Raw genomic sequence first — 72,089 nt, 5'->3', positions numbered from 1 at the left:
GGTGATGGTGGGTGACAGTAGCACAGGTGGTGGTGATGGTGGGTGACAGTAGCACAGGTGGTGATGATGGTGGGTGACAGTAGCACAGGTGGTGATGATGGGGGTGACAGTAGCACAGGTGGTGATGGTGGGTGACAGTAGCACAGGTGGTGGTGATGGTGGGTGACAGTAGCACAGGTGGTGATGATGGTGGGTGACAGTAGCACAGGTGGTGATGATGGTGGGTGACAGTAGCACAGGTGGTGATGATGGTGGGTGACAGTAGCACAGGTGGTGATGATGGTGGGTGACAGTAGCACAGGTGGTGATGATGGTGGGTGACAGTAGCACAGGTGGTGATGATGGTGGGTGACAGTAGCACAGGTGGTGATGATGGTGGGTGACAGTAGCACAGGTGGTGATGATGGTGGGTGACAGTAGCACAGGTGGTGATGGTGGGTGACAGTAGCACAGGTGGTGATGGTGGGTGACAGTAGCACAGGTGGTGATGATGGTGGGTGACAGTAGCACAGGTGGTGATGATGGTGGGTGACAGTAGCACAGGTGGTGATGATGGTGGGTGACAGTAGCACAGGTGGTGATGATGGTGGGTGACAGTAGCACAGGTGGTGATGATGGTGGGTGACAGTAGCACAGGTGGTGATGATGGTGGGTGACAGTAGCACAGGTGGTGATGATGGTGGGTGACAGTAGCACAGGTGGTGATGATGGTGGGTGACAGTAGCACAGGTGGTGATGATGGTGGGTGACAGTAGCACAGGTGGTGATGATGGTGGGTGACAGTAGCACAGGTGGTGGTGATGGTGGGTGACAGTAGCACAGGTGGTGGTGAAGGTGTTTGACAGTAGCACAGGTGGTGGTGAAGGTGGGTGACAGTAGCACAGGTTGTGGTGATGGTGGGTGACAGTAGCACAGGTGGTGGTGAAGGTGGGTGACAGTAGCACAGGTGGTGGTAATGGTGGGTGACAGTAGCACAGGAGGTGATGATGGTGGGTGACAGTAGCACGGGTGATGATTGTGGGTGACAGTAGCACAGGTGGTGGTGATGGTCGGTGACAGTAGCACAGGTGGTGGTGAAGGTGGGTGACAGAAGCACAGGTGGTGATGGTAGGTGAGAGTAGCACAGGTGGTGATGGTGGGTGACAGTAGCACAGTTGGTGGTGAAGGTGGATGAGAGTATCGCAGGTGATGGTGATGGTGGGTAACAGTAGCACTGGTGATGATGGTGGGTGACAGTAGCACAGGTGGTGATGGTGGGTGACAGTAGAACAGGTGGTGATGGTAGGTGACAGTAGCACAGGTGGTGAAGGTGGGCGACAGTAGCACAGGTGGTGATGGTGGGTGACAGTAGCACAGGTGGTGATGGTGGGAGGCGGTAGCACAGGTGTTGATGGTGGGTGACAGTAGCACAGGTGGTGATGGTGGTGAGTGACAGTAGCACAGGTGGTGATGATGGTGGGTGACAGTAGCACAGGTGGTGATGCTGATGGGTGACAGTAGCACAGGTGGTGACAGTAGCACAGGTGGTGATGATGTGGGTGACAGTAGCACAGGTGGTGATGATGGTGGGTGACAGTAGCACAGGTGGGTGATGATGGTGATGGTGGGTAACAGTACAGTAGCACAGGTGATGATAATGGTGGGTGACAATAGCACAGGTGGTGTTGATGGTGGGTGAGAGTAGCACAGGTGGTGATGGTGGTGGGTGACAGTAGCACAGGTGGTGATGATGGTGGGTGACAGTAGCACAGGTGGTGATGATGGTGGGTGACAGTAGCACAGGTGGTGATGATGGTGGGTGACAGTAGCACAGGTGGTGATGATGGTGGGTGACAGTAGCACAGGTGGTGATGATGGTGGGTGACAGTAGCACAGGTGGTGATGATGGTGGGTGACAGTAGCACAGGTGGTGATGATGGTGGGTGACAGTAGCACAGGTGGTGATGATGGTGGGTGACAGTAGCACAGGTGGTAATAACAGTGGGGAGAGTAGCACTGTGGTAATAACAGAAAGGTGAGAAACAAGGAGATAACAGAGGGGAGAGGAGCAAGGAGGCAATGACAGAGGAAAGAGGAGTACAGGTGGTAATGACAGAGGGGAGATGAGCATCGAGGTAATGACAGAGGGGATAGGAAGGAGGCAATGACAAAGGGAGAGGAGCGCAGGTGGTAATGACACAGGGGTGATGATCAGTGCTAATATGCTAGCAGTATCGGTGAGAGGGAGAACCTGAGATGAAATGTGGCGAGAGAGGGGAGGGAGACAAGAGGATGTGAGTAAGTGCACGATAACAGATAACGAACGACGAGAGGAACAGATACAAGCACTGAGGACGTGGTATACGAGAGAGAGAAGTGTGCTACAAAGAGAGAGACGGAGACAGAGACAGACAGAAACAGAGATTTCAAGAAAGCTGATGTAGGTACTAGCTCTTAGCTTGTAAATACACTTATGAATCTTAACCCTGTTTAAACCTGCAGACAGAGAGAGAGAGGGAGAGAGAGAAAGAGAGAGAGAGAGAGAGAGAGAGAGAGAGAGAGAGAGAGAGAGAGAGAGAGAGAGAGAGAGAGAGAGAGAGAGAGAGAGAGAGAGAGAAAAGGGGAGTGGCGACAGATGGGTGGGATCACAAACACAGGTTGGGCAGGAAAGAGCAACACTACCTCTCGTTACACTATTTTCTAACCCTTTCACCTGTGACATTTTCTCAACGATATTAGCAACATCAGAAATATAGATATAAATTAATTTAACTTAGGTAATTATAAATTAGTTGGGTAAGTAGATGGAAATTTTGTTTAATTGGTCACTTATTATGGCAACGTTTCGCGCACCAGCGACTCTGTCATCCCAATATATACTTGGACACACTGCGTGTATGTATAAGGTAGAGAAGCAGTAGCAGTCGTAGCTGCAGCAGCAGCAGCAGTATTAATTGTAGTAGTGGTAGTAGTAGTGATAGTAATAGTAGTAATGGTAGTAGTTGCAAAAGCAGCAGCAGTTACGTTAAGTAACAGTAGAAGCACAAGCGTCTCTGGTGATAGTGGTGGTGTGTGTGTACAGTAGGATTCTTGCTGGAGTCTTGTAAATAATACAGTTCCCTGTACTCTGTGTAAGAGTACTGGACAGGGATACAAGGACTTACTTCGTGCACTTGTTCTTCTGTCTATCTGTTTCTTTGATAACCAGAGGGATGATAGGTAGCTAGTAGATGATTTAGACAAATACAGTACTTAGATATCTCTATAGTAGAGACGTTTTGCAAGCTATTGAGTTAATCAGTCCAAAAGTGTAATTCTGGAGACTTTTTTAACTTAAAGTCATCAATTCCTCAGCTTTAACTGATTCTGTAAGTGTCGGTGGAAAACGTGAAGTAGAACTTTAAGGTGGTCAGTCCCTCTGCCTTTGTAAGGTGTTTAGATCAGTATAGAAGAATCAATATTGTTTAGTGAAAATCTACTTTCAAGGCTGGAGGACTATCACCTCAAACTGATGCTGTCACGTCTTCCACCGTCTCCAAGGTAAATAATCCTTCAAGGCTGAGAGAGAGATTACATAATAATAATACTAATAATAATAATAATAATAATAATTTATTATTATTATTATAACTCTATTTATTACAAGTTCATGTACAAGGTATACAGACCATAGCTGACATCAATGATATACTACTATATAGAAAGCCGCTTGTTATCCTGAGCATTTCGGGAAAATTAGGTCAGTTTTGTCCCAGGATGCGACCCACACGAGTCCATTAACACCCAGGTACCCATTTTAAACTTATGGATGAACAGGAACAGCAGGTATCTTATGGAAACACGTCCCTAATATTTTCCAGCTGTTCCGAGGAGATTCGAACCCCGGACCTCAGTGTGTGAGCTAAATGCGGTCCAGTATCCTTCTGTGTTGTAGTGACAGATACACACTGAAGATATCCAGGTGTTGTACATGTGCCTTATTTATATACTTGTCTGTTATGTATACTTGCCTGTTATGTATACTTGTCTGCTATGTATACTTGCCTGTTATGTATACTTGTCTGCTATGTATACTTGCCTGTTATGTATACTTGTCTGTTATGTATACTTGTCTGTTATGTATACTTGCCTGTTATATATACTTGCATGTTAAGTATACTTGTCTGTTATGTATACTTGCCTGTTATGTATACTTGCCTGTTATGTATACTTGTCTGCTATGTATACTTGTCTGTTATGTATAATTGTCTGTTATGTATACTTGTCTGTTATGTATACTTGTCTGTTATGTATACTTGCCTGTTATGTATACTTGTCTGTTATGTATACTTGTCTGTTATGTATACTTGCCTGTTATGTATACTTGTCTGTTATGTATACTTGCCTGTTATGTATACTTGTCTGTTATGTATACTTGCCTGTTATGTATACTTGTCTGCTATGTATACTTGTCTGTTATGTATTCCGTTAATATATGAGGCGAAGAATGAGACTCTTGTGCAGTTTTTGGGAATCTTTATTGTGGAAACGTTTCGCCAGTCATTGACTTCTTCAGTCCAGTACAAAAGGAACAGTGGAAGATGAGGAGGCGTATGAGGTAATCATTCCCTCAGCCTGGAGTCTGTGTGTTCAGTCTATCAGTTTTCAGATTGACGGACTAAACAGATCGATCCCAGGCAGAGGGATTGATTACCTCAAACTCCTCATCATCCACCGTTTTTCTCTACATTGGACTGTAGAAGCCACTGGTTGGCGAAACGTTTCCACAATAAAGTCCCCCAAATGTTGCATAAGTGTCTCATTCTTCAACTTGTCAGTTTTCTCAACCGTTTACATCAAATGAATGAGGCAGTGTTCTATTTCCACAGAAACATTCCCTGATTTCAAACAGGTATAACACGTAACTTTATTGTAATAATCTTTCAGAGTTAGTAGCTTCAGATGAAGGATTTCATTCAGTTTCATGTGGTACTAAAAAAAAACAATCTAGGCGGGTAGCATTACAGGCACTCAATATGTGCGTCCCTCTAGTTTGGGTTCGATTCCCAGGCAAAACATCGATGTGATAGTCCTGGTGTGGGTCGCAGTTTCCAGGTTCAGACATTACAGGCACTCAATGTGCGTCCCTCTAGTTGCTCGGCAAACATCGATGTGATAGTCCAGTTTGGTTCAGACACTCCGCAGTATATCTGGTGTTATCTTGCAAACTGCTTCAGTGATCGAAATTTTCAGGTCTTCCTGGGTTGCAGGTAGTGGTGGTACGTAAACTGTGCTCTTCACGTACCCCCAAAGAAAGAGGTTACAAACAGTTAGGTCCGGTGACCTTACAGGCCACTTGCAGAGGTCACCGGACCCTAACAGTTTGTGACCTTTCTTTAGGGGTACGTGAATTTTGAAACGTTTCGCCTACAGTTTCTTCACGTACCACCACTACCTGCAAGTCCCCGTGTCTGAAACAATATGACAGAATCGGGCCTTATATAGTGCCAAAACGTAGGTTGATCACTGAAGCAAGTAGATGGTCGCAAGATAACACCAGATATACTGCAGAACGTCTGGGCCAAACTGGACTATCACATCGATGTTTGCCGAGCAACCAGAGGGGCTCACATTGAGTGCTTGTAATGCTACCCTATACCACATGAAACTGAATGAAATCCTGTATCTGAAGCTACTAACTCTGAAAGATTATTACAATATAGCTGTATATTATACATGTTTGAATTCAGGGAGTGCTTTTGTGGCCACCCTGTATATTCGTGAGGTGTGTTTCAAGGGTGCAAGATGTCTGTCTAAAACATACTATCTCAATCCCCGAAATGACTGACGTCAACATCTTTGAGATCTATTTCTGGGTGCAAGGTTTTGGTGAAACTCGTGGGGGTGACGAATCTGAAGTTGCCTCGAGCGAGTGCTGTAGAGAAATTCCTGGAAAATTGACAATTAGGAAGACGATAAATTTGTGGAGCTGATGTTGCTGAGAGAAGAGTTTAAGACTTGGAAGACGCATTTCTTGCAGACTTGAATGAATAATGATTAGGTCACTGGACACAAAAACAATCAGTCTGACGTTTTATTGTGGCAACGTTTCACTCTCCAGCAGCTTTACCACAATAAAATGTCACGTTAGTTGCATCTATGTCCATTTGCCAAACATCCTTAATGAAAATGGTTGGGAAACGGAGGGACGCACATTGAACACACATTCTCCATCCAGATTCTCTGGGACGTAGATATTATAATCTTGGAGAACAAAACAAACATAGACACTTATGCAGCATATGGGAATTTTTATTCAGGAAACGTTTCGCCACACAGTGGCTTCATCAGTCCAATACAAAGAGGAAGGCGTAAGGAGAGGAGGAGTATGAGGTAATCAGTCCCTCAGCCTGGAGTCGATGTGTTCAGTCCATCAATCTACAAGATTGTTTCCTGAATAAAGATTCCCATATGCTGCATAGGTGTCTCAATCTTCAACTTGTCGGTTTTTCAAACCATTCATCAAAACAAACATAATTCCTCGTTTGGAAGTCTGTTGTGGGATTCTTCTCCAGGAAATGATTTGAAACAAGTGAACATTGTGGCGTGTACAGCTGATGAGGAAATTGTTCATCTAATGCAACCATGTAAACCATACCACGTGTGGGGTTAGAATCCGCGATCAGAGAGTCACAAAGCTCCAGACCGACGCGTTAGCCAGTGGCTAACAGTGGCAGTGAAGTGTTGTGACTCTGATCTCGGGATCTAATCACACCCGTGGTATGGTTTGTTTGCAGTCGTGTCAGTACGATTTCGTGAGGCACCCATGTAACGTTGTTTGGGATAATCGTACTGAAGCCTTCAGTCTCACAGTACTGTTTCCATGTAAAGAATCGCTAGTGGATCACTGATGCGGGATCGGTATATTAATGGTATAACCACCGAGAAATACATGAATCAGAAATGAATTATGTATAAGACATTTGTGCAACACTTGGGAGTCTATATTCTGGAAACTTGTCCCGTAGCTCGATCGGTAGCGCACTCAGCTTCCACACTGAGGTCCGGAGTTCGTATCTCCTCCGGTACGGCTGGAAAACATTAGGGACGTGTTTCCATAAGACACCTGCTGTTCCTGTTCACCCATCAGTATAATGGTTACCTGGGTGTTAGTGGACTGGTGTGGGTCGCATCCCGGGAAAAAACTGACCTAGTATTCGGCAAATGCTCTGCATATTAAGCGGCTTTCTGTATAGTCGTATGTTATTGATGTCAACTATGGTCTATATACCTTGTACATGTACTTGTAGTAAATCAAATTATTATTATTATTATTATTATTATTATTATTATTATTATTATTATTGTTATTATTATTATTATTATTATTATTATTATTATTATTATGATTATTATTATTATTATTATTATTATTATTATTATTATTAAGGACTTCCGTCCACAGGCCGGCGAAACGTTCCCAGAATAATGATTCCCAATTACTCGCCTAAATTCTCACGCAACTGATTGGTGATAGATGTTATTGAAAGTAAAGCAAATAAAGCTAATACAATGTTCAATAAGGTCATTTGGGGAATATGGTGAAGTCGGGAATGACTTATGGGGGAATAAGTTGTGATGGTCGTCATTGTCAAGAGTTTTGTGAACCAGGTGGTGACGACCTGACATCACAAGACACTGCCGTCACTGCAGACACCTTCCTGATAAGCGAACAGACAGTAAGATTTACATTCACGCAGTGTATTATTTTTTTTTTTTTAATGTCAGCTGCATATTATTTATTGTTTAGCGTATATTTATGTGAATTATTTATATTTTCGTTAGTTTTATTGTTATTTTGTAATATCTTGTAATTACGTACCTCATGCACACGATTTTCATTAATCTTATCGTTCTTCTCAGCTGGAAAAATAATATAAATATTTGTGATACTTTAATTGTTTATTGTTTAGTGTGCAGTTTGCACATGACAAATGATGAATATCTTGCCAGTATTGAATACCATTACTGCTATAATACGTGAGTGGTAAAGGCATCGTGGGACGCCCAATAAGAGGTATCCTGCAGTCTGGGTTCCCACACTTACACTGTAGGACAGACAGACGTCAAGACTCGTGGCTTCCACACCTATATTCAATTTTTACCTGTTTTTATTCAAGTTATATTGTGATTTTTTGTGTGTGAACAACATTTCTGTTGTGTATATTTTATACAACTTTGTCTCGTGTTAGACATCCCTTACGAGTTACTAAAGTAATTAATGGGTCAAGTCAGACCTAAACGTCATTACAAGTTCCAGTCTTCTATGTGATGGTTTTTGCATTGTTCCAGTCACAGTATTGTGCCTTTTTATACATTACTAGAGTAGCTTAAGGTTGTTTGATCCTGGAGGAAGAGGTCGTGTTGCTGTCGCAGCTGTTGTCTCCAATCTGTTTCTACGCTTCTGAATGTTCTTTTGTTTTTTGTATGTCTTTACACATTTCTGGAAATGTCAGAATGTGTACTGGTGTTCAAAATTTTATTTAGGATGTATCTTCCAGGCATTTACATAGTTGCACAATGTTCCTGTGTGGATACCTTTCTGTCCCGAACGTTGCTATGAATTTAAATATTGTTGGCTACCTGTATGCTATCAGTTTGGGCCGCATGTGAATTACACTGCCTAGCACTGCAACTGGAACTTTGATGTGTTATTGGGGCCTCAGTATCTCCGCCTATTAGTTATATACAATCTATTAGTTGTATACAATCTAGCATCTGTGCCAGAGAGAGGTTGTGGGCATCCCTCAATCTGGTTTTGGCCTAATATCTTCCAATTAAGAACACCTACCTGGTGTGTGAATACCTGCACCTGGTACTGGAGACGCAAGAATATCCTGCATTTCATATCTTCCATCAGAATCAAGGACAGTGTTGTGTATGTGAAAATCAGCGCCAGAGTCAGGGAGGATACATAATGGTCATCTGTGGGTTGGAGGAGATAGTGAGGGGAGTTAGGCAATATGGAAGAGGGGTAACACTGCGTGTGTTTTCCCCTTCCCCTTCCCCTTCCCCAAACACGCGCACATACACCATGCAGACTCGTTTGGATAACAGTGTTTGTTCACCTTGTGTGTATAGTGTCGAGTGTAAATCGGTGTGTTGTTTATTGTGAGGGGCTGTGTATAGTGTAGCCTAGTGTCATGTATAATGAGGTGACGTGGAGTGCAGTGAGTGGACAACTCTGGCAGGCCTGCCTCCCTAAGTCATCACTCCTCCACACCTCCCCCGCCAACCACGAGAACTCGAGACTCCCAACCACACCTCGGCCTACGCTCTCTTCCACCACTCTCCACCCCACCATGAGCCACCCGTGGTATGACCCTCCACCCACGAGTGCCATTTTCCTTCCAGCGCAATCTTACCACACAGACTGAGGTATGGCAGATGCTGTAGCTAGCCAGCCACAAAGCCAGCGAAACAGTGCACCCAACAACGAAAGAAGAGGCACATGTCAGGTGTGTAGAGCGTCCCGTGTACTCTACAGGAATGACCTTATAAGTGCACACAATGGGTGTGCTGGATCACATGTGGTCCCTGCAGAGAGCAGCCCATAGCCTCCACAGGAGATGAAAATTCCATTGGTAACCTCCTCACTTGCGAAGATCTTCTGATGGCATTCAAATCCACTGATAGCAGTACCCTATCCCACATTCCTAAAGCGGCTCGTCCATATGCTGCAGGGACATTCACAGATCTTTTTAAGCAGGTGAATGGAGGTTCCACCAACTTAGGAAGCCCGAGGCACCATTAAGGCTTAGCGCAACCTACTCCTGTTCGGAAATATCTGTTTAGCAGTTCCTGCAAGACGCGGTAAATCGCTAACCACATGAGCTATGAAAGCAGTGCGCAACTACCCAAGAACGGATAATTGTGTCCCTCTGCCCCATCATCACAGGAATCACAGAGGTGGACCCAAGAAAAATTCCACCGAAAACGAGAATATTTCGCAGAGGTTAGCAAAAACAATCGAAGAAGTTAACACAGTGGGAGCAATCAGAATAATTACCAGTGACTACACTGTAGCCCACAAAGATGAGGCCACAACTCGAGCACTAAGAGACAAGCATCCAACCAGGGACACCAGAGTCATCAACAACAACCCCTTGGAAGAGCTCTTCACCGGACAATTAATTTTTCCAGAATCAGAAGTCTATAAGGCGATAGTGTCATTTCCAGCAGGATCTGCAGGAGGTTACACTGGAATTTGACCGCAACACGTCAAAGAGATACCAAATCCAATCCTCGGCACAGCTGCATTAATTGTTCTCTCTGAGTTAACAACTTTCGTCAACTGTCTGGCTGGGTGGATTCCAGAAGAAATTGAACCTTTTTTTCAGAGCCTCATTATGCGCTTTGAAGAAGGATGGGGAATCAGACCCACTGCTGTCGGAAAATCACTTTGCCGTCTCGTTGCCAAAGCAGCAATAAGAAACAATCGTCAAGAAGCCGCCAGTTTACTTCAGCCACACCAACTGGGCTTTGGGGTCTCTCGAGGCAGTGAAGCGGCAGCTCATGCAGCAAGGGCTGACATCAGGAACTTACCAGAAGACAAGGCCGTAGTCAAAATTGACTTTAAAAATGTCTTTAATATGGTTAAGAGATGTGGTCTTACCACCTTTATATATAGCCGTCCTGCTCCACTTCCGGTTAGTGTGACTTTGTCAATGGTCCAAGTCGGACAGAAACGTCGTCGTAAGCTTCTCTCTTTTATGTGTGGGTTATTTGTGTATTGTGTATGTGTCTTACCAGCTGTTCGGGATTGGTTCCCCAGTCATTTTCCCTTCATTTCAGCCGGCTAAAGCAAACTCTCAATTCATTTGTTTGGCGAACATGAAATTCCCTCATCAGAGGGCATTCAGCAGGGTGGCTCACTCACTCCATTTCTCTTCTGCTTGGCTGTAAGAGAACTAACTTCCAGTGGAAGGCCTCGGTCAAATGTCCAAAAACTCCAGCTGCAGGTCATCATATGACTAAGACCCCGCATCAGGAAACACTTGTCCTGTTTACTGACAAACTTTACCTAACCTAACATTCTACAGTTTGATGTTTACGCTCACTGAACAAGGTGTTGACTCCTGTTTTACAATGTTTCATCTGACTTGGATAAGATATTTAGTACGTCGTGGATATCTGAATCATGTGAAACTGATGTCAATACCATTATATATCTTCCCACAAAGTGTACGTAATGCTAATAGTTAAATTATAATATGTATACATTATACATGAATAAATTTTCTTAGAATATTACCAGAGTATTGACTTGAGTTTTATACTAAGTCAGGAATATTTCGTAAACAATAAAGTAATCGTAAATGACTTGCTGATATTTGATATGTCACCTTCACGGACATTATTTGCAAGTTCACTTGTTCACTGGTAAACACGTTTGTCCTTGTGAATCAGTCGTATTCCTTGCAATAACACTTGTATAAACTCATAATCTACCACTGCTACCACATCTTCTAATGCAAGTACAACTACTAAGTACTCTAACTACTACTACTACATATACTGCAACTACTACTGCTACCATATTTACTATTACTAGCCAACCCACTTCTTCATATACTTAGCACCTGGCAAATTTTTAGTTAATAAATTTGTCAGTAAGTTGTATATGGGTGCAGTAACCTAATTATCATTTTTACTACCTTGAAGTCACTCTTACCAATTCTGCTTCTCCACTGAACTGACCTGAAGGATCAAGGTTCAGTGGTCGGAAAGTTTGCTAATATCTCCCAGACATTCCTGAGCAACTGAAAAGTGGGATTTTCAACTGCAGCTAAAAGTCGACACTCAGTGAACCATGAACTACCATCACATAAATACAATTATTTGAAAGTTCATAAAAAACAGGTCCAAAAAGTCGTTCAGACAGATTTCGACTTGGGTCTCAGTTTAAGCTATAACCAAATCCTACAGATTAAGTATCAGTTGTCAGTTGCCTGTTACCAGCACACCAAGAAGCAAGGTGTCGTATGGTCCATCAGCTACTATATAGTCTCTACACAGTGGGTTATCTGGACTACCGTGACACCAAACCATCAAACATCACTGCCAGAAACAGGAAGTCTTCCAGGATGGAATCATCTTGCCTTCCTCTGAAGCTTAACTGTCATACTAGTTGTGATACTCTGGAGAACCAACCAACTCTTCCTGAAGCATCTGGTATGTTGGAGACATTGATATACACTTAGGATGGCAAGACAGTGATCTGGAAAAAGGGGTCACAGCTTGGACATCCTTTCATACCTTCCAGAAAGAAGTACAACTGATATTAACACCCTTAATTCACGAAATGGATACCACAGATACCAGGATCATAAATGGTATGTAAACAGTTTCAAACCATTCCTCTTCGATCCAGGTCAGATTTCGTTGATGTCACTATTAGCTTCACTCCGTGTTCCGGCAAACTAAATTCAGTAAAATCAAGTTTCCAGCGTTACGCGTTGAACCGGCGATATGAAGCACATATGGAAACCTCCTGGAATGATCTTGCGCGACCACAACACTAAAGCTGGAAACCTCGAGGATCTTGCGCGACCACAACACTACAGCTGGAAACCTCGAGGATCTTGCGCGACCACAACACTAAAGCTGGAAACCTCGAGGATCTTGTGCGACCACAACACTAAAGCGGCAAACCTCCTGGAAGGACCTTTTGGAATCACAACAGTAAAGCCGAGATTGTCACATCTGGCACTGCAGTTTTCACTAATGTATCACAGTGAGCAATCACGATTATTTTAGAGTTACAGCTGTCCTGTGTTATTTAACTGAGGGAATCTATTTTTGTAATGTATCAGGTACTCTTGTAATATCTTGAGAACTATAATGAATATAAAAGTGAATTGTTTATAAAAATATATACTGGTAATATTATAGTCATTATTGAATATTTTGTATTTTAATAATACCCTGCATAATTAATTTGTCAAGAATTAGATGATTAAGCAAATTAAATGATAGATTATGTAAATTAAATCGTTCTAGATGCCATATTTCACAATCCCAGCCAATTGTTAAAGATAATTGAAACAGTGATGCCTTAAATTTTAAGCTTTCATCAAAGCTTTCGTCTTGAATGCAGCTACATATGTTAATGTCTAAAAAAAATTCCTGGGTAAGTGCTCACCCTTGTACTGTGCTTCGTGTCAGCCAGTGCTCACAGAGCACAAGGTGTGTTCTACGTTCTACTTTCCATGTTAGCGTTTTCTCCTGGAGTATACCTGCGGAGAGTTCCGGGGGTCTACGCCATCCCCCCGGCCCGGCCAGTTACCAGGTCTCAAGGTGTTAGTTTATTCAGGTATACACAAATACAGCTGTATAGATTATCATACATAGCAGCATATGTGTAGAGATCCTGGGATAACCCATGACCTGATCAACCAGGCTGTTACTGTTGGCCGCACGTAAACCGACGTACGAACCACACCCTGGCTCATCAGGTACTGACTTTAGGTGCCTGTCTGGCGCCTCCATGAAGACAGCCAGAGGTCTGTTGGTAATCCTCCTGGTGTATGCTGGGAGGTAGTTGAGCAGTCTTGGGCCCCTGACACTTATTGTGTTGTCTCTTAGTGTACTCGTGGCGCCTCTCCTTTTCATTGGGTGAATGTTGCATCGCCTGCCCAGTCTTTTGCTTTTGTAGGTAGTGATTTTCGTGTGCAGATTTGGGACTAATCCCTGTATAATTTTATAAATGTATATAATCATGTATCTTTCTCGCCTGCGTTCCAGGGAGTACAAATCAAGCGACTTCAACCGTTCCCAGTAATTTAGGTGCTTTATCGTGCCTATGTATGCCATGAAAGTTCTTTGTATATTCTCAAGGTCTGCAATTTCGCCTGCCTTGAAAGGGGCAGTTAGTGTACAGCAATAAACCAGCCTAGAGAGCAAAAGCGATATGAAGAGCTTGGTATTACTAGTTTTGAAGGTTCTCATTATCCAACAGATGTAGTAGATACATATCGAGATTCTCTGACATTATTACTCGCAGGTCTTTCACTTTAGTTTTTCGCTCTATTGTGCGGTTGGAATTTGTTTTATACTTCGATCCAGGTTTTATTTCCTCGAGTTTTCCATAGATGAGTAATTGAAAATTGTCAATGAACTTCATACTGTTGTCTGCGCCTCACATGTCCGCCTGGAGTCTTCCACTGTCTTCAATGGACGAGACTCATACATGTTTGGGTATCGTCAGCAAAGGAGGACACGGAACTGTGGCTTACATCTCTGTCTATGTCAGATATGAGGATGAGGAAAAGCATTGGAGTGAGTACTGTGCCTTGTGGAACAGCTCTTCACCGTAGCCGCCTCAGACTTTACTCTGTTTACTGTTACTCTTCGTGTTTTATTAAGAAGTTATAGATCCATCTACTCACTGTTGCTATTATTCCCTTATCACGAGAACTGTGTGCTATTACACCATGACTTTGTGACGACTGTCACAATCTTTGTATACCACATCAGTATTTTGTTTGTCCTCCAGAGAATGCAAGACTATCTTAGTGGTCCAGTAGTTGTGAGAGGCAGGAGCCACCTAGGTATTTTACACGTATGTTACTAGGTATAATTTAAGTACAGTCACACATAAGAATAATTATACTTGTGTGTGACTGTACCTAAATCAACTTACTTAACAAAGTTTGTATTTAATTTGACTAGAATAACCCTCTTGATGCATATTCAATGTGTGGAGTATATATAAGTATATACTATACACTTAGAGGATATTTTAATCCCAATATGCCTAAATTTGAGATTAAACTACTGTATTCTTGACTGGTGGTGATTAGTGATATGCAGTTTTCGTGACCCTCGTGTGTTGCAGGTCTGAAGTCTTCATGACCCTCGTGTGTTGCAGGTCTGAAGCCTTCATGACCCTCGTGTGTTGCTAGTTCTGAAGCCTTCATGACCCTCGTGTGTTGCAGGTCTGAAGCCTTCATGACCCTCGTGTGTTGCAGGTCTGAAGCCTTCATGACCCTCGTGTGTTGCAGGTCTGAAGCCTTCATGAACCTCGTGTGTTGCTAGGTCTGAAGCCTTCATGACCCTCGTGTGTTGCAGGTCTGAAGCCTTCGTGACCCTCGTGTGTTGCAGGTCTGAAGCCTTCGTGACCCTCGTGTGTTGCAGGTCTGAAGCCTTCATGACCCTCGTGTGTTGCTAGGTCTGAAGCCTTCATGACCCTCGTGTGTTGCTAGGTCTGAAGCCTTCATGAACCTCGTGTGTTGCAGGTCTGAAGCCTTCATGACCCTCGTGTGTTGCTAGGTCTGAAGCCTTCATGAACCTCGTGTGTTGCTAGGTCTGAAGCCTTCATGAACCTCGTGTGTTGCTAGGTCTGAAGCCTTCATGAACCTCGTGTGTTGCAGGTCTGAAGCCTTCATGACCCTCGTGTGTTGCTAGGTCTGAAGCCTTCATGAACCTCGTGTGTTGCTAGGTCTGAAGCCTTCATGAACCTCGTGTGTTGCAGGTCTGAAGCCTTCATGACCCTCGTGTGTTGCTAGGTCTGAAGCCTTCAAAACCCTCGTGTGTTGCTAGGTCTGAAGCCTTCATGAACCTCGTGTGTTGCTAGATCTGAAGCCTTCATGAACCTCGTGTGTTGCTAGGTCTGAAGCCTTCATGAACCTCGTGTGTTGCTAGGTCTGAAGCCTTCATGAACCTCGTGTGTTGCTAGGCCTGAAGCCTTCATGAACCTCGTGTGTTGCTAGGTCTGAAGCCTTCATGAACCTCGTGTGTTGCTAGGTCTGAAGCCTTCATGAACCTCGTGTGTTGCTAGGCCTGAAGCCTTCAAAACCCTCGTGTGTTGCTAGGTCTGAAGCCTTCATGAACCTCGTGTGTTGCAGGTCTGAAGCCTTCATGACCCTCGTGTGTTGCTAGGTCTGAAGCCTTCATGAACCTCGTGTGTTGCTAGGTCTGAAGCCTTCATGAACCTCGTGTGTTGCAGGTCTGAAGCCTTCATGACCCTCGTGTGTTGCTAGGTCTGAAGCCTTCAAAACCCTCGTGTGTTGCTAGGTCTGAAGCCTTCATGAACCTCGTGTGTTGCTAGATCTGAAGCCTTCATGAACCTCGTGTGTTGCTAGGTCTGAAGCCTTCATGAACCTCGTGTGTTGCTAGGTCTGAAGCCTTCATGAACCTCGTGTGTTGCTAGGTCTGAAGCCTTCATGAACCTCGTGTGTTGCTAGGTCTGAAGCCTTCATGAACCTCGTGTGTTGCTAGGTCTGAAGCCTTCATGAACCTCGTGTGTTGCTAGGCCTGAAGCCTTCAAAACCCTCGTGTGTTGCTAGGTCTGAAGCCTTCATGAACCTCGTGTGTTGCAGGTCTGAAGCCTTCATGAACCTCGTGTGTTGCTAGGTCTGAAGCCTTCATGAACCTCGTGTGTTGCTAGGCCTGAAGCCTTCAAAACCCTCGTGTGTTGCTAGGTCTGAAGCCTTCATGAACCTCGTATGTTGCAGGTCTGAAGCCTTCATTAACCTCGTGTGTTGCTAGGCCTGAAGCCTTCATGAACCTCGTGTGTTGCTAGGTCTGAAGCCTTCATGAACCTCGTGTGTTGCTAGGTCTGAAGCCTTCATGAACCTCGTGTGTTGCTAGGTCTGAAGCCTTCATGAACCTCGTGTGTTGCTAGGTCTGAAGCCTTCATGAACCTCGTGTGTTGCTAGGTCTGAAGCCTTCATGAACCTCGTGTGTTGCTAGGCCTGAAGCCTTCAAAACCCTCGTGTGTTGCTAGGTCTGAAGCCTTCAAAACCCTCGTGTGTTGCTAGGTCTGAAGCCTTCATCACCCTCGTGTGTTGCTAGGTCTGAAGCCTTCATGAACCTCGTGTGTTGCTAGGCCTGAAGCCTTCAAAACCCTCGTGTGTTGCTAGGTCTGAAGCCTTCAAAACCCTCGTGTGTTGCTAGGTCTGAAGCCTTCAAAACCCTCGTCTGTTGCTAGGCCTGAAGCCTTCAAAACCCTCGTGTGTTGCTAGGTCTGAAGCCTTCATCACCCTCGTGTGTTGCTAGGCCTGAAGCCTTCATCACCCTCGTGTGTTGCTAGGTCTGAAGCCTTCAAAACCCTCGTGTGTTGCTAGGCCTGAAGCCTTCATCACCCTCGTGTGTTGCTAGGCCTGAAGCCTTCAAAACCCTCGTGTGTTGCTAGGTCTGAAGCCTTCATCACCCTCGTGTGTTGCTAGGCCTGAAGCCTTCATCACCCTCGTGTGTTGCTAGGCCTGAAGCCTTCAAAACCCTCGTGTGTTGCTAGGTCTGAAGCCTTCATCACCCTCGTGTGTTGCTAGGCCTGAAGCCTTCATCACCCTCGTGTGTTGCTAGGCCTGAAGCCTTCATCACCCTCGTGTGTTGCTAGGCCTGAAGCCTTCAAAACCCTCGTGTGTTGCTAGGTCTGAAGCCTTCATCACCCTCGTGTGTTGCTAGGCCTGAAGCCTTCATCACCCTCGTGTGTTGCTAGGCCTGAAGCCTTCAGAACCCTCGTGTGTTGCTAGGTCTGAAGCCTTCATCACCCTCGTGTGTTGCTAGGCCTGAAGCCTTCATCACCCTCGTGTGTTGCTAGGCCTGAAGCCTTCATCACCCTCGTGTGTTGCTAGGCCTGAAGCCTTCAAAACCCTCGTGTGTTGCTAGGTCTGAAGCCTTCAAAACCCTCGTGTGTTGCTAGGCCTGAAGCCTTCATCACCCTCGTTTGTTGCTAGGTCTGAAGCCTTCATCACCCTCGTGTGTTGCTAGGTCTGAGGCCCAGTTAACCAACTAGCAAAGTGAGTGACCATAAGGCTAGTTATATAATTTACTGCAAGTATGATCATCTGGGTTTATGCCGGACTCTCAGCGTACTTCTAGCCAAGCTACTGTCTACTACAACATCCCTTAAGCTCTTTCCATTTAAAAATCCCTAGCGCATGTGCATTCCATTACTAGTGGTTTTCTTATGTGCCTACTATTGTAAGGTTCTCAGAGATAAACAGATTTATAACTGAATTAATACAACGTTAACTAGCTAATGCATTCATTCTTTTTTACAGTGTAAACACGTAATACTCACTGGCTGGAATGAGAGGTTCAGGGGTGACCAAGGTGACCAGGAGATGCAACACTAATGCACAACTCAACGTACTCATGTTGCAGTAGCAAGTGTTGGAAGGTGTTCATGAAACACGAACACTAGACTTTATTTACATTTGAAAGACATTTGTTTACCCACATTTGCCAACATATTAAATATATTTTAACAAAAATATATATACTAGTTTGCTGGCAACACAAATAAACTTTAAAGTTAGTAACACAAACTTTTCAGTTTACTATATTAATTTATTAAAATAATACCTAAATTATCTCATTTTGCAACTTAGAATACTGGGTATGGAAAGTTCTGGCTGCACTGAGTGCACTATCCAGCGAGTGTGTGCACCGCCTCAAACAAGGACCAGAAGAATACTGAAGGAGGCACACCTTGTGCACAGTGCCAACACTGGCACTGGCACCTCGCTGCCTCCTCCTGCCTACCCAACTCTCGTACAGGATGGCACTCAGCTGCGTCCACCGGATGAGTTTCCACAATTAGCTAATTATTTGTCAATTCTATCAGTCAACAGTTGTCACACGCTGCATCATCACCTAAAAAATTCTCGGAATTTGGTGACAACACACAAATATATAAACAAAAAAAGGAACAATACGTGAATTGCACAATACACAAATTGGAGAAACTTAAAATGACGTTTCGGTCCCACCATTTTCACTAGTCAATACCGAAACGTTGTCCTTAGTATCTTTCTCCTGTGCACGTAAATATATGTAAAATCAAAATTCCCGGTATTATTTTCATAGAGGATTATTAACATCGATTCTGTGAAAAATACCAATTAAAAATTACCAGAATTATGAGGCGAATAAAAATGTTTTAATGTGCGAAATGTGTCTCAGAGGTTCATTATTAGTCAACATTAATAAAAATTATTGTGCTAATTCTCGTGCTAATTCTTACACTATTTCCCTCAACGCATTATGTGACTGAGTGAGCATATGAGTACCATTCACAGGATGAGTAAGTACTCAGTCACTAAGTCCTGAGTAATGGCTATCTGGGGACTACCACTGACATGATGGGTATGTGGTAACTACCACTCACGTGATGGGTATGTGGTAACTACCACTCAGAGGGTGGGTATGTGGTAACTACCACTCAGAGGGTGGTATGTGGTAACTACCACTCAGAGGGTGGGTATGTGGTAACTACCACTCAGAGGGTGGGTATGTGGTAACTACCACTCAGAGGGTGGTATGTGGTAACTACCACTCAGAGGGTGGGTATGTGGTAACTACCACTCTGAGGGTGGGTATGTGGTAACTACCACTCAGAGGGTGGGTATGTGGTAACTACCACTCAGAGGGTGGTATGTGGTAACTACCACTCAGAGGGTGGGTATGTGGTAACTACCACTCACAGGGTGGTATGTGGTAACTACCACTCAGAGGGTGGGTATGTGGTAACTACCACTCAGAGGGTGGGTATGTGGTAACTACCACTCAGAGGGTGGGTATGTGGTAACTATCACTCAGAGGGTGGTATGTGGTGACTACCACTCAGAGGGTGGTATGTGGTAACTACCACTCAGAGGGTGGGTATGTGGTAACTACCACTCAGAGGGTGGGTATGTGGTAACTACCCCTCAGAGGGTGGGTATGTGGTAACTACCACTCAGAGGGTGGTATGTGGTAACAACCACTCAGAGGGTGGTATGTGGTAACTACCACTCAGAGGGTGGTATGTGGTAACTACCACTCAGAGGGTGGGTATGTGGTAACTACCACTCAGAGGGTGGTATGTGGTAACTACCACTCAGAGGGTGGTATGTGGTAACTACCACTCAGAGGGTGGGTATGTGTTAACTACCACTCAGAGGGTGGTATGTGGTAACTACCACTCAGAGGGTGGGTATGTGGTAACTACCACTCAGAGGGTGGTATGTGGTAACTACCACTCAGAGGGTGGGTATGTGGTAACTACCACTCAGAGGGTGGTATGTGGTAACTACCACTCAGAGGGTGGGTATGTGGTAACTACCACTCAGAGGGTGGTATGTGGTAACTACCACTCAGAGGGTGGGTATGTGGTAACTACCACTCAGAGGGTGGGTATGTGGTAACTACCACTCAGAGGGTGGGTATGTGGTAACTACCACTCAGAGGGTGGGTATGTGGTAACTACCACTCAGAGGGTGGTATGTGGTAACTACCACTCAGAGGGTGGTATGTGGTAACTACCACTCAGAGGGTGGTATGTGGTAACTACCACTCAGAGGGTGGGTATGTGGTAACTACCACTCAGAGGGTGGGTATGTGGTAACTACCACTCAGAGGGTGGTATGTGGTAACTACCACTCAGAGGGTGGGTATGTGGTAACTACCACTCAGAGGGTGGGTATGTGGTAACTACCACTCAGAGGGTGGTATGTGGTAACTACCACTCAGAGGGTGGGTATGTGGTAACTACCACTCAGAGGGTGGTATGTGGTAACTACCACTCAGAGGGTGGTATGTGGTAACTACCACTCAGAGGGTGGGTATGTGGTAACTACCACTCAGAGGGTGGGTATGTGGTAACTACCACTCAGAGGGTGGTATGTGGTAACTACCACTCAGAGGGTGGGTATGTGGTAACTACCACTCAGAGGGTGGTATGTGGTAACTACCACTCAGAGGGTGGTATGTGGTAACTACCACTCAGAGGGTGGGTATGTGGTAACTACCACTCAGAGGGTGGTATGTGGTAACTACCACTCAGAGGGTGGTATGTGGTAACTACCACTCAGAGGGTGGTATGTGGTAACTACCACTCAGAGGGTGGTATGTGGTAACTACCACTCAGAGGGTGGTACGTGGTAACTACCACTCAGAGGGTGGTATGTGGTAACTACCACTCAAAGGGTGGGTATGTGGTAACTACCACTCACGTGATGGGTATGTGGTAACTACCACTCAGAGGGTGGGTATGTGGTAACTACCACTCAGTGGGTGGGTATGTGGTAACTACCACTCAGAGGGTGGTATGTGGTAACTACCACTCAGAGGGTGGGTATGTGGTAACTACCACTCAGAGGGTGGGTATGTGGTAACTACCACTCAGAGGGTGGGTATGTGGTAACTACCACTCAGAGGATGGGTATGTGGTAACTACCACTCAGAGGGTGGGTATGTGGTAACTACCACTCAGAGGGTGGGTATGTGGTAACTACCACTCAGAGGGTGGGTATGTGGTAACTACCACTCAAAGGGTGGGTATGTGGTAACTACCACTCAGAGGGTGGTATGTGGTAACTACCACTCAGAGGGTGGGTATGTGGTAACTACCACTCAGAGGATGGTATGTGGTAACTACCACTCAGAGGGTGGTATGTGGTAACTACCACTCAGAGGATGGTATGTGGTAACTACCACTCAGAGGGTGGTATGTGGTAACTACCACTCAGAGAGTGGGTATGTGGTAACTACCACTCAGAGGGTGGTATGTGGTAACTACCACTCAGAGGGTGGGTATGTGGTAACTACCACTCAGAGGGTGGGTATGTGGTGACTACCACTCAGAGGGTGGGTATGTGGTAACTACCATACATGTGAATCAGACATCATGAAAGGTTTGTCTTCCTGTGGCAGTTGGTTTCCGCAACTAATTCAGATGGAGGCAGAATTAAGTGTCCCCGCGTGAGGTCCTCAAGTGGTCGCCACAACTAGCTTTCCATTTTTCTGTTTTTCCTCCACTTTTTCTGAATTATTTCTCTTCAAACACGAGAAAATCTCAGTTTTTCGACTTCAGCTTCTCAAGACTGGTAACAGGTAAGTAGGAACAGGTTCCAGACACAATAATTATGTGCAGGCGCCACATGACCGAAGTTTCTGTAATAGCTTCCTTTAAGTGTAGCTTTAATTGCCCATCAATGATGGTTTCTAATTCTAAGACCTGGGAGAGTGGAAGTCAAGGTGAACGTTTGTCAATTTTATGCCTAAAAGTCTGCGTCTTCTGAATGGCTTTAATAGCTAATTAATGATGGATCCTGCAGTCAGGATTGTACCCAATTGGCTTAGTTTCTGTACAAGGGAATTTGTGGTATAAACCTTGGTAATAAATACCGACATGATGGTTTAGAAAGACACGTAAACAGACACTAGGACATATTAGAAAATGTTTCGGTCCTGGGACCTTGATCACTTCAGAAGTGATCAAGGTCCCAGGACCGAAACGTTTTCTAATAAGTATGTCATAGTGTTTGCTTACGTGTCTTTCTAAACCAAGGGAATTTGTCATTATATTGCACATGTTTACACAGGTGCCTTTGCAATGTCTTTGCACTACGGTCTTCAGAACATATGAATGGAGGAACACAGCAGAAGGCCTGCAGGTACTTATCAAAACCACCCCTACCCAAATTTACCCAAAAGTTTGCTCCCGTACCCACATCACCAATCAAACCCAGCCCCTCCCACTCGTACATTTGTCCAATCTCTTGTTAAGCTACCCAAGGTCCTAACCACGATCATACTGGGCTATCAGTCAACGCTTCCACAGTGGTATTACCATTAAGGGTGAACCTTAGTACTTAACAAACTCTTAAAACACAGTTCAGGAAGATGATAGCATTAAATAATTAGTATATTACACTAGGGGAATACATGTATCACGTGAAGAATTAAATTGTCTTTGTTAAGAACATAAGAACATAAGAACGAAGGAACACTGCAGAAGGCCCACTGGCCCATGCGAGGCAGGTCCAAGTCTCCCACCGGCCCAAGCCAATGCACCCAACCCAGTCAGGTCAGGTCACATTGACTTAAGGGAGGAACACGGCAACCGACCTGGTAGCACAAGCTATCAGGTCTAACTCACACCCACCCACATCTACTCATGTATTTATCCAACCTATTTTTAAAGCTACACAACGTTCTAGCCTCTATAACGGTACTTGGGAGTTTGTTCCACTCATCCACAACTCTATTACCAAACCAGTACTTTCCTATATCCTTCCTGAATCTGAATTTTTCCAACTTAAAACCATTGCTGCGAGTCCTGTCTAGGCTAGATATTTTCAGCACACTATTTACATCCCCTTTATTTATTCCTGTCTTCCATTTATACACCTCAATCATATCCCCCCTAATTCTACGTCTTTCTAGAGAGTGCAGTTTCAGGGCCCTTAGTCTATCCTCATAGGGAAGGTTTCTGATACATGGGATCAACTTTGTCATCCTCCTTTGTACATTTTCCAGAGAATTTATATCCATTCTGTAATACGGTGACCAAAACTGTGCAGCATAATCTAAATGAGGCCTAACCAAGGATGTATAGAGTTGAAGAACAACCTGAGGACTCCTATTATTTATGCTTCTTGATATGAAGCCAAGGATTCTATTAGCTTTATTGCGAACACTTATGCACTGTTGTCTTGGTTTCAGATTACTGCTAACCAGAACTCCTAAATCTTTTTCGCAATCCGTAATATTAAGATCTACATTATTTAGTTTATATGTGGCATGGTTATTGTCCTGTCCAACATTTAGAACTTTGCATTTGTCTATATTAAACTGCATCTGCCACTTCTCCGACCACTGCATCAGTCTATTCAAATCTTCCTGGAGTGCTCGAATGTCCTCGTCAGAATGAATTCGACGGCCTATTTTGGTGTCATCGGCAAACTTGCCGATGTCGCTCTTTATGCCCTCATCTATGTCGTTTATGTAGATTGTGAACAGCAGGGGCCCAACACTGACCCCTGTGGAACACCGCTCGTGACACTTCCCCACTCTGATTTCTCCCCATTTATGCAAACTCTCTGCTGCCTATTTGTCAACCATGCCTCTATCCAGGAAAAAATTTCTCCTCCTATTCCATGTGCTTTAATTTTCCTCAACAGTCCTCTGATGTGGGACCCTGTCAAAAGCCTTACTGAAGTCCATATACACAATATCATATTCATTACCATGATCTACCTCCTCAAATACCTTAGTGAAAAAAGTTAATAAATTCGTAAGGCAGGAACGCCCCTTTGTAAAACCATGCTGAGATTCGTTGATTAATTTATGCTTTTCAAGGTGGCTACGAACTGCCTCGGCAATTATTGATTCCATAAATTTTCCCACTATGGAGGTCAGGCTTATTGGTCTATAGTTCGAAGCTAAGGACCTGTCACCTGTTTTGAAAATAGGTATCACATTTGCCATTTTCCACTTATCTGGCACCATGCCAGTTTGTAGTGATATGTTGAAAAGATTAGCCAAAGGTGTGCTAAGCTCCTCTTTACATTCCTTTAGAACCCTTGCATACAGTTCATCAGGGCCTGGGGATTTGTTAGGTTTTAATTTATCTATTTGCCTAAGGACCATGTCACTTGTGACCCTAATAGTGCACAGTTTATTATCGTCCTGTTCTACATAATTTATCATTACTGGAATATCGCTGGTATCCTCCTGTGTAAAAACTGAGAGGAAGTATGTGTTAAAAATTCTACACATTTCCTTATCACTGTCAGTGAGCTGACCCGAGGAACTTTTGAGTGGGCCTATCTTGTCCCTGATCTTACTTCTGTATACCTGAAAGAATCCTTTTGGGTTAGTCTTCGATTCTCTTGCAACTTTAACCTCAATAATCTCTTTTTGCTTTTCTAATTCCCTTTTTTATTTCTCTCTTTAACTGAATATATCGATTTCTCAATTGCCCCTCTCCTCTTTTGATTTGCCTATATATGCCTCTCTTTTGACCAATCAGATATTTTAATCTATTGTTCATCCATTTAGGATCATTTTTGTTTGATCTGATTTCCCTATTTGGAACATAATTTGACTGAGCAGCTAGAACTATGCCCTGGAAAGCATCATATCGGCAACCATCACCACCTACCTGACCCTTAGTCAGGTCATTCCAGTTCAGCCCACCTAAGTAATTTTTCAGTCCTATGAAATCAGCCAAGCGAAAGTCAGGGACGGAGACTTGATTGCCATTATTAGGGGAATTCCATGATATATTAAAACTGAGTGATTTGTGATCACTTTCCCCAAGCTCATCATTAACCTCAAGATTATTAATTAGTGTTTCCCTACTGGCAAGAACCAAGTCAAGGAGGTTATTTCCCCTAGTTGGCTCTGTCACAAACTGTTTTAAAAAACAATCCTGGATCGTATCAAGAAAGTCACCTGACTCTAAATTTCCTGTCAAATTGCTCCAGTCAATCTGTCTATAGTTGAAATCTCCCATTAGCACAACATTTTCGTATGTAGATGCCTTACGAATTTCGTCCCATAGAAGTTTACTGCACTCCCTATCAAGATTTGGGCCCTGTAAATCACACCCAAAATTAGTTTTTCTCGGCCCTCGAGAAGCTGTAACCAAACAGATTCAGTGGCTGACGCTTCTAATTTAATATCTTGTCTAACACAACAATTTAAATTGTCTCTGACATACATCGCTACTCCACCACCTTTCCTGTTGACCCTGTCGGTGTGGAATAATTTATAGCCTTGTATGTGACATTCAGAGGGCATCTCTCTATCTTTCAGATTGAGCCAGGTCTCTGTTATAGCAATAATATCTATGTTTCCTGCACTTGCAATTAATCTTAGCTCATCTATCTTATTTCTTACACTCCTGCTATTAGTATAGTAAACCTTAAGGGAGCTAGTCCCTTGCTGCCCTCTGTTGTCCCCCTTTGTTTGCTGACCTGATCTATTGTCTTTATTTATAACTTCATGCTGGATGCCTTTTATACATTTACTGTTTCCAACCCAAGTGTTGCAACCTGCTTGTTTCCCACACACACCCATACCTCTATCTTCCATCAGTTTAAAATCATAGGCATTTCACCAATGGCCTTCTCAATCGAGTCTGCAAGTGCTACCACACCAGCCCCAGAGAGATGTACCCCATCCCTTGCATACATATCATGTTTGCCATAAAAGTTGTTCCAGTTGTCAATGAATGGGATTGCAAGTTTCTTGCAGTATCTGTCTAGCCAGCAATTTACACCAATTGCCCTAGACAACCATTCATTTCCTACTCCCCTTCTAGGCAAGATGCTACATATGATTGGGATCCCTCCCTTAGACTTAATGAAATCTATAGCTGACCTGTACTTATCTAGCAGCTCTTCTCTCCTACCCTTCCCAATATCATTTCCACCAGCACTGAGACAGATAATGGGCTTGTTCCCATTACCTGACATGATATTATCCAGCCTGTTGACAATGTCCCCAACACCAGCTCCAGGGAAGCACACTCTATCTCTCATCTTCTTATTCCTATTACAAAAAGCACGGTCAATATATCTTACCTGAGAGTCACCAACCACAAGAATGCGCTTACCTCCATTAGCAGGGGCAGTAGTACCCTTACCTTCACTGGCCACTGAAGTACATTCATCCTGAAGAACAGAGAAGCGATTTCCTACCTTCAAATCTTCACTCTTAACTTTCCTTACTCTGATGCGCCTTCCATTACTGTGAACCACTCGCCACTTGTAGCAGGTGCTGGACTGCACCTCACTGCTGGTAGCCGTTGCTACCTCCCCAACTACAGCCTCCTCACAGCGAGAGACAGACTGCACCTCACTTGAAGCCTCATTCCCCACAACTCCAGCCACCTCACACTCTCTCCCAGACCCATTGAAGTGGTCCTTCAGCCTCCTAATCTCCTCCTGGAGAAGCAAGACCTCCTCCTTCAACTCTCCAACCTCAATTTTTAAAACACTGCCCAGTTGCAATGCTCTGTAGTGCAATTTCACTACCATACCTGTGACAGTGCACATACAGCTAACAACGTTGAATTATCTAAAGGCAAGAAAGGTACAGTGCCAGGCATATCCTAGATATAAATAATGACCCAACATAGGATCCTTGAGAGATGAAACTCATAAGAACTCACAAGAACACTCTCTGACTCACCACTCGAGTTGTGTAAGTATCGACAAAACAATATGGGAACTCTGAGAAGCGAAAAGAAATGAAGAGTAAGCCAGCCAGACACACGTCCACACTGAACCATTGTTAACAACCGACAGTGTGAAAGCAGAAAGAAGGCAGCCCTCTGCTCTGGACAGTTTCCAGTAATTTCTCAAGACTAATGAAGTGAACACATCGACTCCAGGCTGAGGGACTGTTTACTTCAAACTCATTTTCCACCTTACTACTCTGTGTTAGACTGAAGAAGACACTGGCGAAACGTTGCCACAATTAAGCTGGGTGGGTGAGCAATAATTATAAACATCTCTCTTTCACGAATAAAAGTATAATTAACTGGTTCTGTAAAATAATGAGTAATGACAGACATGTCACAGGTAAGAAGGTCACCCCCCCTTCCAGTGCAACCAATAAGGTCACACACCCCTACGAGTGCAATAAGAAGGTCACACCCTTCTACAAGTGCAACAAATAAGGTCACACCCTACAAGTGCAACCAATAAGATCACACACCCCTACGAGTGCAACCAATAAGGCCACACCCTTTTACGAGTGCAGCCAATAAGGTCACCCTACGAGCGTAACCAATAAGGTCAGAGACCCCTATGAGTGCAACCAATAAGAAGGTCACGCCGATGTACGAGTGCAATCAATAAGGTCACACACCCCTACGAGTGCAACCAATAAGGTCACACCCCTACGAGTGCAACCAATAAGGTTACACAAGTTCAACGAATAAGGTCACACCCTTCTACGAGTGCAACCAATAAGAAGGTCACGCCCCCGTACGAGTGCAACCAATAAGGAAAGTACCACCTTCCTAAGCTGACTCCCTCTTTGTGTTTTTTTTCTCAGCAACTCCCTCGTTACATCAACTTGGATTATATTTTCACCTTAATACTCTCCACTATCCTCACTGACTCTACCTCATGCATATTTCTTACTCTCACTGACCTTTGATCTTTTCTTATTTCATCCACCTTATTTCATACCATCTTACGGGTTTACTCTTAGTTTTGATAATGAAATAATACAATAATGGCAATATAATAACGAACATTAAAATGGTATAAAATACCGACAGGTTGTTAGGTAAGACACATATGCAACAGTTAGGTATCTTTATTATGAAACGTTTCGCCTACACAGTAGGCTTCTTCAGTCGAGTACAGAAAAGTTGATAGAAGCAGAAGATACTTGAAGACGATGTAATCAGTCCATCACCCTTAAAGTTTTGAGGTGGTCAGTCCCTCAGTCTGGAGAAGAGCATTGTTCCGTTGTCTGAAACAATATGAAGTTGAAGTGACAGAACGGGGCCTTATATAGGGCCAGGAGGTGAGACGTAGGTTGCTTTGGGAGGGCAGGTCCCTCTCAAACCCAGCCGTTCTCACTAGTAGAGATTGTCGAAGTTCATGGTCTGTACCAAGATACCCTTGTGTTGCAGTGTCTGACAGAATGAACATTAAAATGGTATAAAATACCGACAGATTGTTAGGTAAGACACATATGCAACAGTTAGGTATCTTTATTTCGAGTCCAGACTGAGGGACTGACCACCTCAAAACTTTAAGGGTGATGGACTGATTACATCGTCTTCAAGTATCTTCTGCTTCTATCAACTTTTCTGTACTTGACTGAAGAAGCCTACTGTGTAGGCGAAACGTTTCATAATAAAGATACCTAACTGTTGCATATGTGTCTTACTTAACAATATAATAACGAGAGGAAAAACAGTGGAATCTTAACTAATACTAATATAGTGAATATCACTATTTTAATTCCCTCATAGACAGTCAATAGCACAATTTTTACGATACGTAAACGAGCTTTGTGCACCAGATAAAACTTACATATATAATAAAATATTGCGTTACACAGAAATACACACACATATGAATATGTGTATGTTTCTAGTCAAAACACTAATTAAAAAAAAATGCAGTCGTCGAAGTCCAGGTGATAACAGGAGAATACCTTTTCTGATCAGCTTCAAATTCTCAGCCCCCTGGTGTCTCCAGATAGAACTTTTTATTGTTACTGGGCTGTACAAGTCCTAATTTGCCGTTTCAGTTATATTAAATGTGATATTGATAGCTATTCTCTGACTAAAGAATGTCTTTTCTTAGACATAAAAATACTAACACTGATTTAGTCCACTATACAAATAACCCGCACATAGGAGAGAGGAGCTTACGACGTTGCTTCGGTCCGTCTTGGACCATTTACAAAGTCACACTGACAGAAATGAGAGAAGGAGGGAGTATATATAGGCCAGCAGACAGGGACGGGACAAGAGAGGTAGTAGTGGAGGTAATAGTAGTAGTAGTATTAGAGTCATATACTAAGAAAGAGGAGCACTGCAAGGGAGCTAAGGGGCCCAGAAAGATTAAGAAAGGAGCACTGCAAGGGAGCTACGGGGCCCTGACAGATTAAGAAAGAGGAGCACTGCAAGGGAGCTAGGGGCCCACAAAGATTAAGAGGGGAAAAAATAGTAATGGACCAAATACCCAAGGCAGAAAAAAGAAAACCCAAAGGAGAAAGAGGAAAGAAGAAAAGGGAAAAAAGAATGAGGTTAAGTCACGGGTTTTCTGAAGTTTGGAGCATTTTACAATGTAGTGGGAAAGGAAGGCATCCACAAAGACGAAGCCACGACTAAGATTCACACAAGGAAAGTTATGTATAAGGGAGGATTCAACCAGACGGCGACTGTGAAACTTAGAAGTAGGGTAGACAGTTCTAGCAGAAGACCAGTTAATAGGGTGACTGCGATCTCTGACATGACAGAAAATAGCATTGTTGGTGTCGGCAAGCCTAACACTACTTTTGTGCTCCCTGAATCTGCCAGTTTCTACCTTACGTCTAACTTTCACAGTCACCGTCTCGTTGAATCCTCCCTTATTCACAACTTTCCGTGATTTATGTAACAACAATTTTTCACTAATATTCAGCAAATTAGATCATTACAAAACGCATCGATGTCAACAATAATTACTGAGAATCATTTTAACTGAAATATTACTGAAGGAAATCACACCTTCAGCTCTGCCTCGAGAATTTTTTTTTTAAGGAATCTTCAAGGAGAACGAGAGTCTAATTATGCAAATGACACGAAACTTTCGGAATTTAGGTATTGATGCGTGGGTTTCCAGGGACGTTGTTTATGTACTAATTCATCATTTCGCGACCTAGCTGCCAGGGAATGTGGTCGTGCCTCGCACCTCTCTACTGACAGCTCTAGCAAGCTAACCAGTGACGTCATGGCAGTTAGCTTGCGGAGGCGGGTGAATACCATTGGCATAGAGCTTATTCGGGGGGCGATTACACCTGAGAATGCACAGGTATTGCTACCCAAGACTATCCGTGACACTTATGGTATTGAGACCAAGGATTTGTACGGTGTGGCTTTAAATGGCGCCTACCAGATATTTCTGAAACTACTCAAGGGGCCAGTGTATGAGGAGCTGGTTGAGCAATTCCAAGATATCTGCGTAGACGTGTCCCCTGCAGTGCGTGTGCGTATGGCGAATGTCTCACGACAATACACGTGGGTAAAAACTGCGCAACGTGCCCTTCGAGGCCGATGCAATGGATCTCAGCAGTGTTTTCAGCAGATACTAAGTGGTACACATGGTAAAACACGGCAAGTGGGAGGCTGGGGCGTATGCTGGTCTCCCCAAAGGTACGTTTACCCTTAAGATGTCTCTTCACGAGGCCATACCGTCGTATGTGTACCTTAATGACTTCCATACGCAGGTCATGGTGTCGTATGCTGGCCAACGACGGACGTGCCGCCTCTACGGCGCCTATGATCATATGGCGGCAGCGTGTGGGCAGCGAGGGCAGGCCAGGAGGCCGGCCGGTGCAGCAACAAATGATGTTGGGCAGGAGGCTCCCACACATAGACGACAAGGATATGGTGGGCCCATATGGTCACCTTTGGAGTGAGGAGACTGAAGAGCCTGTGGTGGCGTGTGTGACTTGGGGCGCCAGTTTGCGTGCGTCTTGAGGGCAGGGCATGTGCCCAGTATAGCATTATGCCGCTGGTGTGTGTGTGAAATTTACACTATTATGTTATGTTGTAATATTATGGGGTGGGGCCTGTGTGGATTGAGTGGATTGTATATTATACCTATGTATTAACACTATAATAATATGTACTGTATCAATGAGATATGTTTTCATTTTCTTTGTATTTGTATGTTAAGTCGAGGATAGGTTTGGGTGAGTAGCGCAAAGGAGGGGGGTTGCGGCTTCCCACACTTTCGCGCTGGGGAGAATTTTAGTGATAGGTGTCCTTACTTGCAGGGAATTATTCATATGTGCTAAATGTATTTCAGTTTGTGGTGATGTACTGATTGTTTTAATATATATTGAAGCCATGACTGGTGATAGTACACTGTTCCAGCAGTATTGTGGTTGTGTAATACACTGTGTTGGGCGAGCAAGACAACTGTAATGTTAATGTATATATGTCAAAATGTCTGTAAGATTGATGCAGGTTGCTGTGGCAAACCTGTTTGCTTTCGAATAGGAGGGGGTTAACCGGGGGGGGGGGGTTAGCCCACACGGGGTTGTGTGTGGGGTGAATTATTGAGCAATGTAAAAATATTACATCTGTTGCCGAATAGGTCCTGTATTTTACTTTTAATATACTGTACTGTTTCCAATAAAAATATATAAAAAAAATTCTTCATTGGAACCAGTACATGTAATGAGTGAATAGAATATGGAATGTCTCACTATTTTTGCTGTTATTTCTCAAAAAAATATATATATTTTTTTTTATGTTCTTGCATTCAGTGGCTGTGACACCACATACTCTTTTTATGGACTTGGAAGAATGAAAAAAGATAATTCCCACCAACAAAAATAATCTATTACATTAGATATTATATTAACTGGAGTTGCAATAGTTAGAGGCCAGGTCATCATCCCTCACTATAAAACAGGAACTCTTACAAATCTCAGTTATTAGTTATTGATGTGTATTTTTAGCAGATTATCAACCACTCAAACAGTGCTGTTTCTATCTGGTCTTCCTCACGTCTCTTCGGCAGCTAGACAATAATAATTAATAATAATAATAATAATAATAATAATAATAATAATAATAATAATAATATCTTTATTTACTACAAGTACATGTACAAGGATGGGTGTTGATGTTGCAGTTTAAAAACTGTAGTGTAGAACACCCTTCTGGCAAGACAGTGATGGAGTGAATGATGGTGAAAGTTTTTCTTTTTCGGGCCACCCTGCCTTGGTGGGAATCGGCCAGTGTGATAATAAAAAAAAACATGTACAAGGTATACAGACCATAGCTGATATCAGTGACAGTGACAGAAAGCCGCTTGTTATGCTGAGTATTTCCCACAAATTAGGTCAGTGTCCCAGAATGCGACCCACACCAGTCCACTAACACTCAGGTACCTATTTACTGATGGGTGAACACAGGCAATAGGTGTAAAGAAACACGCCCAATGTTTCTAATCTGGCTGGGAATCGAACCCATACCCTCGTGTTGATCACCAAATTCAGATTGAGTTGTCGGGCTGGAAAAAAACAGTAGAAATCTTTGTCATCTGTCTATATAACTGTGGCACCAGTTGTCTCGCGTAGCCTGCAAACTGCAGGCTGTAGGAAGCGGTGCATTGTCCAGTGCATAAAAACTGTCATGGTCAGTTACCTAACCGCCACGGTAGCGGGAGATTCGTCTGTAAAAACTTGCATTTGTGGTCACAGTGGTGCCTCAGCTAGCCTTCCTATGGTGTATAAATATACGTAGTTGGATGAATCTTATTGTAGCCAGCTGGTCCAGTGGTTAACACGTCGGTCTGGAGCTTTATGACTGATCACAGGTTCTAACCCCACCAGTGCTATGGCTTGTTTTGCAATCGTGTCATCACGATTTCGTGAGTCAGGATGACCTTGGTATGACAGATGAGGAGGAGATTATTATTCTCTAACGATAACATCAAAAAGAAACTTAGTGAATTAGGCCTGAGAGGAAAAACTGTTTAGAAAATAAAAACGCATCATTGAATCTACCTCATGAGAGGTGTGGAAATAAGTCAATTTTTGTGTGAAGGAGCGTGGTACATCTTAATTTAAGAATCTCACTTTTCTAAGCAGAAAAAATGTCGCCCTCGACATTTATAGTAAAAAAAAACTTCTAGTTTGGCAGATATTAAAAATTTTTTATTATAATCATGGGGAAGCGTTAAACCCGTAGGAATATGCAGCGCCTGTGGGGAGGGTTGGGGATGAGAGGTATTCAGGCTTAATTCAGGGAACTGGAGCACAGATCCAATTTCCTAGATCAAGAGCCCCTCACCAGTGTCAAGGAACCTCCCTTGAGGGGCCTTGGATCAAGAGCCCCTCTGTTAGTAACCCTTGAAGGGTTACTAACAGAAAAAAAAACCTGTGTTTTAAACTCGCCCTCCTCACTGGGACTGGATTACGCAAAACTATGGCGTTTGCTTCATAAAATGCATATAAGCAATCTTGTTCACAATTTATTTTTCTATTTTTTTTTCCGTCAGATATACCGTTTTCCAAATAATGGAGAATAACAAGATAAAAGTTCATTACTCGAAAAACGGGGGGCGTGGGAGGGGGGAAGGAGGCGTCAAAATGGGGGGTTGGTACAGTAAGACAGAGGGGAAGAACTTTTTTTATTTCCATTTCTAACGCCTTCAGGAGCATATGTGAAAAATTTCATCTTTTGTATACAAATTTTCCCCTATTTTTCTTAATTTGACCGGACTGTTACAATAGGTTAATTCGTAGGTTGACCCTCCTTAACCAATAGGGGGTCTGCGTGGGGTGATGTGTTATCAAGCGTCTGAGGATTGATTTTTTGGTCGTTAATCTGATGGATGGTTTTTCGTGCTTGTTTCTGCACTGTAATAAACGTAAAAGCCTCCCAGTGTTCGAAACAGTTGTGGGTTGAATAATGCATATTATTCCTCTGCCCTGTTGCTGCCAACGGCTCCTCCTTCTCTTAATACGAAAAGATAATTTCCAAATCATCCGTGTGATTCTCGACAACATTCCTCTCACTCGACCAACAAGACAACTACAATTTCAGATTCCCTACCTCAAACTCCATTGTCCTCTTCGCTCTCGGGCTGAGAGGATCTACTGCGCAGACGCTCCTCAGTTGCCTGACTGTGGTGGTGTGAGGAGGTGGTGTTTTGCGCCTCTGCTGACAATACAGGTGAACTGCTGTTGTCAAAATGGCAGTTAGTCTCAGACGCCGGATCAAAACTGTTGGTATAGAGCTTCATCGAGGAACTATTTTGCCTAGTTCTGCGCTAATCTTATTACCCAAGATCATCAGAGAGACGTACGGCATTCAAGATGGTGAATTATATGGGGTTGCTTTAAATGGAACACAAAATTTTTGTAAAACTGCTTACAGCAACGGTCTATGAATCGTTGGTCAACCGTTTTCAGGACGTGAGTCTTACCGTCACACCAGCTGTCTGTGTGAGAATGATTGATGTTTCACGGCATTATACGTGGATCAAGTTACGCAATGTTCCTTTTGAGGCGGACGAGGCAGATATCAGGAAAGTTTTCGAGAAATATGGAACAGTTCATATCGCCCAGCATGGTATGTGGGCGGCAGGCGCCTATGTAGGTCTGCCAGAGGGTACTTTTAACCTCAAAATGACTTTGAGACACCCATTACCGTCCTATGTTTATCTACAAGAATTCAGGAAGCAGGTCATGGCTATGTATCCCGGGCAACGACGTACGTGCCGCCTATGTGGTAAGTATGATCACATAGCAGTGACATGTGAGAAGCGGAGACATGTGCCTGGACGTGTGGTGGAAGTCGCAGTTCCTGCTTCAAAGGTGGCAGGTGTGGAACAGCCATCGGACGGAGAGCGTGGTGTTTTGTGGAGTGAGATAGTGGATCAGGCACACAGGACTGGAGGTGAGTTTGAGTCCCTCCACCAGTTGCCTGACCCGGAGTTTCCTCCAGTGGATAAGGAGAAGCAGAAACTACAGGATGAAGTTATTGAAATAGAGGAGGAATTGGCAGAGGTTTTGAAGACTGTCACTGCCTGAGGAGGACATTACATCTGAGCGAGGTGTCGTTGGTGAGTCGTCTCTTCCAGTTTGTCGGAGACGTGACATTTTGGGAATTGATGGTGTGAAGCAATCGTCCCTAGAATCAATAAACCATTGTCAGGTGGAGGTGGAGGTTCATCGTGAGGCAACACCGGATCAAGATATACGAGACGAGACTGTCACGAGGACGAGGGCTGCTACGTCAGATTCTGATGATGTCCTGACGCCAGCGCAAAGGCCTGGGAAGCAGACTGGGGTGGAGGGTGAGGGTAGTGGTGTACGTGGTGGTGGCCATGATAGGAGGCACCGGAAGAAGGGGGGGGGAAGAGGGTACTCTGAAGGTGTCAAGCAGGAATATAAGCTCTGGAGTTGTAAAGAGTGATGAGAGGAGGCAGGGGTGGAAAATTTAAAAGGCTTTAGGTGTATGACTGTAAACGTTAATGGTTTATGTAGCAGAATGAAGAGAGAATGGTTTCGTACGTTTCTGAATAAACCTAGGGTGGATATTGTGTTCCTTCAGGAGCATAATTTTAAAGAGGATAGGGTGTTGGAGGTGGCAGGTTTTCGAGTAGTTACCCTGCCATACCCCGTCTAAAAGGTGGTGTGGGTATTTTAATAAGGGAGACGAGCCCGTTTGTTTTGCAGAGAAGTGAGGGGGAGGGAGGGTGCTGCGTGTGGATGGGTGGTGGATGGGCAAGCGTTTGTCTTTTGTAAGTGTGTATGCGCCGGCGGAAAATAACATACAGGTAAAGAAGGAATTTGTGTGTGAGTATCTTGTGTTTTTCTTACGTGCACTGCCGGAGATGGCAATAGTTGGTGGGGACTGGAATTGTGTAATCAGGGTGGCTGACGTGGACCCGAAAGGGGCAGGATATATGTCTGTGGCTCTCAGGGAATTGTTAAGGGATGTTACGTTACGTGATGCATTTGGGGGGTGGAACAGAACATACATTCGTTAGGAGAGGATATGCAGCGAGGTTAGTGTACCTTTCTCAGGGAGTGGATGTAAAATCTTTCAGTACTGTTGAGGCAACTATGTCGGATCATAGGGCAGTGGTGGTGGAGGTAGGGTGGGGGGCGCTCGCAGAAATACACAGAAGTTATTGGAAACTAAATATAAGTGTGTTAAGTGGGTTAAGGGGATTTCTGTCCTATGGAGGGAGCTTAGTGAGGAAGAACAGGGGGTGGACGACATCGTGACATGGTGGGACTGTGTTGCGAAGGAAAGGATTAGAAAGTTTTATGTGAGGGAGGGCAAACGTATTAATACTTTAAAATATGGGCTTGCGAACCATTTAGAGGATAGGTTAAGAGGCTGCTATGGACAGGGGTTGGTTGGGAATAATTTTCCTATGGATGAAATAGTTGAAATAAAAGGGAGACTGAGAGTGTTACAAAATGAAAGGTTTCAAGCGGTAAGGGTGCAGGCAGGGGTGGAAGAAGTGCTTTGGGGCGACAAGCCGTCAGCGTGTGTTTTGCGGCATCAAAAGCAAAGGCAGGCGGTGACAGCTATCCCATGTTTAGAGGTAACGGAGATGGTAGGGAATTATAGAGCAGGGGAGGAGATACGAACCACGAAAGGGATGTGTGCGTATGCGGAGGCTTGGGATGAGGAGTACTGGACAAGTGGGGGGGGGGTGACGTGGCTTTAGACAAGGTGTGCACTTATGTAACGTGTAATTTAGGGAATAGCGACAGAAAGGCTTTAGGTGGGATTATTACGGCAGAGGAATTAGAGAACGCGTTAAGGGGAATGAGGAAGGGTAAAGCTCGGGGTATTGACGGTCTCCCGGTTGAATTTTGTTTACAACATTGGGCATTAATAAGGGGATTTATAGTTAGGTTATTTAATCGAATGAAGGAGAAGGGTGAGTTATGTGAGAAGCAGGCTACAGCAGTTGTAGTGTTGGTCCTGAAGGGCAAGGGGCAGCCCACCCTTCGGGAGTACCCAGCCATATCGCTGCTGTGTGCAGACTATAAGGTTTTTTGCAAAAATCTTAAGAAATAGGTTTAAATGTGTTGTGGGGAGGGTGGTTTCGAAATCTCAGTTTGGGCTGCCCGGAAGGTCGATGACTGAAGGACATGGGATACTGAGAAGTTTTGTGGAGTCTAAAGGAGGGGGTGAGGGGGCGGCTTTGTTGGCCCTAGATTGGCAGGGAGCTTATGATAAAGTGGAAAGGAAAGCTTTGCTGGTTATACTTAGGAGACAGGGTTTTGGGGAGGAAATAGTCGAGTGGGTAAATACGTTGTATAAGGGGGCCAAAATGAGGATACAGATTGGAAATAAATGGTATAAAATACCGACACAATGGAAATATAAACACATATGCAGTATAATGTGATCCTTTATTGACTACGTTTCGCCCACACAGTGGGCTTTTTCAAGTCACAAACAGATCTACCTGGGGTGGAAGGGACGCGAGTATTTATAGTCAGGTTCAGAATGCAGCATTCTCCACCTGACCTCAGCATTCTGAACCTGACTATAAATACTCGCGTCCCTTCCACCCCAGGTAGATCTGTTTGTGACTTGAAAAAGCCCACTGTGTGGGCGAAACGTAGTCAATAATCACATTATACTGCACATGTGAGGATACAGATTGAACATTAAAATGGTATAAAATACCGACAGGTTGTTAGGTAAGACACATATGCAACAGTTAGGTATCTTTATTTCGAAACGTTTCGCCTACACAGTAGGCTTCTTCAGTCGAGTACAGAAAAGTTGATAGAAGCAGAAGATACTTGAAGACGATGTAATCAGTCCATCACCCTTAAAGTTTTGAGGTGGTCAGTCCCTCAGTCTGGAGAAGAGCATTGTTCCATAGTATGAAACAATATGGAGATGAAGTGACAGGATGGAGCCTTATATAGCGCCAGGAGGTGAGACGTAGGTCACTAGAAGAGGTAAGAACGCAGATGTTGTGAGGTCAGGTCCCTCTCAAATGCAGCCGTTCTCACTAGTAGAGGTTGTCGAAGTTGATTGCAGATCTGTACCAAGATACCCTTGTGTTGCAGTGTCTGACAGATTGTACATTAAAATGGTATAAAATACCGACAGGTTGTTAGGACTGATTACATCGTCTTCAAGTATCTTCTGCTTCTATCAACTTTTCTGTACTCGACTGAAGAAGCCTACTGTGTAGGCGAAACGTTTCGAAATAAAGATACCTAACTGTTGCATATGTGTCTTACCTAACAACCTGTCGGTATTTTATACCATTTTAATGTTCAATCTGTCAGACACTGCAACACAAGGGTATCTTGGTACAGACCTGCAATCAACTTCGACAACCTCTACTAGTGAGAACGGCTGCATTTGAGGAGGACCTGACCTCCCAACATCTGCGTTCTTACCTCTTCTAGTGACCTACGTCTCACCTCCTGGCGCTATATAAGGCTCCATCCTGTCACTTCATCTCCATATTGTTTCATACTATGGAACAATGCTCTTCTCCAGACTGAGGGACTGACCACCTCAAAACTTTAAGGGTGATGGACTGATTACATTGTCTTCAAATATCATCTGCTTCTATCAACTTTTCTGTACTCGACTGAAGAAGCCTACTGTGTAGGCGAAACGTTTCGAAATAAAGATACCTAACTGATGCATATGTGTCTTACCTAACAGGATACAGATTAATGGGTGTGGGAAGGGAGATTGCAATGAGCAGAGGACTTAGACAGGGATGCCCCATGTCCCAGATATTGTTTGCGTGTTTTCAGGACCCCTTTTATTGAATGGTTGAACGTAGCTTATGTACTCCAGGTGAGGGAGGTTAGGGGGGAGGGAGGGCCTGGCCGGGATTAATAGGTTATGTAGACGACTCAACTGTTCTGGTTTGTGAAGGGATGTTAATGGGAGTTTTGGATGATGTGCAATTGTTTGGAAGTGCCACGGGAATGCAGGTAAATAGTGAGAAGTCAAGGGTCATGTGGTTGGGTACTTGGGTGGGGGGGGGAGATGTAATGTTGTTAAAGAATGGGCAGTGTCTTTGAAGATTTGTGGTATTATTTATAGGGATGACTCGGATAGGTTATTGGAAAGGATCGTGGGGCGTCTAGGTGTTTTGAGACCCCAGCACCTAACTCTTGTACAGCTAGTGATAGTCGTGAATGTTTTATTGTACAGTAAGGTTTGGCATGTTGCAGCTGTGTTCCCAATTACAGGGACAGCGATTGTGGGGATCATAAGACGGGTGTACAAATTTTTGTGGGGTTCAAGTTGCCATTGGTTAAGGAGAGAAGTTTTAATGTTACCTGTACGGCAGGGTGGGTTGGGGTTGATGGATCTGATAAGGAGGGCTAAATGTGTGTTTCTTAAATGGGAAGTTTTGTGTGTGGGTGTGCAGGCGGGGCAGTTGGATAGAATACATGATAGGCTGGGTATGTGGTATAGAGGAATAGAGTTGCTGGAATGCGAAATCTTTTTGAGGGCTTTGATGTTGGTTAAGGAACTGAGAAATGTTCGAATAAGGGTTTTGTGTAGGTTGCTGGCGGGTAGGTGCGTTGTCCCAGTTAAGAGTTTGTCCCCCATGTATACGTGGAAGAGCATCTGGTATAGGTTTAGTAGCTGAAGTTAAACCCTAGGGAGCGTGAGGTGATGTTTCGGTTTCGTTTTCTCCAGGTTGAGGAACTGATTACCTCAAACTTCTCCTCTCCTTACCAATTTCTACTTTGTATTGGACTGATGAAGCCACAGTGTGGCGAAACGTTTCTTCTAGAAAGATTCCCATGTGTTGCATAAGTGTCTCAATTCTTCAACTTGTCGGTTTTCTAAAACATTCATGACATCCAAGATGTTTTCTTTTTATGTTTATTTATATATGTAAAGCTGTATTGGTTTAAAAATAAAATATAAAAACAAAAAACTCAAACTCCTCGTCACTATAATAATGTCTCCACGTTATCTTTGAAGAATAAGACATTTTTGCAACATTTAGGAGTTTGAGGAAACGTTTTGCCAGCCAGTTAGCCCTTGTGGCTTAGCGCTTCTTTTTGATTATAATAATAATAATAATTTGCCAGCCAGTGGCTTCTTCAGTCCGATACGGAGAAGAACGGTGGATGTTAAAAATTTGTTTACGCTTGAGCCCAGTGAAGCTTCAGATGTGTTGTGGGGTTATAAGGGAGCTTAACGATCCTATCAGCAGCTGGTCCGAGTTTCAGTTTTCTTCCTCAACATGGCGGGTCCGTGTAGTGTCAGTTAGTAGTGATGCTCAAGCAAATTGCCCAGCAAAATAACAAACTGTGCACGAGAAGCCTTTCGAAGTTTCCAGGTAAACTAACCTTATAATAATACCTTAGAAAATGACCAGATCCCAAACATTTTAGATAACCAATTTTGGGCAGAAGATTTGTAGGTGTCAGATAACTGACACCTCATTTTTTTTTTTCTTAAATTAATTCATATGACCGCTAAACGACTTTAAATAAATTAGAAAAAAAAACATTGAACTATGTCTGGATGTCACTGAGGTTAAGAATAGTTTTAGAGGGAAATAACAAAACATTAATATCCACATTTACACCTCATCATCGCCAGTGATTTGTTCCATAGTCGACTCTCCTTTTTTTCCCTGACTCTCATATTCAGGGTTCTGTGGCTTGGCGGCTAATGCTCTCACTTCACAAGATGATATCCGGGTTCGATTCCCGCCGAGGGTAGAAACATTGGGAGTGTTTACACCGATTGTCTATGTTCACCCATCAGTAAAGTAGGTACCTGGGTGTTAGCCGACTGGTGTGGGTCGCATCCTGGGACAAAACTGACCTATTTTGCCCGAAATGCTCTGCAAAACAAGCGGCTTTCTACATAGTAGTATGTCACTGATGTCATCTATGGCCTGCATACCTTGTACATATACTTGTCCGAAGTCTCATCCCTTACAGTTACTCTCTGTATTCCGTCATTCAGGCACATTGGCCTTTTCCTAATTTTCTGGTACCTGTCCTGACTGGAGAGAATGATTGTATTTCTCTGCTATTGGGTCACATAGTTCTCTGTTCTTCTCTCAGTACTCACCGAGATGATATGTGGTCCCAGTGATGCTGATCCATCACCATTTCTTCTCGTGTGCTGCTTATGCCTTCTGAAGCCTATTGGTCCAGTGTGACTATAGAGCTGTCTGGGAACTCTTCACTTTCTTCTTTGAAGTTTTTTTTTTTTATTCTTTTGCTAAGTTCTTAACATATTTCTCTGTATATTCTCTTTCAACGTCCATTCTTCCTTCACTATTAGTAAGTAAGTTTATTCAGGTATACACAAATACAGTTACATAGAATTATCATACATAGCAGCATATGTGTAGAGAACCTGGGATAACCCAAAAAAGTCAGACAGAGTGACTTATTCCCATTGGGGTCCTTTTACCTTGTTATTATAATATAAAGGTTATAATAGATTCTTATTATTCTATAATGAAGATAACATCTTATTATTATACTAAAAGACTATCTACAATACGAGGGTCATTATTAAAATTACATTTGCGTTAGCTAAAAAATAAAAAAAATCATTCCCCTCCCTTTCTGTAGCTACATTCATCAGACACCTTTTGACACTCTTCTTGAACTGGTTCATGCTATGACTGGCTTTGACATGTGCGGGTAGTCTGTTCCATTTCTTTATTGCTGTACAATAAAAGGTGTTTGAAGCCTGGCCACTGATTGTGGCTACTACAAAGTTGTGCTCTCTCCTCTTATACGACTGTGAAGTAACATTGATACTTTTTGGTCTCTGATGTTTTATTTTCAACTGTTTTCAACTTACCTTCTTATTCTTGCATATTAATTTCTGTTTTGTTTGTTTCAGGTTTTCTGCTGTTGATTTCGCTCTGTTTCTTAAAAACATTCTTGTTCCTTTGGCCTCTTGGCAGTCTTGGTTGAAAGTTGATGTTTTTTCTGCTTTCTTGCATATATATTTTTAATTTTGGTACAAATCTACTGTGTACCTCTGTAATCTTTTGACTACCGCCCACGGGATGGGTATGGCGTACATAATAAGCATATTAAGCTAACTAAATGGCACAAATCCTTCGTCTACCAACGTTTTGCCTCTTGTACCTCCTCTTCTTGTACAGTTTTGTACTTCATTTCCCTTCGTGTGTACATATTTCAGAAGGGTTTTCGTTCCATCATTGTCCTCTCTTCTGAAGTCCTAGTTTATGTTACTTCTCCCATTTCCTTCTTCATTATCATGTCCACTAAATGCTCAAACCTTGATGTCACGTGATCACCAGCTGCTGATCACAATCATTGTGAGTGTTTGTGTAATCACCTATACGTTGTAGCAGGGGTAGATTCAGAGTTCCTGTTTGCATGTGTGTGTGTGTCTTTGTGTGTGTACTCACCTACTTGTGGTTGCAGGGGTCGAGACTCGGCTCCTAGCCCCGCCTCTACTAGGTCCTCTCTCTCCCTGCTCCATGAGCTTTAACATACCTCGTCTTAAAGCTATGTATGGTTCCTGCTTCCACTACCACACTTTCCAGACTATTTCACTTCCTGACAACTCTGTGACTGAAGAAATACTTCCTAACATCCCCTTGACTCATCTGAGTCTTCAACTTCCAATTTTCACCCCTTGTTTCTGTGTCCCCTCTCTGGAACATCCTGCCTATGTTCACCTTATTTATTCCTTGCAATATTTTTTAAGTCTTTATCATGTCTCCACTGACCCTCCTGTCCTCCAGTGTCGTCAGGTTGATTTCCCTTAACCTTTCTTCGTAGGACATTTACCTTGTGTGTGTGTGTGTGTGTGTGTGTGTGTGTGTGTGTCTGTGTGTGTGTGTGCATAAAATCATTTTCTTTTCACCAGACTCAATAATAACTATACTGAATATTTCTCATGAGGAATATCTAAGTCACAAGATAATCCAGACATCGAAGCTTTACCTCACTTGACTTAAGCTTAAGCAGTAAAAAATAAATCCCACGTCATAAGACGTAAGTGTAGGACATTTGCCTCACATAAAAAAAAATCAATAGCATATTCTGGAGAGAGTTTATCTGGAGAGAGTTCCGGGGGTCAACGCCCCCGCGGCCCGGTCTGTGACCAGGCCTCCTTAGGTCAGTGTCCCAGGATGCGACCCACACCAGTCGACTAACACCCAGGTACCCATTTTACTGATGGGGAACATAGACAACAGGTGGAAAGAAACACGTCCAATGTTTCTACTCTGGCTGGGAATCGAACCCAGGCCCTCACCGTGTGAAGCGAGAGCGTTAACCACCACTAGATTTATTTTACTGATTCAAATTTCTTCTAAACTTGACATAAGAATATTTTTTCATTGATGTCAATGGATACATTCAATAAATCATAAACCAATTTAATAATTAAATAATTTGCACGTAGGTCTGCCTTATCAGTAGTAAATTAAGCTTTAACAAATAGTAGGACAATAATAAACTTCTAGGTTCCTCCTGCTAGCAAGATCTCTAGATACTAGAGGAGAATGCACGCAGTTGGAACATCACTGTTAGTAAAGAAAGACTATATGAGGAGGAATTTAGATACATCTTAAGGCTGCGTCAGCCTATCCTCAGATTCCAATGCTATGTACTTAGTCATATAAATTAATTGCTCTTAAAAGTAATTTACCTATGTTAATATATATATATATATATATATATATATATATATATATATATATATATATATATATATATATATATATATATATATATATATATATATATATAACGCAATAAGTTCACAGTAAACAGATATCACAGTACACACCTTATGAAAAATAGCGAAATTTCAAGCCCTTTCGTGACTTCTCACATTATCAAGGAACTATAAAAATGAAAGGTTAACAGGAAAGCATGTAATGACGCCGCTCCACAACAACACCTAACTCTTTAGGATGATGTAGGTAGGTAGTCAGTGATCCGTGAAACACAGCTTATACTCTACCCAAAAAATTTTTTAATATACCTTAAATTCTTCCCAAATTTTATTAATTATAAATGAATCCAATTTATATATACCAAAAGAAATATTCATATTTTCAAAGCTACTTTTTATGTAACATGATACAATTATATTCCTGTCGGCTATGGACTTGCTTGATATAACATGGGGTAAAATGCATTTCAAAGAGAGGTACGCAGGTTTAACCAGGGTAATGGCAGCGCTACTCAGTGGATAGGGAGCTCTACACCGTAGGTACACAATGAGTTACCAACTGCTTCCTGTACACAGGAAGTAGGCCGCTGTGCAGTGTGGGTTCTACACAGAGAGCAGGCAGCACTAAACAGGGATTGGGCAGCTCTGCACAGGAGGAAGGAAACTCTAGGCTTGGTACAGGAAGCTCTTTTAAGGAAATGTTTAGAACTATACAATGGTGAGGTGGTTATATACCTGGAGAGAGGCAGCTGTACAGTTTGAATAAGCTCTACTGACTAAAGAATGTATACAAACTGGGAATGCTCTACTGAGGAAGCTCTAAATGCTAAGAGGCTCTTCAGAGTGAAAAGCTTCTCTTTCTGAGACTTTCCACTGATTGAGAGGCTTTATACACTGGGGGTGCTCCATAGACTATGGAAGTTCTACAATCTTTGGAAACTCTGTTCACTTAGAGACTCTGTAGAGTGCCTCTACAGAGTGTTAGGACGCAGGGGGTGTCGCTCGTACCCCTGGCGAATCCTGGTGAGAGCAGTGTCAACGCAAGGCAGCAATAGTGGTATCTTCAGCACTAGTGTCACCACCGGTAACACCACAACAAACTGTGGAAGGAACCAAAAAGTGTGTTTTCAGACGGTAATCTCTGAGCAGTCAGCTGCCCCTTTAGTAAATAAACAGTATGTTAAGGAGAGTCAGTAGCGTCTGTTAAATACTTAATTCAGTAACATATCTATATTAATTTTTTTTAATTATTCTTTATCGTAAATCCAGACTCAAACATACACTCTGGATTATTAACAACTTTCGCTTAATAAAACAAATTTCTCGTGACTAACACTGTTAATATTTGATGCCCGTCTTTGTAATTAACTTTTAACCTTTTGTAACTGTGGGTTAACTTTTCTGTAATATGTAGTAACCACTTACACAATTTTTATATATGGTGTGGAAAATTGCATTTATCTGAATGTATCATTATGTACATAACAGTAAATGAACAAAGATAATTATTATTTATCAGTTAGACAAGTAGGAATTTGGGACACCTAGGTCGCAAAAAATGTCCCCCTTCGATACCTACCACTGTCATATCCACAAGTTGCTCTGGACCTATTAATTACAAATGAAATATACATACACCAGGAATTCTGGTAAACATATAAATTTGTGGACTGTATATTAAATTAATAAAGGATTATATATATACACATTTACATAACAGAAGGAGAATATATCTTAATATCACTCACTAATTTGACTGGAGATTAAGGTGTATCATACTCAGAAAACCTCACTGTCTATACATGAAATAAAACTGTCCAGAGTTAAACATAACAGACTTATCTGAGGTTCCTGGAGCTGTCTCGTCCAGTCGCTTGATATCTCAAGTTATGCAGGAATGCACATCCAACAATTTCGCCTCCTATTTGAGAGGTGTCAACCCAATTTTAATCTCTAGAGCACGAAAAATTCTTCCCATTATGCACTAACGTTAGTGTCCAATTCAAACAAAATGGCGAGTGTTGTCTGCGCAGGCGCAGGTCCAGTTTCCCATTTTCCATAATATATTTCTTTTAAATACAGTATGGTCATCTATTTACATATAACTACTGCATTTCTGGAAAATATATACAGTATTTTCCACACTGCAGCCGGCCGGAGTTCGTTGCTAAACGACTCAAATTACTCCTTCCTTTAGGAGACGATTCCAGCCGGTTCTGGCTTGAGTGGCTGTTCTCCTAGTAGGTCTTACTACGATTTCATCTTCAGGCATCATTTGGTCTGCGCTACCTGGAGTTTACCTGGAGAGAGTTCCGGGGGTCAACGCCCCCGCGGCCCGGTCTGTGACCAGGCCTCCTGGTGGATCAGAGCCTGATCAACCAGGCTGTTGCTGCTGGCTGCACACAAACCAACGTACGAGCCACAGCCCGGCTGGTCAGGAACCGACTTTAGGTGCTTGTCCAGTGCCAGATTAAGACTGCCAGGGGTCTGTTGGTAATCCCCCTTATGTATGCTGGGAGGCAGTTGAACAGTCTCGGGCCCCTGACACTTATTGTATGGTCTCTTAACGTGCTAGCGACTCCCCTGCTTTTCATTGGGGGATGGTGCATCGTCTGCCAAATCTTTTGCTTTCGTAGTGAGTGATTTTCGTGTGCAAGTTCGGTACTAGTCCCTCTAGGATTTTCCAGGTGTATATAATCATGTATCTCTCCCGCCTGCGTTCCAGGGAATACAGGTTTAGGAACCTCAAGCGCTCCCAGTAATTGAGGTGTTTTATCTCCGTTATGTGCGCCGTGAAGGTTCTCTGTACATTTTCTAGGTCAGCAATTTCACCTGCCTTGAAAGGTGCTGTTAGTGTGCAGCAATATTCCAGCCTAGATAGAACAAGTGACCTGAAGAGTGTCATCATGGGCTTGGCCTCCCTAGTTTTGAAGGTTCTCATTATCCATCCTGTCATTTTTCTAGCAGATGCGATTGACACAATGTTATGGTCCTTGAAGGTGAGATCCTCCGACATGATCACTCCCAGGTCTTTGACGTTGGTGTTTCGCTCTATTTTGTGGCCAGAATTTGTTTTGTACTCTGATGAAGATTTAATTTCCTCGTGTTTACCATATCTGAGTAATTGAAATTTCTCATCGTTGAACTTCATATTGTTTTCTGCAGCCCACTGAAAGATTTGGTTGATGTCCGCCTGGAGCCTTGCAGTGTCTGCAATGGAAGACACTGTCATGCAGATTCGGGTGTCATCTGCAAAGGAAGACACGGTGCTGTGGCTGACATCCTTGTCTATGTCGGATATGAGGATGAGGAACAAGATGGGAGCGAGTACTGTGCCTTGTAGAACAGAGCTTTTCACCGTTGCTGCCTCGGACTTTACTCTGTTGACGACTACTCTCTGTGTTCTGTTAGTGAGGAAATTATAGATCCATCGACCGACTTTTCCTGTTATTCCTTTAGCACGCATTTTGTGCGCTATTACGCCATGGTCACACTTGTCGAAGGCTTTTGCAAAGTCTGTATATATTACATCTGCATTCTTTTTGTCTTCTAGTGCATTTAGGACCTTGTCGTAGTGATCCAATAGTTGAGACAGACAGGAGCGACCTGTTCTAAACCCATGTTGCCCTGGGTTGTGTAACTGATGGGTTTCAAGATGGGTGGTGATCTTGCTTCTTAGGACCCTTTCAAAAAATTTTATGATATGGGATGTTAGTGCTATTGGTCTGTAGTTCTTTGCTGTTGCTTTACTGCCCCCTTTGTGGAGTGGGGCTGTCTGTTGTTTTTAGTAACTGTGGGACGACCCCCGTGTCCATGCTCCCTCTCCATAGGATGGAAAAGGCTCGTGATAGGGGCTTCTAGCAGTTCTTGATGAACACGGAGTTCCATGAGTCTGGCCCTGGGGCAGAGTGCATGGGCATGTCATTTATCGCCTGTTCGAAGTCATTTGACGTCAGGATAACATCGGATAGGCTTGTGTTAATCAAATTTTGTGGCTCTCTCATAAAAAATTAATTTTGATCTTCGACTCTCAGTCTGGTTAGCGGCTTGCTAAAAACTGAGTCATATTGGGACTTGAGTAGCTCACTCATTTCCTTGCTGTCATCTGTGTAGGACCCATCTTGTTTAAGTAGGGGCCCAATACTGGACGTTGTTCTCGACTTTGATTTGGCACAGGAGAAGAATTACTTTGAGTTTCTTTCGATTCCATTTATTGCTTTTAGATCTTCCCGCGATTCCTGACTCCTATAAGATTCCTTTAGCTAAAGTTCGATGCTTGCTATTTCTCTGACCAGTGTCTCCCTACGCATTTCATATATATTGACCTCTTTTAGCCGCTCTGTTATTCTTTTCTGTCGCCTGTAAAGGGAGCGCCTGTCTCTTTCTATTTTACATCTACTCCTCCTTTTTCTTAGAGGAATAAGCCTTGTGCATACATCGAGTGCCACCAAGTTAATCTGTTCTAGGCATAAGTTGGGTCTGTGTTGCTTAGTATATCTTCCCAGCTTATATCGGTTAGGACTTGGTTTACTTGGTCCCACTTTATGTTTTTGTTATTGAAGTTGAATTTGGTGAATGCTCCCTCGTGACTAGTCTCATTATGTCGGTCTGGGGCTCCACGCATACATGTCTGAACCTCAATTATGTTGTGATCTGAGTATATTGTTTTTGATATGGTGACATTTCTTATCAGATCATCATTGTTAGTGAAGATGAGGTCTAGTGTATTCTCCTGTCTAGTAGGCTCTATTATTTGCTGGTTTAAATTGAATTTTGTGCAGAGATTTAATAGCTCGTGTGTGTGTGAGTTTTCATCAGAGCTGCCTCCTGGTGTTATTACTGCAACAATATTATTTGCTATATTCCTCCATTTTAGGTGCCTTAAGTTGAAATCCCCCAGGAGCAAGATGTTGGGTGCAGGAGCTGGAAGATTTTCCAGACAGTGGTCAATTTTTAACAGCTGTTCCTGGAATTGCTGGGAGGTTGCATCCAGAGGCTTGTAGACTACCACAATGACTAGGTTTTGGTTCTCGACCTTTACTGCTAAAACTTCCACTACATCATTTGAGGCATTAAGCAGTTCTGTGCAAACAAGTGACTCTGCAATGTACAGGCCAATGCCCCCCCCCTTTTGCCTGTTCACTCTGTCACATCTGTATAGGTTGTAACCTGGGATCCATATTTCGTTGTCCAAGTGATCCCTTATGTGGGTCTCAGTGAAAGCCGCGAACATTGCCTTTGCCTCTGCAAGCAGTCCACGGATGAAAGGTATTTTGTTGTTTGTTGCTGGCTTTAGACCCTGTATATTTGCAGAGAAGAATGTCATCGGACTGGTGGTATTGTTGGTACTGGGGGGGGGGGATTTTTTTCCGGCATTAGTATCTGTATCTGTTGGTTTGGAGTGGAGGCCATCGACTGTGGTTCCACTCCAGGAATGACTGAATTTGGTGTACGATTTCTGCCATTTCCTGCCAGTTTTTTTTTCCTTCCTGGCACTAAAAAACCTCTCCCTCTTGAGTGGCTGTGGCTACCCAGGTTTTCCCATGGCCTGGATGTTTTGTATCTTTTTGTCCCCTTTAGATGGTGTGCCTGGCAATTTAAGTTATAGCACAGTCTTTCCTGTACTGAAGAGGTACACATTTCAGGGTGAAAAAGCTTACAGGAAGGGAGTTTGCATTTTCCTGTTGTCATATGGGCACGGCATTTTCTAGGGTGGTCATAGTTGCACGTCCCGTCTGTTTTTTCCAGATTTCCCATGTCTGCAGATACCAAGTGCATAGTATGTGCACAGGCTTGGTTTCCGTTTGCCTTGGGTTTCTGTGACTGTATTTCCTGTTGGTGCATGTTATCTTCCATATCACTCGTGTCACTTTCCCTCAGATTTTCATTTACGTTTGATTGAACACCTAATTCCAAGGGAATCAATTTATTAATTGTGCATAAACTTTCCTGGCCACGACACAACACTTTGATATTCCTGACAACACCTTGTGCATCTGGGTACAATGTCAATAGTTTGCCCAGAGGCCACAATGTTCGATGTTGTTCAGTGTCAATTAACACAATGTCACCTGGTTGAATGGTCTGTCGATTTACTGCCTCTGTCGCACCATAAAAGTGTTCACGTAGTGTAAGAAGATATTCCTTATGCCACACATTAGACCAATGATCAATTATTTTATTTAACATTTTAAATTTATTACACAACACTACTGCATCATTGTAATCTTCATCACTTTCTTCAGGATTGTCTCTATAGACAGGGGCAGCTTCCAATTTCCTTCCACACATTAGGTGAGAAGGTGTTAATACATCTGCATCAGGTGTATCACTCATGTACGAGAGAGGCCTATTATTTATCCGATTCTCCGCCTCCACTAACACTGCACCGAATTCTTGCAAATTAATTCTCTTCCGGTGTAGTACTTTACGGAGACACCTCTTCACTGTGCCTATCAGTCTTTCATACAGCCCCCCCTTCCAAGGGGCTCTAGGAGTAATAAATTTCCAGGTACACCCTCGCTGGGTTAACAGAAATTGAACATCGTTACTATTATTTAATTCTATCAAATGTTGAGCACCTGCTACAAAATTTGTGGCATTATCCGAAATCATCAATCTCGGACAGGATCTCCTAGCTGCAAATTTTCGAAACAGCTGTATAAACTGTTCTGCAGACAAGTCCTGAGCCACTTCTAAATGAACTGCCCTAGTAGCAGTACAGGTGAACAAACAAACATACACTTTCAGTGGAACACCATCTGAAGTACCTGTTAAAATTATTGGACCACTGTAGTCTACACCTGTTACATCAAATAGTTTCACTAATTGTACACACTCCTTTGGCAATGGTGGAGGACCTGGGTACACATAGGATCTGGCATCCACACGGCGACATATTACACAAGATTTAATCACCCTTTTTACACTTTGCCGTCCTTGTGAAATCCAGAAAGTCTCCCTAATACAATTTAAGGTATCTTGTGCCCCACCATGCATTACATTTTTGTGGGCATTTAAAACAATTAAATTTGTTAGATGATGAGTTTTGGGCAGTAAGATAGGGTGTTTAGCATAATCACCCAATTCAGCATTTTGTAACCTACCTCTGCACCTAATTACACTGTTCTCTAAATACAGCCCCAATTTCTCTATTATGGAACCTCTCGGTAGGTAAGACACATAGGCAACAGTTAGGCAACTTTATTCCGATACGTTTCGCCTACACAGTAGGCTTCTTCAGTCGAATACAGAAAGTAGGCAGGAACAGTAGAGATGTGAAGACGATGTAATCAGTCCATCACCCTTGAAGTCGTAGAATTTGAGGTTGTCAGTCCCTCAGCCTGGAGAAGTTCAGTTCCATAGTCAGGAACTATCTGAAGATCAAGCGACAGTGCGGAGACTTAAATACTGTCGGAAGGAGAGGTGCAGAGTAGTAGTAGTAGTGAGAATGTAGCCACTGAGAGGTCAGGTCCCTCTCAGATCCAACAGTTCTCACTTGAAAGGGTTGTCCAAGGTGTTTTCTGTACCAAGAGGCCATGTGTTGCAGTGTCTGACAAGATGAACATCAAAATGGTATACAATACCGACAGGTTGGTAGTTAAGATACAATACCTGTCGGTATTGTATACCATTAATGAAAATGAACTGTAATTACTTATTACATACAACATACCACTTACTTGTTCATTGGATGGGAGGTAGCATTTGAAATGCGGGGTTACTAAATCCTCCCATTTGCTAAAGATAATGTGGAGAGCAGCCAGCAGCAGTGTAAGCCAACCAACACGACTTTGCAAGAAGGAGAACTCCTTCCATGTCATGGATCCTGCAACTGAAGGCAGAGAAGCCAGTCCCAGCACCCCAGCTAGTACGAAGGTCACTATACCTGTACAATACAAGTACGGAGGTTATTATACCAGTACGATGCAATATTCTACGAGAGGTGTCACCTGAGGTGTATCATATTAGGTGGAAGTATTTGCTACTGCTCCTTTGGGCTTAGAGTTCTGCGCATGCTCTAAACCCCTACCTCTGTCTCTGTCTTTCTGTCTGTCTCTCTCTCTCTCTCTCTCTCTCTCTCTCTCTCTCTCTCTCTCTCTCTCTCTCTCTCTCTCTCTCTCTCTCTCTCTCTACCTCTCTCTCTCTCTCTCTCTCTACCTCTCTCTACTTCTCTCTCTACCTCTCTCTACTTCTCTCTCTCTATCTACCTCTCTACCTCTCTCTACCTCTCTGTCTCTGTCTGTCTGTCTGTCTGTCTGTCTCTCTCTCTCTCTTTCTCTCTCTCTCTCTCTCTCTCTCTCTCTCTCTCTCTCTCTCTCTCTCTCTCTCTCTCTCTCTCTCTCTCTCTTACACAGGGTTTGCCAAGGTTAGGTTAAGGATCCCTAACTTTATTGACAAGCTAAGAGCTGTTACCTACATCAGCTCATTTGAAAACATTTTAAATGTTATGAAACATACAAGTACGGAACAGGATGAAGTTGGAGCCATCTGTGGGCCAGCATTTTCATTTGATCAACTATTTCGCTGACATCATAATACTGTACGAATGTGTTCCAGACTCGAGTCATCCTGGGTATATATGATCTCAGATGAAGTGATGTTCTGGAGAAGGGTACAGCCAGAGTGAAGTTGCTGCTGACTGCCCGTCTTGTGATATAGAAGCTTGCTTCTCGCTGTTCTCGAAGTAGAGCCGAGTGTGGTACCTTGACAATGTTGGCCTTGTACATAACAGTAAGGGCGCCCACATCCCTCTTGTGTTGAAGATTCTGCCGAAATGACATCTCTATCTAGGATGGGTCCAGGCAAGAGATGAGACGTCTTGCTCTGTTCTCTACTCTGTCAAGCAGTCGCAGATGAGAGGGGAAGGGGGCAAGCAAACCAAGAAAGTGGAGCATACTCAAGGTTTGAGCGTACCTGTGCCTAATACAGAATCTTGCAACCCTACTGTCAAGTAGATGTGAGATACGTCGAAGTGCTGTAAGCTTTCTGGTTGCCTTGTTTGCAAGATTTACACCGTGGTTCTTCATGGTCAGTTTGGAGTCAAATTTCACCCTAAAGATATCGACTTCCTCCACAGGTACCAACACTCTCCAATTCATACTTTCTACTGCTCTAGCATTACCATCATGGTACCTAGAGACCATCATCATTTGTGTTTTCTGAGGTGCAAATGTTACCTGCCATTGGCTTTGCCAAGCTAATATAGCTCTTAGCTGGTGATTGATGTAGCTGAGAGCAGCTGGCATTTCTTCTTTTGGATAAGTAAATGTCAGAGTACAGTCGTCTGCACATGCATGGGATTCTGGGAAGATATGAAGAAGGTCATTGAAGTAGACATTCTATATCAATGGTCCCAGCACACTTCCTTGTGGAACACTTGCCCCAGTATGATGTCTTGCTGATTCTGTTCCACTGAGAAAAGCCCTTAGAGATCTGCTTTGGTTTGTGTGATGAATAAGGCAACCTCATCCTCCACCCACTGACGCAATGGGAAAAGATGGGAGACCTTGAGCAATACATAAATTTTCTGTGTTTTATTTTTTAAATAAGTTCATGCATTTCATTAATAAATCTTAAAGAGAATAAAACATTTATTTTGTTTAAAGATATTTATAATGTAAATATATTGCTTATAATACAAAGAGAGGTATTGAACCAGTTACGCTAAATCGCCACTGACCCGACCCTACATCCATCAACGTTTTTACCTACAGTATTCTCGGTGTTTTGGCTTGGCATCTGCATAGATTCAGCAGCTGCCAAATGACTCTTAGATACAACAACTGCAGCATAAGAAACCTTTTCTTAAATATGGCAAATGGGGTAGTGGTCCCTTCAGAATTATTAAATACTGATTTCGAGCTGTCAATTCTGCAACTTCCTTCACGATCCAACTTTGTCTTCCGAGGGATTATCAGTATTTGTTACTACAGCTCTTACAAGTTGTAATCATTTTTAGTATTCAGAGCTACCAAATTCCCAATAATTTAGGGTTATGCTGAACTCAGTATGGGACTTAAGGATATAAACTGCATTTTGCTTACGAATATAAGAATCCAACAATAACAGAACTTTCTCTTGAAGAATACAGAAAGACCCCCATATCCGCAGACCCGGTATCCATTGTTTCAGTTATCCGCTGTTTACCGTGGCCTGAAAATAACACTTAAATTTACTTAATAATGGCCTCAAAGTGCAAAAGTTATGATGCTGGAAGATTTTCAAAGCCTAAAAGAAGCCTTTAAGTGCTTCCCATCAGTGAAAAGTCATAATTATCCACTTATTGGAAGTAATTTATCAATACAACTTTATAACAGGTTTCGGTATCCACTGAAAACATTGTTATCCATTTCCCGCGGATACGGGAGTCTGCTGTATTTCTCTGCTACTTACCACAAGCAACGAAGGTGGGTCCTCTCCATCCGTCTGAGTCGCTGTAGAGTTCACCGTCAGACAGCATAGCGAGGACCTAGAAACATTCAGTACAGAATAAAGATATCTTAAATATAGTTTCGTTGGATTATCCCTTTTAGTTCCGTTGGATTATCCCTTTTAGTTCCGTTGGATTATCCCTTTTAGTTCCGTTGGATTATCCCTTTTAGTTCCGTTGGATTATCCCTTTTAGTTCCGTTGGATTATCCCTTTTAGTTCCGTTGGATTATCCCTTTTAGTTCCGTTGGATTATCCCTTTTAGTTCCGTTGGATTATCCCTTTTAGTTCCGTTGGATTATCCCTTTCAGCAAATTTATAATCGTTTGTAGAATTTTGGATGGCTTTGAATAAGTATTAATGAATCTAGAGAATACCACTGGAGTCCCATTGGAGCATATGGAAGACTGTTACAGAACTGGAAATAGTACACGTGTGTGCGTTACGTGATAACGATGAATGATTACAGTGAAACTTTTCTGGAAGATAAAAATACGCCATTTCTATACTTGCCTTTTAAAAACTTTCACTGCACTTCTGTTGTTATTTAATTTTATTCATTGACTACATTCTGTTATTCTGTTATTTTTCTCCAACTATCTTTCAATATAGAATAATCAGTTAATTGAAGAGTCTAAAAAAGAAATGTCCGTCCTTTCACCGCAGTATTTGTCCGTTCCTCCATCCTACGTCCGTTCGCTTTTATACCTCATACAATGTGACTATCCACGTACGTATTAAATAACACAGTCTTGTTTCAAATTATTTATATACACAGAAGCTGTTCCTTTTCTCCTGCAAATCCCTTTGGTATATAACAGAAGATAACTCAAGCTATCTTAACTCACGTACCAACTTAAGCCACGTACTCTAAAGTCCAAACACGAGTACGGTTTAGACTGGACTTGCCACAATCGATGCCAAATTGACTAGTCTTATAAATAGCAGACATATCAGCGGCAGCATCTCATCTTCGTATCCAGGTAATGGACGCAGTACGAAACTGCCATGCAAATAATTTACGGAGGCCTAAGTTGATGGCCAGTACAAAGTGTCAAACAGAAAACAATACACACAAGAAACAATTATTCTCGAAATTATTTTCTGTTGTTGTTTTTCGTCCGATTTCGTTCATTTTTGGTCTACTTTAAAAAGCGTAATTTCAAGTTATTTTGACAAATTTTCATTAAGATCGGCCAACGAACAAATGGGAAAAAAATATATACAGAAAATTAAATATGGAAGCCTTACTGTACTCATTACCCCGGCCAAATTTTTGATATACTAATCTGGTTTCATCGCGATAAGAAACATTGTAATATACTTTATCTTCATCCACCAAGAAAGTACAGTTGGTTAGTTTTTGAAATTTAGCAAAATATATGCCCATAACCCCCCCTCCCCAAAAAAAAAAAAAAAAAAAAAAATTGGGTTATTTCGAAAATTTCGTCACTCGCTTGTAAATTATTTTTTTTTTACACAGGATTTGACAAGGTTAAGGATCCCTAGCTTTATTGACAAGCTATTTACAGGTTAAGGATCCCTAGCTTTATTGACAAGCTATTTACAGGTTAAGGATCCCTAGCTTTATTGACAAGCTATTTACAGGTTAAGGATTCCTAACTTTATTGACATGCTATTTACAGGTTAAGGATTCCTAGCTTTATTGACAAGCTATTTACAGGTTAAGGATCCCTAGCTTTATTGACAAGCTATTTACAGGTTAAGGATTCCTAACTTTATTGACATGCTATTTACAGGTTAAGGATTCCTAGCTTTATTGACAAGCTATTTACAGGTTAAGGATTCCTAGCTTTGTTGACATGCTATTTACAGGTTAAGGATTCCTAGCTTTATTGACAAGCTATTTACAGGTTAAGGATCCCTAGCTTTATTGACAAGCTATTTACAGGTTAAGGATTCCTAACTTTATTGGCAAGCTAAGAGCTGTTACCTACATCAGCTCATTTGAAAGCATTTTTATTGTTATGAGACATACAAGTAGGAAACAGGATGAAGTTGGAGCCATCTGTGGGCCAGCATTTTCATTTGATCAACTGACTTTATCTCGTTGACATCATTATGCTGTACGAATGTGTTCCATACTCGAGTCATCCTGGGTATATATGATCTCAGATGGAGTGATGTTCTGGAGAAGGGTACAGCCAGAGTGAAGTTAAAAGGACACAAGTGCAACTAATGTGACATTTTATTGTGGCAACGTTTCGCTCTCCATGAGCTTTGTCAAGCCGAGAGCGAAACGTTGCCACAATAAAATGTCACATTAGTTACACTTGTGTCCTTTTACTTTACATATTGTCGGTAATTCTACCAACATTATTACAGAGTGAAGTTGCTGCTTTCTGCCCGTCTTGTGGCATAACAGCTTGTTTCACGCTGTCCTCGAAGTGGATCCAAGTGTGGTACTTTGACAATATTGGCCTTGTACATAACAGTAAGGCCACCCACATCCCTCCTGTGTCGAAGGCTCTGCTGAAATGACAAATCTATCCAGGATGGGCCCAGGCGAGAGATGAAACGTCTTGCTCTGTTCTCTACTCTGTCAAGCAGTCGCAGATGAGAAGGGGGGCAGGCGAACCAAGAAAGTGGAGCATACTCAATGTGTGAGCATACTTGTGCCTCGTACAAAATCTTGCAACCTCTGCTGTCAAGCAGATGCGAGATACGGCGAAGTGCTGTAAGCTTCCTGGCTGCCTTCTTTACAAGATTTACAACGTGGTTTTTCATGGTCACTTTGGAGTCAAGTTTCACCCCAAGGATATCAACTTCTTCCCAGGTGCCAACACCCTCCCATTCATCCTTACTACTGCACCGGTATTACCATCTTGGTGCATAGAGATCATCATCATTTGTGTTTTCTCAGGTGCAAATGTTACTTGCTATTTATTTCCCCAAGTTGATATAGCTCTTAGCTGGTGATTGATGTAGCTTAGAGCATCTGACATTTCTTCTCTTGGATAAGTGAATGCCAGTGTACAGTCATCAGCATATGCATGTGATTCTGGGATGAGATGAAGGTGATTGAAGTAGACATTCCATAACAATGGTCCCAGAACACTTACTTGTGGAACACTTGCCCCGATAGGATGTGTTGCTGATTCTGTTCCATTGAGAACTACCCTTAGAGATCTACCAAGAAGGTAATCACTGAGGAGACATAGCATGGAGCCTGCAATTCCCAGAGCTTGCAGTTTTGCTAAGAGTCCCTGGTGCCACACTCGGTCGAAAGCGCCAGCAATGTCCAGTGCTACCACACAGCTGACTTTGGATTCATCCAGTGACTGATGCCACTTAGTGGAGAGGTTTAACAACAGATCAGCAGCAAAGTGACCTTTCCTAAAGCCACATTGACGGTAACAAAGTAGTGAGTGGTAGTCAAAAAACTGTCATTTGTCTTGAGATTATTGTCTCAAGGAGCTTGCCAGTGATTGACAGGAGTGACACTGGTCTGTAGTTGCTGAATACTGCTCTGCTCCTCTTTTTGTGAACAAGGACTACATTTGCCTCTTTCCATAGAGAAGGCCATTTACACTGTACTAGGCAGTGCTGAAAGATGCGAGTTAGAGGTGCTGCTAGCTGGTCTGCACATCATCTCAGCAATCTTGGGCTCAACTTGTCTGGGCCCACAGCCTTTTCGTGGTCAAGCGATTTAAGAAGGAAGTGCACCTCTTCCTGCCTTATTGTCACCTCTGACTGTTTTGACACAGTTCTTGCAGCTAGCCAAGGAGGGTCCCTTGCTGGATCTGGAACTTGCATTTTGGTAGCAAAATGTTCGGCAAAGAGGTCCGCTTTCTCTTGCCTGCTAGTAGAGGTGGTCCCATCCTGTCGATTTAAAGGTGGAATGAGTTCACCAGGCAGATAACTTTGTCTGTCCTTGACCAGGGGCCACCAGGTTTTGGAGCCTACCCTACCTGATGCTAGCTCTCTTCTTGTGTCCGTCTCCCATTTAGCGATGGCCCACTTTTGAACGTCACCCATATGCTTACAGGCTTGCCTGTGCAAGTTCCTGTTATAGGTGGTAGGATGTCTCTTATACCTTTGCCATGCTTTGTACTTAGCTGTAACAGCCTCTCTACAACGAAAGCCAAACCAAGGCTGATCTGTAGGCTTCGTCACATATTGGCGGTGAGGAATGTGTTCTTGTTGTAGATTAAGGATGTGTCCAGTGAAGGCTTTCACTTGGTTGTCAACATCCCCTTGGAGAAGAGCGTTCCAATCGGTGGTGGCGAGCTCAGAGCAAAGGGCTAGCCAATTACCTCTTTCCCATAGCCAGGTTGTGCGTGTGGACTCCTCACCTCGTTCTGTTGGGATCTTAAGTGTCGCAAAAACAGCCTTGTGGTCAGATGATCCAACGTAGCCGAGGGGTTGACAAATGACTATACCTTCTGCTAGATCGCTCACTATTGGGTCAAGGGAGGAGCCAGAGATATAAGTAGGGAAATCAACAAAGTTTCTCATGTCAAACACTGCAAGAAGGTCATCAAAGTCCCTCTGTATAAGATGTTGGTTGAGGTCACCAACAATTATGACATGTTGACAGTTGTGTTGTAGCAGAAGGGAGTCAACATTTTCCATTAGGAAGTTGACTGGGTCTGCATGTTGCCACTGAGGTCTGTACATTGCACATGCTAGTACAGAGGTACTAGTGTTTATGCATAGCTTGAAGAACATCATTTCAAGATGAGTAGGGATGGCAACATCAATGTGCTGGGCATGTACACTTTTAGAGAAGCACACAGCAACACCTCCTCCTTGCCCTTGCCTGTCTTTTCTCATCCATGAGGTGTAGCCAGCAATTCTTTGCAAAATTTTCTGGAGTCCTGTCGTCCAAAAATGTTTCAACAACAGCTACCATGTCGGGACGTTGAGTTTTCACAAAACTGTATGTGAGCTCTCCAACATTAGTAATGAAGCCTCTAATGTTGGCCGACAGGATGTTGATAGAATGGCTCCTCATGATGTGGTCAGCTTGAGGTGGTGGGTGTGTCAGGCATGTAAGGTGCCTGTCCTCGAGAGAAGTAGGGCACTGAGGCAGCTGCAGGGATGTAGGTCTGTGGTCTTGTATAAGGCACAGTACCACCTGCTGGGCTGAGATAGGAATAGCTGAGTGGGTGACGTGTGAGTGTGTTCACCAATTCAGAGATCCTGCTGGTTTGTTCCGAGAACAGGTCTCTAAACAGGTGGTCCTGTCTATCAAGTTCCTTTTTCTTCCGACACTGGTCCTCCTGATGTCCTTTCTTGTGGCAGTAATTGCACCTAGTATCTCGCGGGCAGTTATTGGTGGTGTGTCCCTTCCGGTGACAGCAAGAGCACTGCCTGGGTGCCTGGGAGGGTGGACTATTATTTGTTGCGCCCCTTGTGTTTTGCTGATTTGTATCCAGGTTCTGCCTTTGGGACTGTGTTGGTGGAAGGTGAGACGGCTGTAGATGTCTTCCTTCTCCACGTCCTCTTCCACGTCATCTACCACGCCCCTGTGCAGTTCTGACAGATGTGTCCCTTCTGTTCGTACTTTGGTTCAGTAGGTATTGAGGTGCAGTGATAGTGCCCTGATTATTAACTGACCAATATCTGGTGGGGTAGATCCTGACTCAGTACTTGCCGATGAAGCACTGCTGCCAGATGTTGGAATAATGTCGGCAGGTGTGCTGACAGGTGTAGGATCAGAGATGGTATGTGCACTGCCTAGTGTACTGGTAGGTGCTGAAGCAGAAATGTCAGGTGTAGGAGAATTACCAGATCCAAGGCTTACTTCATTGCTGGAGAGAGGATCTGTTCCCTCTGTGGTAGTCAGAGAAATTGTGTTAGGATTCCCAAAGGTAGTGTTTTGAACTCTGTCAATTTGTGGGGCCTTAGCGATGACAGAATTCCACCAGTTATTTACCCCTGAGTTAAGCTCAGTGTGGGACTTACAGTCTTTGTCAATAGTGTCACCATCAGCTGAGCAGCTTATGTCACTTGATGTAGGCTTGCACTGACCTTCTACAATAGCTTGAAGGTTATCTAATGATTTGAGGAGCTCATGAAGTGCTTCCCTGTGATGGATTATCTTAGCTGCGACTTTACAACACAGCCCATGAGGGCAGTCTTGATCTTTGGAGGTACCTCTGAACCTTCCTCCTGTGCTCCAGGTTTGTTTCCACATATACCACAGGAGTATGGATATCCATCAATTTTCTGAGATTTTCAACCTGACTGCAACAGAATTCTTCTTCTGGAATGCAATCTGTGTGGCAGTAGTTGGAACAAGTAGGCTCCTTACATGTGCGATGAATGGAGTTTACCTGGAGTTTACCTGGAGAGAGTTCCGGGGGTCAACGCCCCCGCGGCCCGGTCTGTGACCAGGCCTCCTGGTGGATCAGAGCCTGATCAACCAGGCTGTTGCTGCTGGCTGCACGCAAACCAACGTACGAGCCACAGCCCGGCTGATCAGGAACTGACTTTAGGTGCTTGTCCAGTGCCAGCTTGAAGACTGCCAGGGGTCTGTTGGTAATCCCCCTTATGTGTGCTGGGAGGCAGTTGAACAGTCTCGGGCCCCTGACACTTATTGTATGGTCTCTTAACGTGCTACTGACACCCCTGCTTTTCATTGGGGGGATGGTGCATCGTCTGCCAAGTCTTTTGCTTTCGTAGTGAGTGATTTTCGTGTGCAAGTTCGGTACTAGTCCCTCTAAGAATTTCCAGGTGTACATAATCATGTATCTCTCCCTCCTGCGTTCCAGGGAATACAGGTTTAGGAACCTCAAGCGCTCCCAGTAATTGAGGTGTTTTATCTCCGTTATGCGCGCCGTGAAAGTTCTCTGTACATTTTCTAGGTCGGCAATTTCACCTGCCTTGAAAGGTGCTGTTAGTGTGCAGCAATATTCCAGCCTAGATAGAACAAGTGACCTGAAGAGTGTCATCATGGGCTTGGCCTCCCTAGTTTTGAAGGTTCTCATTATCCATCCTGTCATTTTTCTAGCAGATGCGATTGATACAATGTTATGGTCCTTGAAGGTGAGATCCTCCGACATGATCACTCCCAGGTCTTTGACGTTGGTGTTTCGCTCTATTTTGTGGCCAGAATTTGTTTTGTACTCTGATGAAGATTTAATTTCCTCATGTTTACCATATCTGAGTAATTGAAATTTCTCATCGTTGAACTTCATATTGTTTTCTGCAGCCCACTGAAAGATTTGGTTGATGTCCGCCTGGAGCTTTGCAGTGTCTGCAATGGAAGACACTGTCATGCAGATTCGGGTGTCATCTGCAAAGGAAGAAACGGTGCTGTGGCTGACATCCTCGTCTATGTCGGATATGAGGATGAGGAACAAGATGGGAGCGAGTACTGTGCCTTGTGGAACAGAGCTTTTCACCGTAGCTGCCTCGGACTTTACTCTGTTGACGACTACTCTCTGTGTTCTGTTAGTGAGGAAATTATAGATCCATCGACCGACTTTTCCTGTTATTCCTTTAGCACGCATTTTGTGCGCTATTACGCCATGGTCACACTTGTCGAAGGCTTTTGCAAAGTCTGTATATATTACATCTGCATTCTTTTTGTCTTCTAGTGCATTTAGAACCTTGTCGTAGTGATCCAATAGTTGAGACAGACAGGAGCGACCTGTTCTAAACCCATGTTGCCCTGGGTTGTGTAACTGATGGGTTTCTAGATGGGTGGTGATCTTGCTTCTTAGGACCCTTTCAAAGATTTTTATGATATGGGATGTTAGTGCTATTGGTCTGTAGTTCTTTGCTGTTGCTTTACTGCCCCCTTTGTGGAGTGGGGCTATGTCTGTTGTTTTTAGTAACTGTGGGACGACCCCCGTGTCCATGCTCCCTCTCCATAGGATGGAAAAGGCTCGTGATAGGGGCTTCTTGCAGTTCTTGATGAACACAGAGTTCCATGAGTCTGGCCCTGGGGCAGAGTGCATGGGCATGTCATTTATCGCCTGTTCGAAGTCATTTGGCGTTAGGATAACACCGGATAGGCTTGTGTTAATCAAATTTTGTGGCTCTCTCATAAAAAAATTATTTTGATCTTCGACTCTCAGTCTGGTTAGAGGCTTGCTAAAAACTGAGTCATATTGGGACTTGAGTAGCTCACTCATTTCCTTGCTGTCATCTGTGTAGGACGCATCTTGTTTAAGTAGGGGCCCAATACTGGACGTTGTTCTCGATTTTGATTTGGCATAGGAGAAGAAATACTTTGGGTTTCTTTCGATTTCATTTATGGCTTTTAGTTCTTCCCGCGATTCCTGACTCCTAAAGGATTCTTTTAGCTTAAGTTCGATGCTTGCTATTTCTCTGACCAGTGTCTCCCTACGCATTTCAGATATATTGACCTCTTTTAGCCGCTCTGTTATTCTTTTCCGTCGCCTGTAAAGGGAGCGCCTGTCTCTTTCTATTTTACATCTACTCCTCCTTTTTCTTAGAGGAATAAGCCTTGTGCATACATCGAGTGCCACCGAGTTAATCTGTTCTAGGCATAAGTTGGGGTCTGTGTTGCTTAGTATATCTTCCCAGCTTACATCGGTTAGGACTTGGTTTACTTGGTCCCACTTTATGTTTTTGTTATTGAAGTTGAATTTGGTGAATGCTCCCTCGTGACTAATCTCATTATGTCGGTCTGGGGCTCCGCGCATACATGACTGAACCTCAATTATGTTGTGATCTGAGTATATTGTTTTTGATATGGTGACATTTCTTATCAGATCATCATTGTTAGTGAAGATGAGGTCTAGTGTATTCTCCAGTCTAGTAGGCTCTATTATTTGCTGGTTTAAATTGAATTTTGTGCAGAGATTTAAAAGCTCGCGTGAGTGTGAGTTTTCATCGGAGCTGCCTCCTGGTGTTATTACTGGAACAATATTATTTGCTATATTCCTCCATTTTAGGTGCCTTAAGTTGAAATCCCCCAGGAGCAAGATGTTGGGTGCAGGAGCTGGAAGATTTTCCAGACAGTGGTCAATTTTTAACAGCTGTTCCTGGAATTGCTGGGATGTTGCATCCGGAGGCTTGTAGACTACCACAATGACTAGGTTTTGGTTCTCGACCTTTACTGCTAAAACTTCCACTACATCATTTGAGGCATTTAGCAGTTCTGTGCAAACAAGTGACTCTGCAATGTACAGGCCAATGCCCCCCCCCCTTTTGCCTGTTCACTCTGTCACATCTGTATAGGTTGTAACCTGGGATCCATATTTCGTTGTCCAAGTGATCCTTTATGTGGGTCTCAGTGAAAGCCGTGAACATTGCCTTTGCCTCTGCAAGCAGTCCACGGATGAAAGGTATTTTGTTGTTTGTTGCTGGCTTTAGACCCTGTATATTTGCCAAGAAGAATGTTATCGGACTGGTGGTATTGTTGGTACTGGGGGGGATTTTTTTTCCGGCATTAGTATCTGTATCTGTTGGTTTGGAGTGGAGGCCATCGACTGTGGTTCCACTCCAGGAATGACTGGATTTGGTGTACGATTTTTGCCATTTCCTGCCAGTTTTTTTTCCTTCCTGGCACTAAAAAACCTCTCCCTCTTGAGTGGCTGTGGCTACCCAGGTTTTCCCATGGCCTGGATGTTTTGTATCTTTTTGTCCCCTTTAGATGGTATGCCTGGCAATTTAAGTTATAGCACAGTCTTTCCTGTACTGAAGAGGTACACAGTTCAGGGTGAAAAAGCTTACAGGAAGGGAGTTTGCATTTTCCTGTTGTCATATGGGCATGGCATTTTCTAGGGTGGTCATAGTTGCACGTCCCATCTGTTTTTCCAGATTTCCCATGCCAGCAGATACCAAGTGCATAGTATGTGCACAGGCTTGGTTTCCGTTTGCCTTGGGTTTCTGTGACTGTAATGGGTTTGAAAATCAACAAGTTGAAGAATTGAGACACTTATGCAACACACGGGAATCTTTATTGAAGAAACGTTTCGCCACACAGTGGCTTCATCAGTCCAATACAAAGTAGAAATGGATAAGAAGAGGATTCCTCAACCTGGAATCGATGTGTTCAATCCATCACTCTTGTAGGAAGTGCAGCATAGGGCCAGAGAGGTGGCTTATATACTGCAGTCAGATGAGGTGAAGCAGGAGGAGGCGGGATCACAGTGGGACCTGCCACTAGTGTAAGTAGGTCGTCGTCCAAAGGTTGGACAAGCGTTGAAGTCTTTGTACCAATATCCCATGATGTTGCAGTGTCTGACAGATGTGATGAATGGTTTTGAAAACCGACACGTTGAAGAATTGAGACACTTATGCAACACATGTGTTGCATAAGTGTCTCAATTCTTCAGGCTCCTTACATCTAAGAAGTATTTTGTCTTTTGTAGTATACCCACAAACACTGCAGTAACTACTGGGACAACAGCCAGATAGCGAAGATATTCTTGCTATTTTGCGAGGTGAAATCATCACAGAGGAGGCTTGTAGGTTTACAATGAAGTTCACAGGAGAGAGAGAGGGTGGGTGGTGGTATTGTGGGGGTGTTTATAACGGGGTGGGTAGTGAGGGAGGGTGAGGGCAGGCAGTGGGCCGGCAAGCTGGAAGTGTTGCCTTCTCACTATCACTTAAACACTGTTTATGTTATCCACGTTTTCACTATAGGAAGATGTTACACAAATCACTCTGTTGCATTGTACAAGTCACGTTGTTATAAAGCACCCAGCTGTTAGTACATAGAGATATAATATTAGATGCTCCCTGTGAAGGCAATAGTGACGTCACTCCTAGGCCTTCCCGTTCCCTCACTCTCACAACATTGTACACCAAAACACTCTTAACTGTCACTGATTTCGCTTATATTCACTTCTATGGAAGAGTTAACTTGCTTTTACTGTGTTGTAGGTAGTACTAGGTCACTGAACAGTTATTTTCCTCACCAACCCTCGTAGTTAATAAGAAAATCTGTGGAGCACACTGTGACACGTCCTCTCTCTCCCTCCCTGTATCTCTCTCTCTCTCTCTCTATGGCTATTGTGAAAATTCTTTCGAACCATTTATTACTAACGGTAATGTGACGAAACGGTGCACCGTGGCCTGATCGCCAAAGCTCTCGCTTCACACGACGAGGGTACGCGTTCGATTCCCAGCGAAGGGTAGAAACATGAGGCGTGTTTCTTTACACTGGTTGTCTATGCTCACCCATAAGTAAAATGGGTACCTGGGTGTTAGTGAACTGGTGTGGGTCGCATCCTGGGTGTTAGTGAACTGGTGTGGGTCACATCCTGGGTGTTAGTGAACTGGTGTGGGTCACATCCTGGGTGTTAGTGGACTGGTGTGGGTCACATCCTGGGTGTTAGTGAACTGGTGTGGGTCACATCCTGGGTGTTAGTGGACTGGTGTGGGTCACATCCTGGGTGTTAGTAAACTGGTGTGGGTCGCATCCTGGGTGTGTGTGGACTGGTGTGCGTCACATCCTGGGAGTTAGTGGACTGGTGTGGGTCACATCCTGGGTGTTAGTGGAATGGTGTGGGTCACATCCTGGGTGTTAGTCGACAGGTGTGGGTCACATCCTGGGACAAAACTGACCTAATTTGCGGGAAATGCTCAACATAACAAGCGGCTTTCTAGGGTGCTTACCTGTATGTACCTCAACATTATATACATACCAGTAATCTCATTGGGAGACAATCATATTGTTTACCGTAGTCACCCCGTGTAGACATGTGAGAAAACTTAACCACCCCTGGTCGCGCCAAGTGGTCCCCTCGACCTCACAATCTTATCCATATCTATCCGAGACCAGTATGGATTGGATAGCACCCACAAGTACGGTGCTACTAATTAATTGTGGACTGTATAGATTATATTAATTTAGCTGAATGAAGGGAAGGGGGGTAGGATACACCTGGATACATCCATCAAGGAAAACATTTGTACATAATCCCACCACTTACCAGATGTTCTCTGGTGGTCCCTTGATGTAGCTGGATCACTCATAACCTATCTAATCACAACATAACACAACTGGCCAGCCTAAGTTTGTTATAATTAGAAGGGTTACTTAACTGTGGGTGATTGATACTCCTTATTTCTTCCATTCACCATCTCAGTTTCGATGTCCTGCTACACCGACACGGTTCTCATTCCAGCAAGACGAGGTATCCGCTGGTTTGTCCCGCTTTAAACGTCGTGACTCAAGGAGCTTCGCTTTCCTCGTCTCGGGAGCAACGAGGTCTAACGTGTTCACTCGGAGCAAGACGACTTATTTCACTTCACGCATTCTCTTAACTTAGCGTTATTATCATTAATTACATTACAATTCACAAGACGATTTAATGGCTCATAATTATTATACACATTAGAGATCACTCCATTAAGATCTGAGACCGATGAGTGATGATTAAACCAAGGGTAATTTTCCTCGGGACACAGTCCAGGACGACGCGTCAGTCACCCACGGTCCTACCCTTATTCACTCAATTACCACTCTATTACCGTGGTCCCGTAAATCACGTTCCCTCACTCTCCACCAGGAACAGTTACGACACTTCCTATTACGAAATGAGGCCTATATTAATCCTTAGGCCTCCGTGAATGCCAATTTCATGGTTCCATGCTTTTTCCCCGCTTCCTCTCCACCTTCAAAACAAACCCGCCACTCTCCCCCGCACATCCGCGCATGCGCCAAGGGAACTCTTGGTTCTACCCTATTTTCAAATACATTTTTGACTCATATCGGCACATAAAACACCTATTAGGCGCTATAGTTTCGGAAAATTAAAAATTTTCCACAGATGTCAGCTATGGTCTGTATACCTTGTACATGTACTGGTAGTAAATAAAGATATTATTAATATCATAACAAATAGTTTAATAACTTACTTGAAAGACAATTGACGAAACTTGCGCAAAGCTGATTACTCGCGGAAAAAAATGCGAAAAAATCGCGTATAAGCTAAGCGTGTTCTTGTACAGTTACTCCTGTGATACATACGCTAGCGTGTTCTTATAAAGTTACCCCTGTGATACATACGCTAGGCATGTCCTTTTATAGTTACCCCTGTGATACATACGCTAGGCATGTCCTTTTATAGTTACCCATGTGATACATACGCTAGCATGTTCTTATATAGTTACCCCTGTGATACATATGCTAGGAGTGTTCTTATATAGTTACCCCTGTGATACATATGCTAGGAGTGTTCTTATATAGTTACCCCTATGATACATACGCTAGGCGTGCTCTTACATAGTTACCCCTGTGATACATACGCTAGGAGTCCTTTTATATAGTTACCCCTGTGATACGCTAGGCATGTCCTTTTATAGGTTAGGTTAGGTAAGGTTCGTCAGGAAACAGGACAAATGTTTCCTGACGCGGGTCTTAGTCAGATGATGACCCGCCTTTGGAGCTTTTGGTCATCTGACCGAGGCCTTCCGCTGGCTTACCGGTCCACCCCTTTAAAAATTATGGTCATTTATAACCATTGTTTTTTTTTTCATATTTCCTTTTATAGTTACCCCTGTGATACATACGCTAGGAGTCCTTTTATATAGTTACCCCTGTGATACGCTAGGCATGTCCTTTTATAGTTACCCCTGTGATACATACGCTAGGAGTCCTTTTATATAGTTACCCCTGTGATACATATGCTAGGCGTGTTCTTATACAGTTGTCCCTGTGATACGTACGCTAGGAGTGTTCTTATTTAGTTACCCCTGTGATACATACGCTAGGCATGTTCTTATTTAGTTACCCCAGTGATACATAGGCTATGAGTGTTCTTAGTTACCCCTGTGATACATACGCTAGGAGTCCTTTTATATAGTTATCCCTGTGATACATACGCTAGGAGTGTTCTTATATAGTTACCCCAGTGATACATACGCTAAGAATGTACTTAGTTACCCAGTGATACATATGCTAGGCGTGTTTTTATACAGTTATCCCTGTGATAAGTACGCTAAGATTGTTCTTATATAGTTACCCCTGTGATACATACGCTAAGAGTGTTCTTATATAGTTACCCCTGTGATACATACGCTAAGAGTGTTCTTATATAGTTACCCCTGTGATACATACCCTAAGAGTGTTCTTATATAGTTACCCCTGTGATACATACGCTAAGAGTATTCCTATTTAGTTAGCCTTATAATATACTCGTTTTCTTTAATGTTAGTAGACCAGAGAGAACGTTATAATCTTTAGCGTAAACTACAATATACTACTAGAGTCTTCGGGGTCTGTATTATGTTTCTGTTTATTTACTTTACATAAAAACTTAAGGAACAATACAGCAGGCCTACTGGCCCATGCGAGGCAGGTCCAAGTCTCCTACCGGCTTAAGCCATTGCCCTAACTTAGTCAGGTCAGATCACTTTCACTTAAGGAAGGATCACGGCATCTGACCCAGTAACACAAGCTACTCACGCCAACTCACACCACCCGCTCCTGTCTAATATTATTTTGGAATATATGTGATAGATAAATAGACGAAATTGTCAACAGAGTAATTATGTAATATTGTATAGCGACGTGAGCAACTTCTAGCGTCATGGCGGCTCACTTTCTGAAACATTTGGAATAATAGAACACACAATAATAAATAAAACAGGTACAGTACCGTGACTGGAACGATACACAAATAACCGGCACATAAAAGAGAGAAGCTTACGACGACGTTTCGGTCCGACTTGGACCATTGACAAAGTCTTTTATGTGCGGGTTATTAGTGTACACAATAATAAAAGAATCGAAGAAAAAGGCGAAAATTCACTTCATTCTCAGACACGTATTGTGTTACATGGAAATATAAACACAAATGCAGTATAATGTGATCCTTTATTGACTACGTTTCGCCCACACAGTGGGCTTTTTCAAGTCACAAATAGAACTACCTGGCGTGGAAGGAACGCGAGTATTTATAGTCCGGTTCAGAATGCTGAGGTCAGGTGAAGAATGCTGCATCTATTTCCATTGTGTCGGTATTTTATACCATTTATTTCCATTGTGTTACATCACAAAAATGTCGTTGTAAGTATAATTCGTTGTATAAACATCGTATAAACATGAGACCTACACCAATAGTGTTGAATTAGCTTTTTGTAATGTTTACTCACTTTTCGTTTTTTTTTTTTTTCGATTATTTTCGATATTTTTTCTGATTCCCGCGCCCCTAGCCCTTTAGCCCCCTCCTTCACTGGCATTTTATTGACAATAATAGTCCCAAAACGGCATCAAATACGCAATCATCACTCAAAATCAACAAACATATATTCAGATGAATCACGATTCCTCAGCAACATAACGGTATCTGTAACATTTGCATTGTGTATACATTTTCGCTCAAAATTAGGACAGAAACTACAATGATTTTTCTTATTCATAGCTGAATTGTATGGGATTTATCAGGCCCATGCATTAATACAGTGACAGGTGGCCTCAAACAGCTTGTAATTAAACCATACAATTGGCCGGGGTAGAACCCACGATCAGAGAGTCATAAAATCCAGACCGACGCGGGTTCTATCCCCGCCCGTGGTATAGTTTGTATGCAATCGTGTCATTACGATTTCGCAATCCAGGATATTAAAAACCTGTAATGAGCCTTTATATATATGTCTTGTACCGCCACATGTGCCCCATTCCAAACAATGTGAAAAGACAGAAAAGTCCTCACACTGAGTACCCGCACTCAGGGAAACTAAATTAAGCAGCTGATGAACTAGCCAACATTCAGGTAAAGGCATTCTGAAAATTAGACTTTCATTACTGAAAAAATGGAAAGTTTCATACTTATTATCACTCTCTGGACATTTTAAAAGAACAGGAATGCACGAAAGAGGCCTAAAACTATAGTAAGAGACAAAGGAATGGACAGATTTAGGCAAGGACACATAAGCTAGCAGCTCACAGCTACAAATACAGAACAGATATGAAGGAAAATTGCATATATGGCTATGATCCGTAAATAATGCAGCATTGATTTAGACATATTTCGGAAGATGGAACTTTTCGCTACATATAAAACAGAAAAAAAAGTGGAAACTTTAAGCTGGTTCTAGTTCTACAGGAGAGTATCTAACTACGAGAAATAAAATGTAAATCTTGACAGAAGCATAAGCAACACTCACATGCCGTTTAAAACAAGCGACCTACCTGGAGAGTTTACCTGGAGAGAGTTCCGGGGGTCAACGCCCCCGCGGCCCGGTCTGTGACCAGGCCTCCTTAGGTCAGTGTCCCAGGATGCGACCCACACCAGTCGACTAACACCCAGGTACCCATTTTACTGATGGGGAACATAGACAACAGGTTGAAAGAAACACGTCCAATGTTTTTACTCTGGCTGGGAATCGAACCCAGGCCCTCACCGTGTGAAGCGAGAGCGTTAACCACCACGAGAAGTTGACAAGACACGTGTGTGACAGGTATCTTTATTGTGAAATGTTTCACCTACACAGCAGACCTCTTCAGCTGACTACAGAGCAGGTAATTATGAGATGTAGTTATAAGGTGGTCAGTCCTTCAGCCTGGAGAAGAGTTCTGCTCCATAGTCTGGAACAGATTAGAAATACCTAACTGTTGCACACGTGTCATATATATCAGACGACCTATACTGAACATATACAGGGTATACAGAACATATACAGGGTATACAGACCATAGCTGATATCAATGACATACTACTACATAGAAAGCCGCTTGCTATACAGAGCATTTCCCGAAAATTAGGTCAATCCCGTTCCCAGGATGCGACCCACACCAGTCGACTAACACGCAGGTACCTATTTTACTGACAGGTGAACATGGACAACAGGTGTTTTAAGGAAACACGTCCTGATGTTTCCACCGGTACCTTTGATCGACCCCCGGACCTCAGTGTGTGAGCTGACAATACTGACAGCAGTGAAAACACTGTAACTTGTACAGTCGTGGAGAGGAGAAGAAAACTCTAAGTAAACTGCACGTACACTGAAAGAGCTTTATAAAGTCTGTCTTGATAAAGCTTTACCCTGAGTGAGACTATGCCTCAGTAAAAGCTTTCTCGTCATGCTTTTGCCTTGATGCCCAAACAAATCGGCATTAAGTCTAGCTCTTGTAACTACCAATGGATTATCACTAAAAACCTATTGGAAATTTGGTAACTTAAGAAATTATACACATGGAGAGAGGCAACTCACGTGGATGGCAGCGTTGAACACCATAAGGAGACCCAACTGCTTCCTTCCCTTGAGCCACCTGTCCAGACACAGTGGGAACTCTGAGTACTTGGTACCTCGCACCAGCTGTATATACGCTGCTATAACACCTGTAAATATATGACACATTAAATACAATCTCATCTCAATGTTTGTGATCTGCTTCCTACCAACACGTAAAGCCAATACCAGAATCATTAAAGACATTTTGTATCATGTGAAATATTTTTTAAAGATATCTCTTTTGCTAGGACATAAAATACTGGAAATTCAACTTCAGTCGACAGATAAAACATCGGAGATTTCTCTCCAATCAAATTATTAATAATATTTCGGAATTATTACTTGGGACAACTATTTAACTAGCTAACTTCTACATAACTATGTATAATTATTAGAGTTTACACTTGATACTAGTGCCTGTGGCTCTAGCACACAATCTGTTTTCCACCTGATAATCATCTGTCATGCACCTGACAGTCATCTATCATGCAACTTTAAGTTCCGTGACTGGAGCAATACACAAATAACCCGCACATGGCTCCTCTCTCCTATGTGCGGGTTATTTGCGGGTATTTGAGTCAAAATGTACACTGAGGTCAGATGACACGAGAGATCGTACCTGAGCTGTTTCTTGGGATTAGTGGTGTTGAAGAGCACTATGGCTTCTGTAGTGTTTAAGAATCTGAGGTCAAGTTGTTGACTGGGGAAGTTCTGCTTCTCAAGGAGAAAAAAAAAAAAAGACAATTCGCCTGGATAAATATAGCAATGAATGCAAGGCTGTTTTAATGAAAGAAAACAAGTTACCAGCAGTAAGGAGCAGATTAGCAGCTGTTAAAAGCAGGTAGAAGTCGAAGTGAGGAAGGTTAAA

At 43.1% G+C, this 72,089-nt stretch overlaps 1 protein-coding gene across 1 annotated transcript; it reads right to left on the bottom strand.

The window, feature by feature from the left end:
* Positions 1-43,269: 43,269 nt before the first annotated feature.
* On the bottom strand, positions 43,270-71,440 carry LOC138851594 (metalloreductase STEAP4-like). Its single transcript, XM_070080852.1, has 4 exons — positions 71,201-71,440; positions 54,056-54,131; positions 51,343-51,548; positions 43,270-44,760 (listed from the first exon to the last, which is right to left on the bottom strand). The coding sequence occupies exons 1-4, from the start codon at positions 71,423-71,425 to the stop codon at positions 44,632-44,634; spliced, it is 636 nt and encodes a 211-aa protein (XP_069936953.1). The 5' UTR covers positions 71,426-71,440; the 3' UTR covers positions 43,270-44,631.
* Positions 71,441-72,089: the final 649 nt, after the last annotated feature.

The sequence above is a fragment of the Cherax quadricarinatus genome, unplaced genomic scaffold (assembly GCF_038502225.1).
Source record: "Cherax quadricarinatus isolate ZL_2023a unplaced genomic scaffold, ASM3850222v1 Contig1111, whole genome shotgun sequence".
NCBI classification, from domain to species: Eukaryota; Metazoa; Arthropoda; class Malacostraca; order Decapoda; family Parastacidae; genus Cherax; species Cherax quadricarinatus.
This window is presented reverse-complemented; position numbering and strand designations above follow the sequence as displayed.

Excerpts from the sequence above, each read along its gene's own strand:
- LOC138851594 (XM_070080852.1), bottom strand. The coding sequence starts at position 71,425 with ATGTCTTTAATGATTCTGGTATTGGCTTTACGTGTTGGTAGGAAGCAG. Across the intron at positions 54,132-71,200 it reads TGTTCAACGCTGCCATCCAC|GTCCTCGCTATGCTGTCTGA; the intron begins GTGAGTTGCCTC and ends GAATGTTTCTAG. Across the intron at positions 51,549-54,055 it reads ACCCACCTTCGTTGCTTGTG|GTATAGTGACCTTCGTACTA; the intron begins GTAAGTAGCAGA and ends TGTATTGTACAG.